Here is a 72089-nt window from a genome sequence, read left to right as displayed (position 1 = left end):
AAAAGGAGCAGTTTTCAGCAGGCTGATGGGGAGAAAGGGTCTGCTGGAGGAGTCATTGTCTGCAGCGCTCACTGTTGTTTCTCATCAACAGGTTTAGTGGGCTACGGAAATTGAAAAATGGGTTTCACTAGAAAATACCGTTGGACAAAAAACTGAATGTGTGTTTTGCAGTAAATTATAACACTAGTACATATTCAAGTATATGGGAAAGAACTCTGTGTACAGGAGTTTATTCAGTTGCCATGCAGCAGCTACCTAAATAGGCTTATATATCTTACACTTGAAGCCATCAGTCCCTTGGCAATCTCATTCTGGCTGGGGGGTAGAGCCGTATTTGTTGGCTTCTTCCCAGGAAGCCCTCAGATGCACTCAACCTTCTTTATGATGATTCTGTTCATCAAGTTTGTTCATTGTCCCTGGTGCCCTTTTAGCATTAGGATGCCACAGGAATTAGTTGAGCATAGCACCGTGTTCTACCACAGGTACTGCACGGGAGCATTTCAGTTGCACAGGTTACAGGCTACTGCTGTCCCACAGTCTAAACTAGACTAAATGTTAAAGAACTGAAGGAATGCTAGGTACACGACTTAAGAAAGACTGAAGCCAGGAGGCAACAGAACCAGCTCATAACATCAGTAAGTAATTTGTACATAAGCAGAGTTGACCTTGCCATGGTGCTGTATGATGCAACCACCTCAGGCCCTAGATGCTGAGGGCAGCAACAGCAGAACAGAAACAGTCCCTGGAGTGTTTCTCCTAAGCCTCTTCAGCTGAAGTATAGAACTGTGCACGTTTCAATCTGCCTCATCTGCCCTATGGAGAATGTGATTCTGCCACAAATATAAAGATATGGATCAGTTGCCAGTCCAACACCTTCTATATGTGGCAAGGGGAAGGCCTGTGCATAAGCCTTTAGTTGTCAATTCAAGTTCAACCTTAGGTTTAGCCCTATTTTTTTACTCTTTGTTCTTTCTTTCTTTCTAATTTAAGAGGCCAGTTCTGCTTCTCCAGTCCTTATCTGACAGCATGGCTTATTTTCCAGCTCAGAATCCAAGAGGCAAAAGAACTCTTGGATTAAAAATGGGGGGAGGCAGTATTTGCATGAGTAAATCAATAGGTTAAGATAAGCCACACTCTACCAATTCTCCCTTCTGATTCCTTCCCACTTACAAGCATCATGTCCAGTTTGTAACATGTAATATGTAGCTTAGCTATCCTAAACTGGAATGAGTGGAAACAAACAAGAGATTATTGAAAAAGGGACTTGACCAGCATGGCCATGAAAGATACATTTGTACTCTAAACAATGAAAGACAGAAGCATTATATCCAAATCTAGTAAGCATATAGTACTCTAAATCAATATTTCAAGGGCTTACACAAATGTTAGTATAGTTGGAGAGGTTGCCAATGATTGATTCTATAAATGTGATACCTTGTTATCTTATTCCTGCAACCGATTCATCACCATCCCTCTTAAGTGATATGCCTTCTGAGTTGCTTCTTAGAGTTCTTGCAACATTTCCTTCCATTGTGTTGAAACTACCTGTGTCCCATTCTTCTGAGCAGGTTGTACCACATTTCCTATTTCAGCTTTGATATAAACAACCTCCCTCAGTTAACCCTGAGCTTCTATCTGAAATAAAGCTGAGATGTTGTGCAATAGGACACCAGCACTGCTGCTGGAAAGGAACCTGTAATGTAAACTTACTAGTTAGCCTTAGGCTAGGAGTTTTCTCTCTCTCAACTTCATCTCTTAAATGCTGGCCTACCTGATTGGGTTGTTCACAAGCTGGCAGAAGTTTGTGACATTTTTAAGCACTTAGAAATGTGTGTAGATAGATTGATATATAGACAAATGTATTACTCTTGTATGCTAAATGCTCATACTTTTCATAAGCGTCACTCTATAAAATTCCTTACAATCACTATTTTCTACAGTATATGGGATTCTTGATTTCTAGCAACTATTGCACTCCATCAGTCATATCTTGCTATGGCTTGGATAGTGTGTTTTAATCTGCATGTAGCATCATTGGATCTGTTGTCTAGATATTCAAGAACAATGGAATTGTCTACAAAGTGGTCAGGCCAAAGACTCTTCCCACATTTGGACTCTGGAATTCTAAATGTGACATCTGAATATCAGTCATGGCTATGTATGATTTCTAATATTCATAGATAAATTGCTCTTGGCCTGGTCCACTAATAGCTTTAGCAAACACATGCCTCCTGTTTTCCACTTCCAGTGTAAGATTGCAGGCACAAAGGAGGGAGAAAGGTGCACCAGCAAAGTTTATGATACAATCTTAGAAATTTGTACAAGTAAATAGTACTCAATCTGAAATACAAGCTAAGACTGGTTCATATTTTAAAGCAAGCAACATTCTTACTAATAACTTGTTCTAAAATTAGACCCATTTAGAAAAATTATGCAGGAAACAGAAATTGCAACTACCAAGCTATACTCTCAAACTCTTTAACTTAAATGATTTCTCAGTGTGGATCATTTGCTCAAAAGTAGAACCTTGGTGGCCAATTAAATACACACTTATGTAGAATTACTTCCCACAGCAATCAATTGTACAAGTTTGCTTTGCTGCAGCAGGCATAACCATGAAGTTTTTTTTTTTTTTTTAAATCTTGTTGACTTCAAGCTTGGTCTATCAAGCCAATCTCAGCTGATGCAAGTTAACAGTATTTATCCATCTGTTAGGAGAGCAAATACACCAGAAGAAAAATATCTGGAGAATATAAGATTAGGTCACAAAATCTTTTACAACAGTTTTGTCCTAAAACTAACTTGTCACACTAGTATAGAAGCATTGATAGATTCACTTCTCCAACAGAAGCCCTGATATTAAAGTAGGTACCTAGACAGCCCAAATATATATGGGTATGCATTGCTACTACATACATATTTGTAACACATTCACCCCAAAACACCTTCCAGTCTTTCAACTGCCATTCCATCTTAGTGTTCCAGAAGTCTCCCATCAGCTATTTGGAGGGATATTCCTTCCTATCATCTCTTCCTAAGATCTGAATCCTGAGTGATTATTATTAATGTTGTATATAAATCTTCCCCTTTTAACTGCAGATCAATAGAACAGAAATAATCCGGTTCTACTTTTGAATTTCTATCTGTTTGCATTATCCGCTGTTAATATTTCTCTTGACTGCTTCCTTCCTGCTTTACACAAGATTATGTGTGGCTTAATGCTCTACCTGCTGGAAGCAACAAATGGTTAAAAGTACACTAAGGAGTTCCTTCTTTACTCTCACCATTTGTAAATTGTCCCTTAGAGTAAGGCCTTTTGGGTGGGGTGGCTTGTGCAATTTGTGTAATGTCACAGTAAATCTCCATGGTCATGTTGCCCCAAATACCTCACTTTGAGAAAACTGAGGCAATTCTGATGCAAAACAGAAAATGCAGACAGAGAGGGCAGAGGTAGGATATATAGGGATGTGTGTGTGTGTGTACATACACATATACATACACACACATACATACAGGTCTTCTTTGCAGCCCCAACAGCCCCGAAATCAGTGTGCCTACTTTATTGCTTTGGGGGATCCAGAGGTTTAACCCCTGAGGAACTTCCCCATCAGAGTTTTGAAGCGAGGGTTTCAGCAGGCCAAATGTGGCCTTAGAGCTCATGAGAGTGGCATAACCTGCTGCAGACATACTGAACTAGATGCACCAATGGTCAGACTTGATGGAAGGCAGATTTCTATGGTCCATCTGGAAAGGGGGCTCTTGACATATTGCTGCCCTGTAAGTTTTGCATCCAAGGCCCTTTAGGATCAGGAGTGAAGTAAAAGACGAAGGAAGCTTTCAGTAGTATCACTGTAACATTAGCGGGATTGAACCAAAGCCTTTATGGTATTGTTGTTGCTGTTGTTGTTGGAATCTGAAGGACTCCAAAGCTGTGATGAGCTATCATGCTAGCAGCTCCTCTATTCAGCCCCCGATAGGGAGCACACATAAAACACATACATTATTTTAAATGCAATGCAAAATAATTTATTTTTTAACATATATTTTACTGGTAATCATGTCCTGTGTTTTCCAACAGGCAAAAGGCTGAACTCCATTCATGATGTTAAAAAATATAAAACATACAAAAATACAAATGCAAGGTCTTACCATTCAGTATAGATGAAATGAATAAACTGTAATCATTTCACCTTTTACAGCATACAGATGGTGAAAAGGGTAGCAGACAACTCTCAAAATGGTTGGAAAAGGAAGAAGGTGTTTGAATAAGTAGAACTAATCAGGCTTTAAAAAGCCTAAAACAAACCCATCTTAAAGAGAATACATAAGACCAGGAGTGGGAAAGAGGATCTGTCTAAGGCTGGTTTCTGCCTCAAGACTCCTTCCAATGGGCCAGATCATATCACTGGGGTGGAGACAAAATGCATCCTCTTCCTGGTCCCTTGACTATCATCTGGTTCCCAGGAATACCCAAATCACTAAAGGCGCTCTCTCGCTCGCTCGCTCGCTCTCTCTTGCTCTCCCTCTCCCTCCCTCCCTGCCTCTCTCTCTCTCTCTCTCAGCTATATTAGACTTCCCTGTACATGGGGGCCAAGGTATGGTCATATTTGCAGATGTTTCAAATGGAGCATCTATAAGCCTAGGAGCCTAGGAGACATAAAGACACAAAGGAAAGAGAGAGAAGGAAAGAGGTAGAGAAAGAACTATTAATTCCAAATGTCTTTAGACCTCTCTGTCCATTTAAATCCTCCTGTTCTCATGTGCTCAATATACAGGCTTCCAGATACCAGGTTGATTACAGTCCTACTATGTTTCTCTTCTCCCTATTCCTTCCTGTGTTACCAGTACTTCAATGAAAGGTCATTGATCTTCTACTTATCTTTATTTCCCAGGGTATGTTATACCAAGCCCTATGTTAAATTAGATTGTCTCTTGGCATTCTGGAATATTTTTTTTTTAAAAAGACAACATAATCACAAGCTCAAGACTAGATAGATGGGGATAATTTGAGCAGCAAGTTGCCAAGCTGGGTTTCTGGCATCAGACAAGAGAAAGGAACCTCAAATAAATGATGGGTGTTTAGAAGATGGCAAATGCAACAGGGCTGGGAGCTCTCCAAATTATATTCCTGTAGCTTGGTTAATTTCTAAATTGCATTACACAACATTATGTATTGTGTTCTTTAAGCAGGCAACACTGTTGTAGAAGATCAGGTATTCTAAAAGAATAAGTGTCCCCTTGGAGAACAAAAACATTGTGGTTTTTCTTCCTCTTTGCAGATTCCATTAGAACACAGCAACCATTAGCAAGGTATATTTGCAGACATCTTTCCAGCAGAAAAGAGAGCTATTCTCTGTCATTTGGCTACATCTGTAGCATATGTAAGTGTTTGTACTGCTGGTTAAATTCTTTGATTACTTCTCATTAGGGATCAGTGAGTAACGTTTTGGTATTTCAAACACTCCAAGTTCAGGCCAGAATCAGATTTATGTCAGGCTAATGTAAGCTTTGTGATTCAATTTAACGCCATGACTACAACTCACAAAACTCGAGGTGTGTGATCAGATTGCATATTGGACACCAATTGTGGAAATGAAGCTGGCAGAATAACATCATCTCTGTTATGACATGGGAGAGAAGAGCAGAGATACCTGTTCTGGCATTTGGCAGACAAATTATTTTTTAAAAAAATGCCAACATCCCATGCTTAACTAATTAGATGAAATTACCTTAAACAAATCTGGTAATTGAGATGCAAATTTGGAGCACAGTCCAACCCAAGTTAAGTATGTTTAAAGGTGCAATCCTCAGCATCTATAACCAAGCTAAGAATAGCTTCATCTCATGTGGACTGAATATGACTTTCTTGCTGTTCTCAATTATTTGTTTGAGAGGAATAAATGATGAGGATCTGTATTAAAACCACTGATATGTTGTTCGTTCATAAATTATCTGGAGTCATGAGTGAGACTGCAGCTGTCACATTATGCATGACACCAACATTTTCAGAATGGTTGAAAAACAACCTGCAAAGGGCTCCAAACTGACCACTTTCCAAAACAGTTTCATGGAAGAATGTACACAACCCAGCAGCACGCAACTGAGATATCCCACTTTAGAAGCAGTTTTTGATGGTATAAAGGCCTGTGGGAAAGGTGCATTTTCTCTTTCTGAAAAATACATTCAACTGAGGTCGCACGATCCAAACCAAAACATTTGAAAGCAGTGGGTAGGGACTAGATTAAGTTTGCTTAACGTAAGTTTAACTGACTTCAGTGACTCGTGACTAAATGTAGGTCCAATTTACTTCACTAGGAACCAATTTTATTTCTTTGTTTATTAGATTAATATCCCCCCTTCCATTCTGGAGCTCAAGGGAGCTCTGAAGTAATTAGTAGTGCAGCTCAGTGCCTATCTACTCAAAGCTAAGGTAGGTAGCTACAGGATTGATTGCAGCCTTAGTCTGGACCAAACCCAGCAGGTGTGATAACTGTTTGGGAAGATATATATGAGTGGGATATAAATGAATTATGCAAATAATATCTAGCCCTTAGAGTTAAATGCATAAATCTAGTTGGAAATGGCATCCTAGTAAAAAGGGTCACAAAGTAAAAAGTGAAACTGAAATGAATTAAATGAAGTCTTAGAGCACCATAATTACTATAAGCACAATAACTGAATAAATAGCTAAACAAATAGAGGGAAGGGGAGTAAACTGCAAAATTAAATGCAGTGACAGTAGTCAAAAACCAGTCAACAAATAAAGAAGGGGGAGAATATGGCCTCAGACATTCACTGCTAAATTTTCAAGAGACCAGAAAGGGTTGAAAAGGACAAAGCTGCCTCTCACCTGTTTGTGGTGTCCAAAATGTTACCTGAAGTTTAGTACAGACATATTTGGTCCATGCACATCTCACAGGTAACTCTGCATGATCAGAATGTCTCTTACAAAAAAGTACTGTATCTTCAGCCTCCATCAGCCAAGGTAAACTGATTAAATTTCATCCCAAACAAACATGGCAAACATTATTCCTGATGTTTAATCAAGAAGAAAAGAGGGTAGTAGCAAGTTGGCTGACTCCATTGGTTTCTGGCACTTTGATTCCTGACAGTGTGTGCATAAGGCTTGTTGAAAGTACAGAATAGCTGGATATTAGTTTTAATGGTGGGCAGAAACTTTTAGTGTCCTTGACCTCCCAAATAATTACATAAAGTCACCAAAGAACATTGTATTATATAATAACAAATACTGGGTGAAATCCAGGATTATCTCTCTTCCGTCTCTGCCAATGGAAAAATCTCCATTTCTGAAATTTACTTGGGTCACAGAATTCTTGGCAAAGAAGCTGAGTTGTCTGAATAAAGAACCTTAACCAATCAAAAGTTTATTTTATTTTTAGAAGAAATCATGAAGAGTTTATTGTATTTACTGATGTCTGATGAATGAGATGAGGTCTCTTCCCTTGAAGAGGCACAAGTTAAGATTAAACCGCTTTCCTTGAGTTTTAAGAATGTCAGAGCTGTGCTGGATCAGACTAAAGGGCTATTCAGTTTTCCATTCCGTTTCACCACAGATGCCTATCTGGAATCCATAACCACAAGAGCTATACAATGGCATCATCCGCTTACGTTTTCAGGCCCTAGTATTGAGAAATGTAGGCTCACAGATACTCCAAGGAATATGAAGCATCATCCATAATGATTATTATGCTCCATTAATCTGCATACTCTTTTAAAGCCATGCAAACTGACAACCAGAGCAACCTCTTGTGAAAGGAAATGCCTCAGATTGTGCCACTGATGCATCTTTCTAACAATCAGACATCAGCCTAGTTCTCGCTAAGGTGATAAATCTGGGGTTGGGTTGCATTAAATCAGCATACACAAGGGCTCACACTCCAGAATTCGGCACCTTCCCCAGTAAATCTCTGCACTGGTATGCCAGAAAATTAGATTAGACCCTCTCTGCATATCTTTATAAAGGGGTTCTTGGATAGTCATCTGAGCAGCCATTTACAAAATGGTGTAGCACAAACTCAAATTTATTATCCCAGTGGGAGTTAACCTTGTATTATAACATTCAGTTTGTTGTGTGACCTGAAAGTAACAAAAATATAACAAAATTACTAGAGAAACAGAATATCAGTTCCGTATCTAGTTAACAGCTATATAATAATATCTGGAAATTATAGTCATCCCCCTACCCCAAGTTCAACCATAATGAGTTTATTTACCAAAAAAAAAAAAAAAAAAATTAGCAGAATCTGTACAATAGTTGCTTTAGACAGCATCTTAAGCAGTGAAAAGAAGCAAAAGTGGCTGATGAATTGTAAGAGTTTTTATTATTAACTCAGAACTGTCTCGTGCTTTATTGGTTCCACCACAGTTCTATTTGGGTGAAGTAGTGGAAATATGATTATTTTTAAAGTGTTGTAAATAAGCCCAAGTAAATAAAATCATTGGATTTGTGTTTCAGAGATAAGCCAACCTTTCTGATAAATGCCCAGGTTAATAGGCACAGAGGAGGGTGGGTATTCTGGGTGGCTGATCTCCTTGCCCGTGTCAAGACTGCCTTGCATTTCAGTCGTTGCCTAAGCAGGCACTGACAATGTGTCTGCTTACATTAGGTCAAGTTTTGCCAACGGTGGGACAGCGTTCTGTGGAATGTGATGCACGGAAGAATCAGGTGCCCACCCAAAGCACAGGCTCACTCTGACAAGAGGCAAATACTTCACCCCAGCACCCCCATCCTATCCCATCCCATCCACCCGCTGATGTAGCTAATTAAAGCAGCACTCAGGCAGAGGACGTCTTTCAACTCAGCTGCTTTCCCCAGAAAACGTACTCTTAAAAAATATTTTACGATGGCTGTTAGCTTAGATTATTTCACAATTGGGTATTACACTACCATTAAGAGGCGTGAAATCGCCCAGATCAGTATATAGTACTGCACCTCAGTCCTTTTTCAAATGCATGTAGAACAAGAAGGGTGTACTCAAGAATGTGGGGGGGAGGGAGATCTAGCCTGCTTTGGAAAACCTATAATCTTTATAAGAAGTGGCAATTCCTTTTTGTAAAGACAGTTTTATTAAGCCACAGAAGGACAGCCAATCGCCTGAATGGTTACACCTTAAAACACATATATGACCATAATAACATCAGTGAGTTTTCACTAGGAAGTTGGACTGAAGCATGGGAAATTGTGGGGAAATGATGGGAGCATTTAAAAAAAAAAAAAATCTGCTTGCTTTTCTTGCTGTAAAGCTGGCACGATATTACTTTGATTTGTTGTTCCTCCTTAGTTGTTAGATTATTAGCATGATAGCTTCAGTTCAGATTGTTTTAATTTTTACAAGTAGTGTTATTTTGTAAAGTGCATTTGAGGAGCCACATATGATGCCAACCTACATTTCTGAAATAAAATCTAAAGGAAGTAAAAAGTAAGCAAAAGGTGAAGGATCCATTTGGATGACAGGGCCACGGATGTATTTAATGATCCCCCCAAATGAGAGAGGACTACACTTCCTATATTTCCAGACTGTGTGGACTCTGGAATTTGGGAACTATAGAGCCAATGCATCTGGAGGCCAACTGGTTAGAAAAGATAAGTGTTAATTCCAAAATTACACCAACCTGATTTTTTACAGCTAAAATATTGTCTTATGAAATAGAGATATAAACTGATCTCCTAAAGATAAACAATGGTATGGAATTTAACAAGGTTCTGAAACTCCTTTCTGTCCTTCACTCCCTTCTGCTGAAATCAGTAAGTTGCAAAAGCTAAACCTGGGCTTAATATAACTATTACCAACCTTTCCAAAAAAAATTCTGAAAACACTTGGATGTTTATTTTGTCCACTGTATGTCAAGAAAATAAATTATATTGAATCTCTATATTTCCATGTTAAAAGGTGCCTTCCCCATATTCCCTTGAGGATAAGATGCTACAGAAGTCACATTTTTTTATCCGTGTTGAACATTTTGGATTCTTTTTAGAGGGAGACAGAAAATGTTGAGGAGGGAAGACTCTAGAGATATTAGCAAACGTTCTTGTGCCTTCATTGTGGTAACATTTTACCAAGGTATTTAAAACATGTGTTGCAGAAAATGTGATTTACGGACAAATTGAACAGCGTTCAGTGACCCTCAAACTCACATGGCCACCTGGGTGTAATGGGCTAAGGTCAAAGCATTCCCTCACTTTTTTCAAACATATGGCAGAGACCTGATTCAAGTTGGTTATTTTTTCCTTGCTGTTTGTATTCCTTAGCCTCTTTGGGGTGCTTCACGGATTATGAATTTTAAGGGAGGGGGGAATAACTTTAAACACCTTGATACAATCTTAGTTATCTATGTATATGGCTTAAACCTACACTGTACAAATGGGGCCTGAAACAAAATCAGATATGTGGAAGGCTCCTTTTTAGGAATCCAGGTACCCTAATCTAGGACTGGAGAGAGCAGTTAAGACTAGGAGCAGAGAGACCCAATTTCTAGTTCATATTAAGCAATGGAAGTGACTGGGTAACTTTGGGTCAGTCACACTCTTTCAACCCATCTTCATAGTTCAGGAAAAATTGGAGGACAGAGTGTTATAGATGCTGCTTTGAGCTCCTTGAAGGAAAGATGTGGTATAAATCTAACAAACAAGCAGCCCTGTTTCCATTCCATCTTCCTCCAAACTCCTTCAGTTTTCCCTTTTTTTCCTTGGTCAGTGTTCTGGGGCCCTTGAATTTGTTCCCCATTCATGGAGCTGTTGGTCCCCACTCTATGGTTTTGCTTCCATAGGTAGTGCTGTTGGTCCTTCTACAAACCTTAGGGGTCTCCTGAAGCCTGCTTCTGCCTCTCTTTTATAGGTGGATGGCACTGTTTTGTCAATATATGATAACTGTCACCACTCTGAACCATAATCTCAGAGAAAGCAAGAGATGCTACTAATATGCATAAAGAGTAAGTGTGGTTGCAGACAGTGCCAGCAAGAAATGGGCAAGGGAAAGTGACTAAAAAAATCAAGATCATCCAGCAGTCATCCCACATTGGCTCAGCTCATATGGATTGCCTATAGATTTGCATGATTTCTGCTTAACTATTCCTTGCCTATGGGTCTACAAAAGTTTATGCTAAGTGGAAGATTTGTGTATCTTATTTTTCCTTCAGAGATCTTTGCCACTGGTGAAAGAGGGAGTAGTCATGTAACCTGTCCCAACGATACTGATTAGGCTTACTTCACCACAAGGGTTGGGTGGAAAACTTTGAAATATAGGTAAAGTCTGTAAGCCTTGGCAAGCCAAGAATAAAGAGGAGGTTACAGTACTCAGGACCATGGCCACAAAAAGTGAGGGTTAAATTTTTGTGCATGTAGCACTGTTACATTTTTGGTGGCACTTCATCCTATATTCTGGCTGTTACCAATAAAATATTTTTTTAAAAAATGTGCAGGATTTGTCTCAACTATTACCCATCATACTGGCTTGTGGAGAAAACATGATGTTGCCACTCTGGCTAAGTGGCATACTGCTATGCAGATTTGACCAAGAAGCCCCCCTTTAATGGTCCTTCAGCATCACAACCCTTAACTTTAAAATCCAAAATGCTTCCCAAAGATGATCTTTTAATCCTTAGAATGTTCATCATCAAGGATGCCCAGACAATTCCATGGAGGAAGAACAACTCTCTCTGGGGGAAAGCTGGGGCAGTCAGAGAGGCAGTCTTCATGAACTCTCTAGTTGTTCCCCTCTGCCAAAAGGCAGAGCGGAACATGGCCCCCAACTTCTTATGAGGCCTTACGCTAGCTTGCAGCCTCAGCTGTGGTGGAAGACACCATCTCATCCCTAGGACCAAAGTAAGATCCAACTGCTAGTCTGGGAGAAAAGATGCCATCTTTGCCTCAAGCAGCAACATGTCATGGGCTGGCCCTGCTTGTCATCTTGAAGCCACAGATGGCAAACTGAAGAATGGCTGCCCAAGTTTGATTCTCTAATGACAGATCTAAGGAGTTTATTTGTGCAGATTGCTGAACACCCACGAGGAAGAAATTTGTTTTCTGCAACACATCAGGCCTTGATAAATTTAGCCACTTCTGAGAACAGTTTCTCCCCGGTGATTTCCTGCCTTCAGTGTCTTTCCTTGATGTTTTCTGTTGACCTGTTTTTGAAATCCTTAGCTGATATGCCCACTTCAACATTTGAATTTTTAAATGAATATATTAATTGATTGCAATATACTCCATCCTTCTACTTGGAATCCTATGATTGGGACAGGGAATTCATGTCCAAATTCAGACAGCTTTCTGAAAGCAGAACTCAGGGTATTTCTTTAAAAAAAAATCTAGTGAGATTTCTTTAATTCCACTGATAACTTTTGAATTCACAAAATCAAACTTTAATGGAGTTTAAGGCGATCTGATCACAATAGTAAGAAAGCAGATGAAAAACATTTCTGCCTGTAATTTTCTCTGATAATTCTGCCAAACATTTTAGACACATTTTGATATTTGATGGTATGAAATACCACAGGAAAGTATCTTCCATTTACAGAAGCCACCTGCTCCCAACAGCTTTTCTGAGATTCTTTTTAAAAAATGTGTAATACAATACAAACATGTGTGTTGCATTAAGTCAGGTTATCCCAGGTCATGCCATATGACACAATATATCCCAGGATAATCTGATGCAATGCAAATCACTCACTACAGCATAAATTTGAAGAAAAGCCTTTTTCCCCCTCCCCAGCTGAACAGACAACAGCTGTTGTAGATAAAGTATCCATGCTATCCCACATGGGCAGGTATTTCTGGCTTGATATTATCTGCATTAACGATAGATCATTCTGCTTGACTGTATTAACTCTCCACTGCAAATTCAGCCAAAATATTCCAATTGCTGTTTTTAAAAAATGTTGAATTAATTTAAAGAGACATTTCCTATTATGTCTGTGCAATCGCCACTTACTGGAAGCATGGCTCAACAGCACGCACAGTGTAGCGTATTGACTGAATCCCAATCCAGATTGGGGAAGTATGGGTTCAAACCCCCATTCAGCCCTAAAGTTCATTAGGTGATCTTGACCCATTTACTGTCTCTTAGTCTAATTTATTTAAAATGGAAGAGAGGGGGATCCTGTATTCTATCTTGAACTTTTTATATTTGTGCAGAGAGAAGGAGTAGGATATAAATTAATGGCATATAACAACTACAATGTATCATTTCTATCCTGAACCAGAAATTTGGAAACTAGGTGGATTTGTTTGAGACTGATTCAGAGGTTACTTAATGCTGCTGGGGGCTGAATTCAAATCTTGTTTCAGAAATCTGTGTCTTGCACTGTGTCTTGCATTGACTATCACTTGATAGAATTGAATGAAATTGACAGTATTGTAGTCTTTTGGAAAATTTCAAATAAATGAATAAAAAGAGAATTGGGCTTTAAGAGTTTGTTAAGGAATCTAAAGCAAGGTGTTTATTTCTTGGCAAAACAGGATGAAATTTGTAGGCATATGAGATTTCTAATGGGAGCAAGTCTACCGAGTGTTAATAAATAGATTCAAGGTGATTTTGTGAAAGAGCCAACAGAAAAGACTTTCTGGTTCGCTCATGTATTTTTTGTGGACAACTGCTGGATACTATAAATGTAGAAACATATAGAAAAGCTGAACTTATGAAAAAAAAAATAGATGAAGCAATGTTTAAATTTTGAGGAAGGAAAAGATTTGCTTTACCACTAGAAGAGTCGCAAAATTTCTCTCAACTGCCATTGCCCTACACAGGAAACTATTTTCTTAATTTTTTGTTTTAATCAATGTTCAATTTTACTTTGTTCTTCTATGTTTGTTACATTGCATCTAAGTTTTATCTTCTGTCATATCTTATTTGTCACTGACCAGTATACAGTTTTATTCATGCATACAAATTCATGCCCATATCTATTCACTAAACAGTATAATACTCACTGGGTAGAAATATATTATTTTACCCTTAAAGTATTATTATCTAATTTAGTCACTTTGTTTTCAACACTTAGGTTCTACATTTAATGTCCTGCTATCCATATTTACTGTACAGTAGTAAATGTCATATGCATTCATGTTGATGGCTTAAAAATGTTTTAGACTTTAAGGCATCTTTATTGTTCTTTTTAGATAATGTCTATGCTTGCTTTCCTATGTCAGAGCTCTCCATTTTTTGTTCTTTTATTCTTTTTATAATGTCAACTTTTCAATCCATTGATCAGTGACCATAATAAATATTACCCATGTATCTAATTCACCCATATCCCACAGAATCCAAAGAACACTCTTTGGCTTAGCCCAGATCATGGCTTAGCATGATACAGAAAAAGGGGTACATGGTTTGCATGTGGTTTCCTGGCTTCTTTTTGTGTGTTGCTGTGTCCTGCCCAAGTCTCACAGGCATACCACCTTGTGCCCTCTGTTAGGACTTCAGTTCCTATCAGTGTCCTCCAGCGTATCTAGTGGAAGTGGATTTTGAGAGTTATAGTCTAAATCCCTTTGAGTATAATCAAATGTTCACCAATGCAACAGAGACTAAAAAGAGGGTAAAGCCAATTGAGAAATTAACCAAACAAAGCACTTTTCTCATCAGCAAGGCTGACTTTTTACTTCTTTTTAAATTAAAACAAATTGTAGGTTAGCAACATTTAGAAATCCAGCCACTATCTGGGTCTTGCTTCTGCTCTTAGTTGGCAACACAGGTTTAGGATTATTCAGATTTGGATTTGGTCTTGTTAAGAGGAGTTCAACTTCTGTTCAGATATCTCAGAAAGCTTTAAATTAATTCCCACACAATACTGGATACAAGAGTCATCTGAATCTGTTTTATAGTGCCAGAACTTTTCCCAAAACTTGTTCTTAAAGTTAGAACTCAGCCATGGTACAGGCAGGATGTAATGGCACTGGCATGTACAGAGTACCTTTCTTTGCAATGCTCAAATATGTTCATTGTTAAAATTGCAAGATCAAATCATGATTTTCATTTATGTGAATGAGTAGAACTTTCAGGTTGCGTAGTACAAATTATTCAGTGGATTTTGGTTCATAAATTCAGTACCTAATTGTTCATTAGGGCAGGGAGACCCAATTTCTAGTCCTGTTATAGTCACGGAAGCCAACTGAATAACTTTGAATAATCACTCTAGATCAGCCCTAGGCAAAGCACTTTCAAAAAATGTTGCCTAGAAAACTACATGAATTTGTCTATGTAGTCACCAGGAATCAAGACTGACTTGAAGGTGCGTGAACACACACACACACATGAGTATGAACCAGATCTAAGTCATAATAAATGCCACTGTCATAATTCAGATGGTCCCATCAGTTTCATTAAACATTGGAGTGGTTTGAAAATATGTCAGATTGATTATACAGGATTTGGAAATCCTGTTGATGCTGATAAGTAGGGAGTGCATGAGTAAGTAACCTATGGCCTTTCAGATACTGTTGGACTCCAGTTCTTAGCATTCCTTGGACTGGAAGGTCTGGTTGAGGCAGAAGAGAGTTTAATTCAGCAGTATTTGGAGGGCTGCAGATTCCAGACTTCTATGGTAATTGAGTACCTATAATTGATCACTTAAAAGGAAGTAAAATATATACCGTAAAAAATATCATGCATAAATTTAATGGCATATGGGATGCTTTTTCTGGCGAGCTTTGTCTGCAACAATATTGCCTTGACAACAGTTGCTGTGAACTCTGATCTAGTAATCTGCTTCCTTGGCCAGCTGATACATGCACACACACACACACAAACACACACACACACCACCCATCCCCTTTCTTGCATTATCTTTTCTCTTTCCCTTTATCTTCCTGTTCCCTGACTAAAAACTGAAGACCAGATTTCCAATAATCCCACAGAGGCCCAAGACTGCAGCAACAGGGACATAAGTTAATTAATAGAAAATCTTTTCTTCCTGTACCACCCAAATGGATGATATTTTTATTTTTCACAACTTTTCAGATTCTGTTCTAATTTTAGTTGTACGTCTTCAGAGAATAATAAATTACTGACTGGCAAACCATGTTGGAATCATAGTATCTGGGGACTGCCTCTCTTCCTGTAGAGATTGACCATTTTCTCTTAGATCATTATTTGATATCCTCCTCAGGCCAGGTACCCTTGCCTTCAGAGGCACAGCCAGGGATTAGGTTGGTAGTACCATCTGTCTTAATAGTCCTCAATAATATCAACTTAAGAGTTACAAGTCAGGCTACAGAAAAGTGCCAAGGGAAGATATGAAACAAAGACCTTCCCAGTGGTAGTTGTGAATAGATAATTCCTCATCCTCACATAGCAACTTTTCAAATCGGGCTGTTGAGTGGGTTTCCCCAGGTTCCGTCTTCATTTCTTACATTTCTTAAATCATTCCCTGAGGCTCTGTTTCAAGGATTCCTACCTGGCCTTACTGCTCAAGTTAGGAGATTCTGTAATTTTATTCCACTTGTGCTCTGCAAAAAGATCAAGCAGTTGTCAGTGAAGGGCACAGCATATGAGGCCAGCGGAGAAAATTAACATGTTTACTTAGGTTAAAATGAAAAGGAATTTTAGACATCAGTTTACTTTTTTAGGGGTCTAGATAACTTCATGGATAACGGGGGTGGTGGTGGCAGAATGGAGTTCTTTTACTTTTATATTTTCATAGATTAAATATAATCAAAAAGGGAGCACTAGTACAGACTCACAAGTCTATCCAGCCCTTTGCTTTCAGATAGGCCCATGACAGTTATCTTTAAGCCTTAATTATTTGTCTTTATGATTTTATTTGGCTTTAAACCCATTTCTTTCTCATAAACCAGCCATGTATGGTATCTCAAGGGAATACAGAAAAGACCTAACTGAAGGGGCTTTCCTAGTTGCATGAAAATAAATGCCTCTTCAACAGTCCTAATGTAGTACTTGCCAGGAAGGAATTCCCCACCTCGTCCCCTGTAAAGCCATATTTACTTAGAAAAGCAACAACTGAAAAGCATGTGAAGTTTTCCTTCCACTGTTTCTAAAAAGTTAAAATACATGAGACAGAAGGGCACTGCCAAGAACATTTACCACTTTAATGATTCCCTGTAAAAACTGCTAGTGATGGTTAAAGAGGAGAAGGATGGAAGGAAGGAAAAGGGAAATCTTGATTTATTTATAAGACTGGTATTTTACATTTGCTTAAGTTGCCTTGAATTTCATAGTCACCTTCTGCATTAATTCGTTAGGTGCCAGGTTCAACTCCTGGCAAGTAGATTGAAAAATACTCACTATATTATCTCCAGCAACAACTGCAGTTCTCCTAAAGACATTCCAATCATCTCTTTGATCCTGCCCATCCATCTTGCCTATTGTATTGTATTGTATTGTATTGTATTGTATTGTATTGTATTGTATTGTATTGTATTGTACTGTACTCAATTTAAACACCACCCAACTCCAAACTGACTCTGAGTGGTGTACAATAAAACCCAAACAGAATAAAAAAATACAATATAATAATTATTTTAAAAAAGGATAGATGATGAAGACCAAGCACCAATGGTGCATCCGGCTAAGAATGCCCACCCCCCCAACATAAACCCAACAGGGGCACTCAATCAGCCTAACCAAAGGCCTGGGAGAACAGCCAGGCTTTTAAGACTTTCTGGAATGCCAACAAGGTGGGAGCCACACTCATTCCAGAGGGCAAGGGCTATGACAAAGAGGGCATACTTCCTGGGTCCGGATAGATGACACCGTTTAATTGAATGGACCCAGATTATTCCAATCCAGCCAGGCAGACCCTATGCCATGTGGGTCTTTATGGGCCAGAACTAGCATCCTGAATACATGCCAGAAGCATACTGGAAGCCAGTGCAGCTCACAATGCAGAGGTATCACATGGGCATACTGAGGTGTGCCCATCACTGCCCATGCCACTGCATTCTGGACTAATTGAAGCTTCCATGTGGTCTTCAAGGGCAGTCCCAGGTAGAGCACGCTGGAATAGTTGAGTTGTAAGGTGACTAGGGCATCAATGACTGTCTGAAGAGGCTTCCAATCCAAGAAAGGATGCAACTGGCACACCAGATGAAGCTGTGCAAAGGCCCGCCTGGCCATAACTGCCACCTGCTCATTGAGCAGGAGCTGCAAGTCCAGCAAGCACCTCAGATTGGGCACCACTCTCGAATGGGGAAGTGCTACCCTACTCAAGTTCAAAGATGGAATATCCTCAGATCTGGTCGGTTCAAATACTCACAACCACTTGGTCCTGACAGGGCTGAGTTGAGAAAGTTTCTCCCCATCCAAACCAGCACAGCCTCCAGGCACTGGGACAGGACCTGAACAGACTGTCTGAAATCATGGCTCATCCTCTAGCAAGTTTTTTATCTGAGCAGCAATTTGACTTGATTGTTAACACCTAGCACCAATCCCATTTGAGGTGCATCCTTCTATCAGTTGACATATTTCAATTTTCTAATGGCCAGCCTTGAATGGCCACCACCCAGAAATAAAACTTCTTTGGCAGTGAGGAAAGTTCTGAAATCTTGCAACCAAACATTCAGATATCTTGGTAGGAAGAAAACATCTTAGAGGCACAGGAAGAGTGGTTCACTGTTTGTGGCAGGTCTGGGGGAGAAAAGATTTATAACTGAGTTTCTTATTTTCTGGAGTGGACAATGAATGTCAGTTACATAGAACACTCACAGATGTATTAAGCCTGCTTCAGTCTAGGTGCAAGCCAAATTGGTTTTCAGTGTCTGGAAACATGAACTATATTGAGAAAAGGACAGAGAGAGTGCAACCTTATTATTTTGGGGTAAGCTGTCTACAGCTGTACTATACTACCTATGCTTTCTTAGGGGACTACATGTGTGAGTTGAGCGTAAGGGGGGCCTATTTTGCAGTTGTTCTGCTCCTATATGTAGGTTGGCCCGCTTCACATAACATTAGGTGAATGTCTCTAAATTCCTGAGTAATTGTTCTTAGAAGCACCTTAAGAAACAATTTGTCCCCAACAGGATATAATGTCCTTTGAAGCCATTAATGATCAATGACAGACAGGTCTCTTTCTATTACATCTGAATCAAGAGAGGCTGTGCAGTTCTTACGCTAATATCTGGATGCACTGATAGGCTATATAGGAGCCAAAAACTGATAACGAATTCTGATGAAGCCAAGATTATATGGGTGGCTAGTTCCTGAGACTAGTAAATAGGTAGCCTATCTGTTCTAGATGGGGCTTCATTCTATTAATAGAGCAGTATAACTGCTCTATCTGATTCTCTCTCTCTCTCTCTCTCTCTCTCTCTCTCTCTCTCTCTCTCTCTCTCTCTCTCTCTCCGTTCCTCTTGTTCCTATTACCACTCCAGTACCCCAAATCCAGCTACTGTTATCCTCATAATAACACTCAGGTACTTATGTCAAAAGATAATATCTGAAAGACCATCTTGAATTCCATCATTAAATGGGGATTTAACAAGAGGACTACATCTTCCCACCTCCCATTGACCATTTTGACTATGTTTCATTGACATCCTTTCCCATAGTTTATTAACCCAATTACTTGGGATTGTAGGACATGCTGCACCATAAACTAACCACATGGGATACGATAGTCCAACACACTACACTAAAACATGGCTGACTAGTTTAAAGTCCAGTGTAACATACAAAAATATCCCATGAATTATTACTCCCATTTGCAGCAGGATTTTCTAGATCTAGTCATAACAATTCTATCAGCACATATAAATAGACAAAGAGGCATTACAGCTATTCCTCCTATGAAATGAGCCTGATTTCCTCCAGTATTCAATTAATTAGTGACAGATGTGTTTACTAGCTATTTCAACATTCTTCACTAAACCTTGACCCCTCTCTGCCTCTACTGATTCAGTTGGACTGCCCAGTAGGTTAGGGCCAAGCACTTAAAAGAAAAGTTTTATAATGCACAGGAGCCCAAAGAAAGTATTTCTCTTTGAAATATTAAAGCAGCCACATCTTTTGCAAAACTTACATGGCTGCTTCAAAAGCTGCTCCTGGTTGTCTCATTTGATCCAATTCTGTTGGTCAAACCTCACAGGCTGAGTTACAAAGTAGTCAACCACATTTTAATCTAATGTGTTGTGCAAACACAACCCAAGTGGTTAATTTATGGTTTAATATATGTCATACAGCCGGGAACAGCTTCTGAAGCAGCTGTGGAAACTTCGCAAAACCATGGATGTTTTAAGGCTTTTAAAAGACGTGCTTTGTTTGCACTCCCACTCATTTTGAAGCACATCTTTCAAATGCTTTGCATAACCCTATTGGCCAGTGGGTTGGTTTGTTATTTATTTATTTATTTACTTACTTACTTACTTATTTTAAACTATTGCTAAATGTAATGCTTGTGCAATTTCTTTTTGACAACAAAAACACGACCCTTAATTTTGAAAAGTGTATAATCGTTCCAATTATTAAAAGGACAGAGAATGATTGTAATGCCACAGCTACTAACCAATCGCTACTGTTTTTACTCAGCTGCTTTGGCAAACCCACAAAAGTAATTTTCCCTGACTTCAGCACTGAAATAAACGAATGCAGCTCATCAGAATGTATTAGTGTACTTCTAACATGAAACAACATAGGTTTATGTCTATAATTAATGTGCCTTAACGTTCAATCTCTTGCATGTTGTAAAAGTTCAATAGACTGCTGTATTCACATCACATTAGCCATGGTTTGCAATCAACTTGCACCACTGAAATGTATTTCTCTTCTGTGGATTATATCAAGAAGTAATGCTGTATAGATTTTTTTTTTTTTTTTTGTCCAGACTAAAAAATACCCCCCACCACCACCGTTTTGTGTCAAAATGCATAAATGAAGCAACACATTTTGAAATGTAAACTCTGGGGAGAAAACACATGTTTGCACGATTGTGTTATACCGTACAGATCTTCAAAATCTGATAGTTGAGAAACAGTATAACTGAAATGCAACTCCACCTTTTGTAAAACTACTCATTGATAGATGGTGCTACATTGAATTTCATTGGCTGCAGCTCTGTGGATTATTGTAAGAGATGTGGGGTGTGAGTTTGTGTACAGTGATAGGAATTGGCTTCTGATGAATGTAGATTAACATTTCTAGTGCTGAAATGGACAATGTGAGTAGCTCTTTGATAGATACTCCCAACAAACAGGAATTGGCCATGTGTGACTAGAATCTATTCTGCCCTGCTACTTTTCAACTGAGAATCACACTAATGACAGCTCTAACTACTGCTTGAACTTTTAATTCGGTAATGCATTCAACAATTATACTTAAGGTGACTTACTTCTTTGGCAGTGTGAACATAATCCTTGTGTACCAACGCTAAAATACGTTTGTTAAAAATGATAAAATAAGATGCAGTACTTACTGTGTTTTCTGAAAATCTCTTTAAATAAATTAGCATGACCCAAGGTAGAGTAGAAAACGGTACAAATATTTGACATTTTTCTTTCATGTAAACATTTAACTGCTTTTACATCAACACATTCCTGACCCTGATTATGCATTGTCTAGCAAGTGAAATCTGGCCTCTAAATGTTATATGTTTGATGCTGCTAATTTGGCTTCATCTCCTGCAGCTTACTTTCTGCAATGGGAATCAGCTATTTGCAAGTTGTAGGGTGGTTGGTTATTAAAAAGAGTGGTGAGAAAGGGATCTTTTAATGCAATAGAAACAAAGTGCAATTATTTGATGCAAGAACTTGAGAATATCTTAAGTTGGAAATGTGTCATAAAGACATTGTACTTGGCAACTGATCATGTAAACATTTCCAGAGACAGTCTTTCATCATATGCACGAGATGCTTCCTCTGACCGACATTGTCTTGTTCTAAAATGTCAACTCTGTAACTTTGATGCTTGCATGCTCCTTCTGTAAATGTCTTCTCAGGCAGACAGTTTACTAATTTGAGGCTCAGCAAACCTTTCGCTGCACAGAACACCTTGAGGTTAGCACATTTCTAATCATTATTTGATAACAGAAATTTGTAAGCATCACATCCCCAGTAACGAGAACATTGTATCTTAGCAACCGGCCTTGATAGTCAAACAATTTCATTAAAGCGTAGCACCTCTTAGCAGGTGGGTGAGTGCGGGTGTTGATAAACATTTATAACATGATCAGCCATTGTGTTTGCCAACACTATAATCAGCATGACAAATATATGAATTTGTTTACAAGCTCGTCAATAGCCAACTGAAGTTGGTAAACTACCTTTCAAGCTGGTTGCTGCTGTTGCAAAGGGATCCGCAGACAGGAGAATTCTTCCTGTTACATAGAAAGAATGGGAAGGTTGTCAGACAAGCAAGGGGGGCAAAGAATGTATTGTGCCATTACAAAAAAAAAAAATCCTGTTTAAATTGTCACACAAAGGATGTGTGCAATAAGGGCAAGGATTAAATTTATAACCCTGCAAAAAAATTGAAGGAATTTTAAATGGAAGCCTTCCCTGTTTATGACTGTTTTTCTAGTACTGCAGATTGATCAGGAGGAAAATCCTATACATAGAATCACAAGCTGGTTCACCAATAAGCTATATTTTTCTGAATCCAGAATTTGCAGAGAACCTATAGGTTCAGTTCATGTAAGCGTGAAGTGGCAAAACATCACTGAGTGAAACTAGGCATGGATGAATACACTTAGTTGTTACATTCTTCCTTTCCTTCCTCAAAATGCAACATGTATGTGTAGGGGGTGCATAAGGAATATCCTGTAAATTTGTTTAAAATAGTATGAAATAAATATGGGAAATCCCCTCAAAATATAATTTAACCTTGGAGTTATATTCATCTTAATCATGTTTTTAGTACCCCAGATAAGGACCTGTAAACCTTCTATCTAGTTCTTCTTTCACCTTTATCAAAACAGGGGATAAGTTCAAATGTACCTGTTGACAAGGGCTCCTGGAAAATCTTATGGGAAGATTTAAAAAGGGAGTCAGAACATAAAGCACCAGTCCTTATATTTTTCTATACTGTTGCTGTGACCCAGTTGCTTCAAGTCTGATTTTCTCCAGTTTATAAAATAACTAGATAGAAAACAAACTCTTGTATTAATAAAATTAGGAGGAGCTAATTTTAGTGTACCTATAAAACATAAAATACAAACTGTACATAATAAAATCTGATTTTCTACTCCCCTATTGTCCTTCCACTGACATTTTCAGAATTTTTAATTAGGCAGACAAGAGGTTTTAAACTGAAATTCAAAAGAAAAGGAGAAAGACGGCCTCCTTGGCAGGTATCAATATATTATGAACCAAGGAGAATGCACACCATAAATCATCATCCATGATTTAGGATTTAAGTAAAGCAACCCAAAACCCAAAATGGATGGTTTTGAGTTTCCTCTGGGCTAGCATGAGAATTATGCAGACAATTGGAAGAGAAGAGGGCAATTACTTCCCTTTCTGGCAGTCTTCACTGAGTTTTGGGTTCACGGAAGGACTCCTTCCATGAACTGATAGAATCATTTGAATCCATCCCCTTCCAGGATGGCTAGCAAAACTTCCTCGAATTTGCCTGCACAAACTTTCCCCAACTGGGTGCCTTCCAAATGTATTAAGACTACAATTCCCAGAATTCCTTGAATGTCCTCAGAAGTTGTTCCATGTATACTCAAGTGGAGTTTACCACCATGAAAATGTGCAAAACATTTCCACAATTGTGTTGACTTGCCAAGGCTTCTCAAAATTTACAACAGCTGCTTCAGACCTAGTAAAACTATTCATGTGACAACTGAACTTGCTAGGGTTTGCAAAAAAAACAATGGCAGATTTTCTTAGAGCTTGCTCATGGTCTGTCTTGCTTTTACAAAGAGAATTTAATTGCTTTAATCCAATCCAAAGTTGCCACCAGGTAACATCAAATCTGAACCCTGCAGTTGTGCAAGTTAAGTGATTCTCCAAAGGCACACAGATGAAAGGCTGAAGCTTCATACACATTAGATCCATAGCACTTATACGAATACTTGCCTGAAACATTTGCAGGGGAAAAAAAAAGTAAAACTTTCACATTTCAAGAATACCTTACCTTTTCCTGCTCCTTTAAACATCAAGTGAGAAACAAAGGTTTCTCTCTCTTTTTAATTAACGGTTTTATTGCATTTATCAGGTGGAGATTGAAGAATACAGGAGTAATGGGTGATCAATTCATAGCTTCAGGCCACATGGATTCTGCAGATGACCAGGACCACCCGTGTCCCTCCTGACTTCAGTGCTGACACCACTATGAATCTCCCTCAAGGCCCTGTTTCTGCAAGGTCCAATGAGCATAGAACTTGCTCAGTGCAAAAGCCAGAGTGTCTGACATGTTAGGTTTTCATGAGAGGTCTCTATGGTCAATGGGCCTTGCAGGAAGAGGGCCTCCCAGGAAATTGACAGCAATGGCAATATCAGAGAGATGAGCAAGGACGAATATAATGTTGCTTCTCTAGCAAATTCAGCAGTGTTGAGATTTCTGGAGGCTTTGTGTGTAGCCAATGGTGTGCATAATATAACAGGGTATACCTGCCCAAATCCATTCCCCAGCATTGCAAGCAGTCCTTGCAGCCAAAATCATTGCCTAGTTCTGTAATAGAGGAAAAAGTACCCTATTCTATTTAAACTGGAACTACTACCATGCAAATAAAAGCGAGGAATTAAAAAAGGGGAGGCAAAAAGAGAAAAGGAGGAACAAAGTGGAGTGAAATTCACTGTGGCCTGTTACATCGTCATTAAAATGTTTCCAATATATTCCATTTTATTAACAGAGTTTAAAATTTTATTTGGTTGAGGACTGGTTGATTAAATACGTATACTAAAATCTTGCTCTTTTCAGCCTGGTCAGTAAATTTGTTAATCAATGATGTTCTGAGAGGCGAGCAACTGACAAAGTATTCTTCTGAACACCGCAATGTGATAGCTGTTTCACTGGAACCAAACTTCATCTGTAACAATTTCTGATGCAAAAAGATACAAACATTCAACCAATGGGGATTTTTTTTTTTTTTTTTTTTACAAGCCAGTTTCACTTCTCACTTTGGTTTCACTCTAGAGGAATTGCAACTTGCTGGTTCAGCATGTCTGCCATGGTCCCTTTGTGTTGCTGGTGGCATTATGTTGCATGTGAAACCCACCCTGTTGATGCACATTAATGAAATTTAGTAAGAGTGATCTAACCCAGTCTACACTGTGGTGGTGGGATCCCTCATTGTGTAAAGATGCGATTCAACCATATGTGGAAGTTGCCTCTGTTGAAAGAGGAATGGATTAGCTGTGCATAAAATGCAAAATCCCTGTGTGAGTAAAGCACTTTTACTTACTTTTTATTTACCTTTCTGAATGTTCAGGGGTTATTTTTCACAGAGCTAACCAAACCACCCTGTCACTCTGAGTGTGTCTAATCAAAATATGTGAAAAGATGAAGGACAAAGTGTAATAGGAAAGGCACTGTTCAAATTATGGGGGTTTTATTTCAGGATATGGGGGGGGGGGGAGAGAGAGAGAGAGTCGTGAGCCATAATTCAGAGTCAGACTCTGAACTGTGGCTCATGACAGATAGATATAGAACATTTATCAACTTCAAAATATGAAGTCGTGTGTGTGTGTGTGTGTATGGTGGTGTCCTGGTGGTGGTAGGCGCAGTTGGGGCCGTGACTCCTAAGGTGGGAACATGGCTGCAACAGGTCCCAGGAACAACATCAGAGCTCACAACTGATTAACTTGCATAAATATGTAACTAATCGACAGATATTTTGCTTTTCCTAGGATTAGAAGTGCATTTAATTTTATTTTATATATATAAAGTCAAGGCCAAAATGGTCCCAGTGGTGGTAGGAGCACTCGGGGCCGTGACTCCTAAGCTGGGAGAGTGGCTCCAACAGATCCCAGGAACAACATCAGAGCTCTTTGTCCAGAAGAGTGCAGTGCTGGGAACAGCTCAGATCCTGCGTAGAACCCCCAAACTCCCAGGCCTCTGGTAGAGGACCCGAGATTGAGGAAGACACAGAGAACCCATAGGGGTGAGAAGGGAATTTATTCATCCAGCATTAATAGTAACTACTATTACTTGTGCTTGTAGCACAAGCACCAAGTTGAACTCCTTTAACAAAGAACAGTGGTAGACCATGCTTTGCACAGGATAGTAGTTTGAAATCCTAGAACCCTAATCAAGACCATTGCTGTCTAGAAACTCTTCACCCCAGGTCATGCTGAATCACCTGCATGGCATGTCTATTATATCTGGCCCTTCAGGGATGAGGATTCAAACATATTTGCATGCTAAAGGCATTCGCCATGCTGCCAGATGCTGCACTCAACCAGCTGCAGGGGTCACGTCCCTAATCAGAAAACTTTCAGGCAGTAGGTGCCAATGCAGAGAGGTATGGCCACCGCGGTGTTATTAGCATAGAAGGGGAAAACAGGATGCCTCCCCAGTGCTAGAGAATGGTGACTTGTCCTTTTCAGATCAGGGAAGCTGCTGTTTCATGTCTAGAAGGATGGCCACATTCCCTCACGGGCTGTGTCATTTTAAAAGACGCCTTTATCCATTTTGGAGTAGCATCTTCTTCATTACTGCAAGTTCTCTCTCCTGGAGCCTCTCCCCACTGCTGAGCGGAACAGCACGCCAACCATCCTCGACCCAAGAAAAAACTATGCCAGCCTGAAATGTGCTATCTCCCTTGCTGACCACAATCCCCTCTCTCTTGTCTGTGGTTCGAGCCACTGCACTTGCCTGGCTCCCCTCTGAGGTAATAAGTGGCAGAGCCTGACAGCTTTTGGGCCCCCTGAGATGGAAGGCTACTGGATCTGGGATGCAGAAATCCAAACAGCCACAAGGAGACTGCAAAAAGTCTGCATATTCTTTGCTGCCATCTGGATTTCCCAGATTGGATCTGGTAGCCCTACTTAAGGCTGCCTTTGGAGGGGGCCGGAATAAGTGGGAAAACACTGTTTTCATAGCCATACAAGTAGGAATGGCTGACATGTTGTGGACAAGATGAAGGCAATATCCTGGGAGTACAGTAGAAAAAAGATATTGCCAGGGTATGTTTATGCTTAGTTGCAACTGAAAAAAGCCCTTTGTGGTTATTGGATGCATTATCCCTGTCCACCAGATTGTTTGTTTCATGGAGTAGAATAGAGAGGGATCACCTGGTGTCCTACTTTCCATCTGTATTCTGCTACTGTTATCTACATAAAAGGGTTAAGGTTGGAATAACCAAAGGCCCCTCCTTTGAGATTGTCCATGCAAATAATCCATAATATTGTTTCCAGTGGCTCTGGAAAGTTCTGTACTTTTTAGATAGATAGATAGATAGATAGATAGATAGATAGATAGATAGATAGATAGATAGATAGATAGATAGATAGAATGTAAATTATTCCCTTTTTTTATGTCTCTGCCTGCTTTCGCCTGCCTTTGGTCTTACTTTTGCCAGTTAGGTGTTACTGATCTCTGTTGATGTTTAATAAACAAACATCAGGCTATATTTTTTGCTAGCTGAATTAAGTGGCAGGTGTGCTTGCTCTGATCTGGATATAGGGATTGACTAGATGATACTGGATACAAATTAACCTGGAAATTACTCACAGTAATTTTCCAACAATAATCATAAATTTTGCATCTGAAAATCACCGAATAAAGCTCTACCCAAAGTTTTAACATTTACTGCTTTTATTTTATTAATTTATTACATTTCTGTTCCAGCCAATCCATTTGAAATCAAAGCAATAGAATCAAACAACACATCTGCAGTCAGTGTTTGATTTGGCAAGTAGGCAGCCAGTTTACAACCCCCCGCCCCCCCCCCCCAATCAAGAAAAGCATCATGGAACACCCGAAGAAGCAGTATTTTTTAAGACAGGTAGGAAGAAGGTAGATCTGGATGGGATCTACTGGAGATTTACAATAGATTGGCCAGTACTTCTGATTCACAATTATTTAACCATAACAGCACCAAAATGATTCTCTCTTCCCATCCACGATCGTATTAAAACTTAAAATAACCAAGAGTAGGTTTTCATGTGTGGAAGAAATGTAAGCTCCATTCTTTCTTTTTTTAATAGTATTTTATTGAAATTTTAAGATTACAAAGTTAAAAGTTAGAAATGAAAAAGAAAATTGAAAATATAAATTATAAAGAAAAGGAAAAGAAAAAGTGAGATAAAGTAAGAAAAAAAGAAAAAAGACATGAAAAATAGATAACTTCCAATCTATCTCTGGTCTTAGGAATAATAAGAGTGTCATAAGTGCTAGTTTTTAATGCATTAAGTAGGAATAATTCTTTGTCAAAACATATCCCATTACATTTATAATCTAATCTTCAAATCCCCAGGTAAGCTTCGCCCTGCCTGCATTTTGCAAATAGTCCATCAATGGTTTCCATTCTTTAAGGTAATAATTATTTGAATTTTCGTAAGCTCCATTCTGATATTAAAAAATTATTATTATTAGTAGTAGTAGTAGTAGTAGAAGTAGTAGTAATAATAATTGTAGTCATACTATTTCCCAGGGCACATTATTTCCATTTGGCTCTTGTTGGTGGATCTCAAGATTCAAGTAAAAAGCAAACTAGTTCCCATAAGCTTGAAGTCTACCAGCAGCCATGGGGCTTCGTGGCACCAGCAGCATTGCTGGATTTGTTCAGCTTGTTTAAATTTTACCAACTTTCTAAGCTATTTTGCAAAGACAAAGAAAAAAAAAAGAAGCTTGTAGATTTAAAGTTTGTACCTTGTACCTATGCCACCCAAGGTAACATTCCTGCATCACTGACTTTGTACCATATAGTGAGCCATTAATCTACCTGAAATACCTATGGTGAAGTGAGGCATTTTAGAATAGGTAACAGAGACTCCCACCTTTGAAACTTAAACCAACTACTATGAAGAGCGCATTTATTGCTGACGCATATTTCCTTCAGTGCATGTTTAGTTTGCTTCTCATCACAAAGGACTTGACAGGTAATAAAGTCAGCAATGTGCAGTGAAGCTGGAAAAGATAACTCACCTGACAATTAAATACAGTGTTTTTACATTGACTCTCAGTGCTTGTGAAACCAGTGGGAGCTTGGGGGATGTCACAGAAGATATTAATAGAGCATTAAACTAGTGGCCCAGGAATGAGACAAGAGGAATGCGTCTACTGTTTCTCAAGGCTCTCCCTGCAGATCCACCTATATGCAGATCTGCTAAGAGAAGGAGGACTAGAACCTTTCCTCTCTATGAAAGGCTTACACTGATTGTGTGGGCTACTGGATGTTGCCTGTGAGTTCACTATTGTTGTTGCAATTCTGTGTGAACTCAGCAAATTGCCTAGCAAATCATGGCTAAAGCAATTGTGAGTTTAAAAAAATGGATGACCAAAGCCAGGCCATTTTGAGTGGCTCTAGATTTCCTGCAGGGTTGAAAGATCCCTGCAGGTCTTAAGTGGCATATGCAAATGACATGTTCATTTTCCACATAATTACTTAACACTTTTTGTCCATTTTTTGCTTTTGTTTTCCTGAGTAACTCTTCGTCTGTGGTCTTCCTGGGCCTTCTTGTCAGATCAAAATCACTAATCTCTGAACAAGTTAGACCCCCATCCACATTCCTTCATCCTACCAAAATCACCTGCTGGGCACAACCCTGTGTACCAGTTTCATGTCTGCCAAGAAGTATTATGGTATTTAAGGAAGGAAACAGCAATATGGCATCTGGGCATTCTCTCTCCCTCTTACTCCTTTCAACATTAAGAGGCTTGATTCTCTACAGTATTATGCTGCTTCAACACCACATTGCCTCCCTCTGTTTCTTAACATGGCAGAAAAATACAAGTTTACTTACAAGTTACTTCCTTACTTACTTGGCCTATATGGCAGTCCAATCATTACATGCCTACAACTAATAGTAAGGTCAAGCCAATATACAACTGTTTTATTTTATTTTTTGTACCTTTGAGTTAGTTTTGACTCCTGGCGACTGCCTGGACAAGTCCCTGCAGTTTTCTTGGCAAGATTTCAGAAGTGGTTTGCCCTTGCCTCCTTCCTAGGACTGAGAGAATGTGACTGGCCCAAGGTCACCCAGATGGCTTTGTGCCTAAGGCAGGACTAGAACTCCTGGTCTCCCGGTTTCTAGTCTGATGCTTTAACCACTACACCTAACTTGTTCTCAATACACAACAATATCAGCATAGATTTCCCAGTATTGAGGTATAACCCACACATATAAGACATTAATGCACCAGGTTACTTGCAGTTGTTGCTCACCTAAAACAAGTTACAAATTTCCCTTTTGATGTATGTGGCATAACTGGAAAACGGGAAGCAATTTACAGAGCATAATGAGAAGAAGGAATAACCTTGAGGAATAGGAGGAAGAGCCACAACCAAAGCATCAATCAGATAAAAGGAATCTGAGTCCGGGGCAGAAATGCAATTTGATAAAGCATCTCAGACAGGACCCTCCCTAGTTCTCCTGAAGATAAAGGGAGGAAATGGTTTCAGATTTGCAAGATTCTGTTACTGGAACCTTATATTAAAAGTAATATTAGCATTCATAATTTTGGTTTCCTAGTCTGGTCTACCTTGAAGGGCTGACACAGAGCTTTTAGTCTGCCAGCAATGAAATACATTAAGCATCATCTCTAGATTATCCCCTTCCCCCAGTCATTATTCAACTCTTAGACAATATATATCATATAATATTGTGGAGCACCTCCATGGGCTTAAAAAGGTGCATTCTATCTTTCCTTTACTATAGAGTACTGAGACCCTTCAGCCAAAGGAGACTGTGTAACATGACAACTCCCAAGAGGGTCATGCAAGAGCCAGAAAAGTGAGAAGCCTGATTAGTAAGGCAAATCTAGTTAACATTTATTTTTCTTTCTCTTTAACCCTCTGATTTTCAGACCAGCATCTCTACACTGCTGCCATTCCTCTGCTCCTCTTCTGAAAGGCAATCAGAGACTTCCCAGATGTGGCCATCGTAGAGCGAGTCATTCTTTAAAGCCAAGGGAAAGGCTCTACAAAGCCACAATCAAATTATTACCTCTAGACACATAGTTCTTACACTTTCTTGGTTACAAAGTGACCCGGAAGTGTGCAGGAACATTCACTGTACAAGTCTCTCAGTGCTTTGCAGGCTCCTTGACTTCCTGGGCTTCAAGTAGATTCAATAGGATGCTTATTCCATTGGATAATTGTTAATAGGATAATCAGGAAGCATAAGTAGCTAGACTGATAGCAGATTGGTGAAACCAGCAGCTGGAATTTCTCATTAATAAAGGAAACCCAAAGAGATCCTGCAACGGTGCAAGCTAGAACTGAGCTAAAATGGCAATAAATGACATAGCAAAATAGAAGCCATTTTTGTAGAGGAAGAAAACTTTCAGGAAATTGAAAAACAGATTTCAGCACAAAATTAAGTAGAAGTGAAACCTGTCTTTGGTCTGCTTCTCTACCTTCCTGAATTGCAGTTTGGAAAGCCTGAGTCTGCATTGCTTTTTCACCTCAGACAACTTTTTTTTTTTTTAATTCATCATGTTTCAATTTTCCACTTCTTCTACAGCTAAATATTTGTTCTCAAATTCTGTTTTCAATAAAGGGGTGATAGTTTTACATGCAAGAGTTGATTAGATATGAATTTAGCTGCACAAGTACACTCACAGCATGACTTGTGCTGAGAGGACAATATTCTCAGTTACATTTTACTAACTTCTGAAGGATGTAAATGCCAGTTATTGCAGAGGACAGTATTTCTCGTAGTACTTTTTCTTCAGTCTGTCTGTTTAAATCTGTTAAGAATCCGCAGACAGGCAGGGCCCCAAGAGACACTTCAACAAATAGCTTCTATGTATCAGAATCTGGCTTGCTTGTAACTCTGAAGTAGCCACAAACATGAGAAACTGCCCTTTTCTCATTCATTATAGAAAAAGTTTCTGAAAGTTTGAATGATCCCTGTAACTCAGAAAGATTGGAGAAAACCTTGACTGAAAGCAATTTCTGAATTTGGGGAAATGAAGTCTTTATTGCTTTTCACATCCCTGTTATCATTTATCACCCCAGTTCTCCCAATTATTATCATCTACTACATTTCAAATGTGAAGTGCCATTTTAATGAGGTTTCTTTGGTTAAAAAGAGACTTGAAAACACTGAAACATTAGGAATGTCACCATTCATGCTTCCCTTGTCTACATTTTATGCTAAAACTACCTGAATGTATATACAATAAGGTTTAAAAAATGCAGTATGCTATATTCATCCAGATGTCAGGATGACAGAAGATATTGCTTAATATGTATTTTTTCACCAGTGAACTTCAGCTGTCTTAACTAGTGCCATTTTATTGCCCAATATAAGGTGCAGTAGCATTAAAAACATAAATGCTAAGCAGATTTGTACGTACATCTCTGTTTTGTGCTTGATGTCTGGCAGATGAAGGTGCACAAATTGAATCCCTGAAAAACACTGTATTTGATTTTTGAATGTACTGCCTACAATAACATTGTTTATTCTGTTTACTTATTCAAAAGGCTTTTATGCTTGTCCAATCCAAAAGGACTCTAAGTGGCACATATTCCCCTCTTACAGTAAAAAGGTTAAATAATCAGAATAAACAACCTAACAATTTACAACTAAAAGAACTTCAGTATCTGATGAACAATCCAACATCAAATAAAACATCATGATGAGAGCTCACTACTTATAGCAGATCCACTCCCAGGGTTCTCTTAAAAGCCAGGTTGTAACAGTTTTCCTAAAACTACAGGATGGGAGCTACAAAATAGAGTTTCCAAAGATGAGGTGCTGCAAATGAGAAGGCACCTCAATTCCCTCACCCCTAAAGGTGACAGTCCCTTAGAAAGAAGCTACCCTTCACAATCTTAGTGGATGGGCGGAAACCACAGGAAGATGATTGTCTCATAGAAGTTGAGGTCCTGAGCCACAGAGGGCTTTAAAGGAACAGCCAGCACTTTGAATTGTGCCCAGAAACAAACTGATAACCAATGCAGCTCTCAAAGTAGTGTTATTGCATGGGAGAATGTTGACATTATCATCAGTACCCAAGCAGCTGCATCCTGGACTAGCTGAAGCTTTCAGGTGGTCTTCAAGGATAGCGCCATTTAGAGCACATTGCAATAATCCAAAAGGGAGAGGACTAAAGAGTGAGTGACTGTAAGCTTCCAGCCAGGAATGGTCATAACTGTTGCACCAGATGTAGCTCTGCAAAAGCCCTCTTTGCCACAGCTGCTCCCGGTTTTTCAAGCAAGAGCTGCAAGTCTAACTGGGCTCCCAAATTACAAACCACTTCTACACAAATGAATGCAAAGAAGTACAAGAACTAAAGATGGAGTATCCCTGGAATTGGAAGATTTCTACCCACAATCACTTCATCTTGCTGGGATTAAGCCTGAGTCTATTCTTCTCCATGCAGACCCTCATAGCCTCCAGGCATTGGGATAAGTACTGTACCGTACTTGGCCCAGTGTTAAGGTATATAACTGGGTATCATTCACACACTGCTGACACCTAACTCACAGCCAAACCTTGCTTCCCATTCCCAACCTTTGGAGGTGGTCCAGGATGATTGTGGCCAAATTAGGAAGTAAACACCGGGTGCCATCTATCACATAACTGCCCAGGCAGTCTTATAAGAACATACAAACCAGGGTACTGACGGCTTCCTGGGGTAGGGATATTGTTGCTTCCTTCAGAGCAGGTGGAACCACCCTCTCTCTCAATGATGCATTGATTATCATCCTGATCCAGCCTCCAGTTCCTTCCCTGGAGGTTATCACAAATCAGGAAGGAAAGGGTTCTTCATGCTCATCTCAGATTACCTCATAAGATGTAAGCACAATCACCTCATTTGTCCTTCTGGTGTTCAAAACCAAGCATGTCTGAGCAATTTTATCCTCCAGGTATCATGAAAATTGATCACTGTGGCCCAGCTAATGCTTTTTTCCAGTTCATCTTTCCCTCATAAGGTTCAGGTGATTGTAAAGAAGGCCACAGGACAACAGTCACAGGTGCAATCAATGCAAAGAAATATTGATGTTCCACCACTCATATTACTCTGGTATATGCTTGAACCTGAGTGTTTACCTATGTCAGTATGATTCACCCTTTGTCTTTCACTAACATCACTCTAGGCATCTGTTCTGCCACTTCATTTCCTGGAGGTCCTTGATAACCAAGGAGTTCCCATTGATTGGCAGTCAGGGAAAGATCATTCAGATGCAATTACATCCAAGGCTCTTACATTCCAGTTGGTGACTGGATCTCAGCAGAACTGCTCAATGAAGTCTCAGGAATCTCTGAAGCACCCACTGGAAGCAAGTGATTCCTTAGATGCTTGGGGTTGACCAAGTGAATATTTCCATCCACCCTGCAGTCAACTTAATAGCAGAGAATGTTCTGATTGTTTTATGTATGGATTTTGTTCTGGAGGATTTCCCAATTCTTAGGAACATATTTGAGGAGCATAGAAGACAAAGGGAGGAAGGGAGAATCCAATCCACCTCTGGTTCATTTTCACTGGACTGGTATAACCCAAAATGCAAGAAAAACACGGTGGTCAGGAATAAAACCTGCTGCTGCCATGGTCCTGTCTGTTCTGCTTGAACTGACAAATGTAGATTTAGAATGTCTACATAAAAAGCCTATGTTAGTTAAAGGCTTTAGGAGACACATACTGGTGGCTAGCTCTTTGAAAAACAATTTGATCTTGTTAGCCTTTCATAGAGCTGTGAAGACTTGGCTGTTCTCTTACACGCTAGATGTTAGATGACCTATTCTGCAAGTGAGGGTTTGTCATCCCCTGCCTTGGTTATGTGTTTATTGTGATTTGTTATATTGATCTATTTTTTATTTATTCTTGATTTTGTTTATTTTTTTAATTGATGTATGCCTCCCAGAGTCACAAATAGTGAGTTGGATGCCCTTATCAATTCTTTTAAATCAAATAAATTTTCAAAAAATCTCTTGGGAGTCCTGCCTAGCGGAAGAGTGTGAAAAGAAAGAAATCTGAAAAGTTTGTTCAGGTTTTAAGCTCAGGAAGTTCATCTGGAATTAGATAGCAAAATCAGTCATGAATGGGCAAGTTTAAGTTATCAGTATTTTGGATGTTTCTGTTCAGATTTGTGGAAGCAGTTATTTTTAAGTGTGGTACTGCTACTGTAGTGATGGCTTGTCTGAGATGAAGTATGATTGTCACATGAATGCTACAAAATTGCTACCACTCTAATAGGGCGTAATTGGCAGGCAGTCTGGAATGTCCCTTAATAGTCCAAAGCACAATAGAGAAATTGTTTTATGTAGAAGTCCAAGTGAACTTTGTCTTTTCCAGCCTCAAAAGAATGCTTGAGCCATTTATGGCTATAAATCAGAATTATTTTTAACAGTGATCTTTATGATTTAGAGAAGATGGCTTCCACCTCAGAAGAAACAAATGGGAACAAACCTTTGGCATCTGTGCTCCAAACAACCTTTATATATTTCAGTGGCAATTAGAGAACAGATAACAGAAATCTAACTAACATAACCACATCCTTTTCCATCAGATTCATGTGTATTTCTTTTTTCTTCCTTTCAATGGATTTTCCATTAAATTAATTGTAAAACATTGCTAAATATGCATTACAAGATGCTGGTATCTGGTCTGTAGACAAACACAGCAGGAAGCTTATTCCTGCTTGTTTGATTTGTGGATGGATTTAACACATTTATGTCCCTTATTTTCTCTGACATGCTCAAGACAACGTAGCTGGTTCTCAGTTTCCCCATTGTATCCATTACATACAATTACCATAGGAGATTAATTAGAAAACCAACCCAAAAGCAACAAGATGAGCCTTACAATGATTGGAAATGAGTCCATATCCTACCCTAAGTTTGTTTTAGGCCTATAATGAAACAGTGTGTTTTGGAGCACTATATTGTTAACTGTGGTTATACCATTAAAATATTCAAATGTGATTCATTATACCAAATCTCCTATCTTTTTTAATATGGTGGCCACAATCCAACCCCATCTTGTTTTACAACATCTAATCCTGTTGAATTCTTTGAGTTTAAACACATCTAACACACTGCATAATCATTTGCTGTTAGGAGAAGGAAGGTATTTGCAAATGTGGTAGCATTGGAGTTCCATGGATTTATGGATAAAATTATCTAGATGAAGTTTTATTTGGCTTTGGGACTGAGACAGCTCACCAGGGCAAGTTACCTCTGCCAAGAATTAGATATTTCTTGATTCTGCAGAACCTCTTAGCAGTTCACAGTATCATTGGTCTTGATATTCTTCTTGACCATCTGGTAGGGATGAACTTAGAAAATATTATTTCACAATGCTTCCTTAAGGATCAGATGCTGGGAAACTTTTATTCAACTCCTCGGTCACAGATCTATGGTGTTCCACAGGATTTGACCTAGTGTCTTATGATAATTAATAACTGTATGAAACTCTGGCAGGAGATTGTCCAGGGATTATGTAATGGTATGTTATTGTTGGGTGGCATTCAGCTCTTTGTCACCTTTTCACCCATTACCAGGAAAACTGTTGATGTTCTGAACTGTTCTCTAGAGAGAATAAAAGACCTAGTTGAAAGAGATTTAATCTAGACAATGAGACTCTGAAACAGAAATCTGACCTGTTTTGGAAGGAATAGATACCCTCTTTGTTCAAACACACAAACACTGAGCAATCAGCTACATGGTTGGGTGGTGCTTCTGGACTAGACATTTAACCTGGATGGTCAGATGACAGCCATGACTAAAGATGTTCAAATTAGGTTGATATGAAAACTGCATGTATTATTGACAGAGCTAGTCTTGGCCAAGGTGATGCCTTATGTACATCTGTATCGTTACAGTGCACTCTATATAGAACTCCTTTAGAAACTGCAAGTGATTTAGAATGCAGCAGTGAAAATATTGGTGGGTAACTGCCTAGGAAATCATTTTACACCTTTCCTCCAAGAGCTACACTGGACACTTGTTCATTTCTGAGCACAATTCAAAATTCTAATAATGTTTTAAAGCTCCAGGATATTACAGAATGACTGTTTCCATTCTAACTTGATTGTGTCATAAGATCTGATGGAAAGGCCCTTCTCAGTCTTTCAGCTGTGATGGGAATAAAGCAAAGGATCTTCTAGGTTACCACACCTAAACTACACAAAGTTTTGTCGCACCCTCTCTTGCCTTGATGAGATAGCAAAAAGACCTCTTGTTTTGATTAGATATTTGTTTTATTAGATAGATTTTATCAGATGAGTTGTCTTATCTGCTACATCTATTGTATGTTTGTGTTCATTTTATCCTGTTTTATTGTTCTTGTTAGCTTCTGAGTCATGTAGTCTTCTTGACATCCAACTTCATGTCAGTTACAATGGCACACTTGGCCGTGGAATGCTTAAATTTGATTCCCCAAGTAATAGTTATTAGCTATATATGCACAGCAACAAGAAATCATGAAATTATTTTTCTGAAAACTATTTGTTATTATTTATAAACACTCTATCTGTTGCTGTAAAACAACCCTGAGACATATGCAGGCAGATAAAACACCAAATGTTGAATGTACTCATTTTTATTGTAGCCGCCTTTACATTTATGTACTTGCATTTCCTTCTGTGATCCAACTCTGAATCCTCATTTGACTCATATATTAGCTCTTGAGTGCTGTCTATAACTTATTGCTAATATCTTTACACCTCTGAGGTATTTCACTGTTGATTCCCTTGAAACTATACGTAAAGGATCATCAAAAGAAGCGTACTTTCCTCTGTATTTGCTAACCAAAAGATATATTCAGACAAGCCTAGTCTACAGACGTTTAAGCTGGTTTAATCACAGCCACGCAGTTTTCCCATCCTCTCATTCCTATGGATATCCCCAAAGTTTGCCTGTACGCAGTTTGTGCATCTCTACATTATCAGAATAATTTATCTGAATTATTAAAAAATAATAATAAAAACAAACTGTCGTGTTCAGGATAAAGTTTGTTCCTTGTTCTTTCTTTTTGCCTCGGTGGAGTGCATCGAAAAGAAAGAAAATTTATTGAATCAAATTTAATGACATAATAAATTCTCCCCTACAGACAACATAGAGGCTTCATTCACTCCTGCACTTTAAGCCTTTGCCTTTAGCATCAGATGGGTCATTAGTCTGTAATCCAGCAGCTAGCCTCTTTGGAATCTAAACTAAATCAGCAAGTACCATATCAGTAGTTTCTGAAATATGACTGACAGGTCAAGTGTCCTCAAAAGGATTGCCTGGGGCAATCAGGGTATGACTAGAACAGAAATAGCAATGAATGTGCAAGCGCAGATTCACGAAAGACTTCATTCATTCTAACTCACTAAACAGCAGCTCTTTAAGTGATCTGACTTCTATTTTGTGTTGTTTTTAGCCAATAGGTCATGCAGGAAAATTGTCCTGCTTGTGCCAATAAGCTTAACATACAGATCAGTAGTTTGTGGGTTTCAAGTGAATGATGGTGTGAGTGTGTGTATATGTGTGTGAGTGTGACTGTTCATGTTCCATCCCACCCACTCCTGCTAGCTTTTCTCTGCCAGAGCTTAAACAGAGAAGTTTTATCATTACAAAATTCCATGGAAGAATTCTGCTTATTTTTACAGGATGACAAAATGACTCAAGTGCTTCTGAAAAATTTGTTTTCTCATTTTACAGTCCAACTGCAGAATTACATTACTTGCTGATGTGTTCGTCTCCATGAGCGAACATAGCCCTTCCCACCATTTTAGCTGTATCACAATCCTGTTCGGAGGGACAAGCTATCAAATAGTGACCCACTTAAAGTCATCCAATTGTGCTTTATGGAAGGGATACAATTTGATCCAAGTCTTTGGCTTTAATAATGCCTTCCATATATTGTGGTTCTAACAGTACCCTATTTTATTCTTTTGGGGTAACCCATAAATACAAATCCAATAGAAGGTTACAAAGATGCTCTTCATGCACAGGAATTAGCCTTGCTTCTAAATACAGATTAAAGAATGTGTAGATAACTCTCGCTACCAGCAGTTCTATCCATAGAACAGAACAAAAGACCAGTTTGCAGGTTACATTCTCAGGCAAAGCATATTGCACTGGGCTCAATTAATATTAATGTGTGGGAACATCAAAAAGGAATTAAATTTAATCAAAACAGACCCAGTTGTGCACAGAGTTAATTCCACCTGACCAGCCTTATTATGGAAACACCTGAACCCAGAACCCAGTCAATCAATCTATTTTGCATACCTAACCTTCTTTTCACCTCAGAAAAGCTTGAGACATTCTCCAGCATCCAATTTACGGACAAGACTGGCAGCGGGAAAACAAACTTCCTAAAGACCAATTAGCTGCAGTGCCCAGTCCACATCATTTGCTACCTCCCTACCAATGAAGAATCATGAATCTTTGATAATGTTTGACCAAGTTAGTGAGAGTGTGTAGTGCAGAATCACTTGTAAGGAGATTTGATGCATAAGTGGTTGGCTAGTTAAGCATGTTGTGTGAACAGGGTCTTTATAAAGACAGCAATACAATCTAGTAGATGCTTAATGAAATATGAATCCTGTAATGATCAGTGGGGTGTGTGTATGTGTATGCTAGATATTTAATTCTATATGCAAGAGTTGGTAACTTGTGGCTCTCCAGATAATGGTGAACTACAGCTCCCACCATCCTCAGCACTGAGCACGGAACTGCTGGGAGATGAAATTCAGGAACATTTGGAGGAACGTAAATTGTCTATTATTAAAAACAGGCAGCAGGTTTTGTATTAATTTATTAATTTTATGTTGGATCATATAGTATAGTAGCTCCTCAAACTGCCAATCTATTTGGTCTTTCTAAAGAACAAAGTCAATAAAGTACATATAATCCAATGGTCATCAGGAATGATGGGAAGGAAATGAAAACACTCGTTGCACAACTACCCCTATTCAGATTGCATCAGAAAGCTTAAAATAAATAGAAGCACACAAATCAGCTCTTGCTGGAAAAGCAAAGCAAACCAAAACCAACTTTCTTCAACAATGGAAGTCTATTTTAGCTATCCTTTTCAGAAGAAATATGGAATTTTTAAAACATGACATGGCCTTTATCCTCGTCGTCTCTCTGCATTTAGCCTCTCGCTCTCGGACAATCAGCAGGAGGCTGTGGCCATCCAGATTTGCTGGACTAAGATTCCCAGTAGCCCCATCCAGAATGACCAATAGCAGGAGTGTCCACAGAGTGTGCGTGAGTGAAAAAAATCAAGATGGGGATGCAACGGTACAATTAAAGCCCCACCCCTTTCCTCCCCTGACCAATAGTAAGGAATGTGTGGTTTCTTCATCCCTGGCTTTGTAATTGTTAAATATATGTATTTGTCATAGCAACAAAACTGCTTTAAAAAAGGAAATCAAAAGGAAGATTTGTAAAATTTCCTCCCCTCCACAAAAAAACAAAACCAAAAAAACCCCAGAAAATCACAACTGATTTCCTCAATGTGATACCACCCAACACGTTTTCAACTCACCTTTACTTGATAAAGATGAAGAGCTTTTAAAATCCAGCAGATGTTTCAGGAAATTGGCTCTTAAAATATGTTTGCTTTATATAATCAGTCAGCCAACTCAGGTGTTCATTTTTCAAGCATATTGCTATGTTTTCCCTTTTGTAAGGGAAGAGGAAATCCTATCCATGAGAGTATATACTTCAGATGATGTAAACTGGCATTGTTTGGCCATATGGCTTGCAAGATCTATGTATCAACATTCCATCTAAGATACATACACAAATAGCCTCCCCCGCATAGATACATACAAATGCACAGGTGGTAAAAACTAATTTAAAAATGAAACATTCAAAATTCTGTTTAAAGTTTTATTAAACTATCAAAGGTGCACTGCCACTAGAGATTTCTCCTCTGCTACAACCTTGGTATATTTAGACACTTATTTCATGAAGTTAGAACTGCTAACCTGAAATTTATATTATAAGTGGCGTATGCAAAGAGAGTTAAAAAAAAAAAAAGTAAAACTTTCTTTTGTCTAGTAAATTAAAGTACTGTATACCTTTTTGTCTCTTTTCCTTCCTATTTCAGTAAATACATTCAACTCAATTTAAAGGATTAGCTTTAAGAGACAAGAAATCCAGTATATTTACAGAAAAAAATATATTTTATTTGAACTTTTTTTTACACAGTTCCCTTCCTTTTTATGCAGAATATTTTTCTACCTTTTCCTTGCATCATACACCACAACACTGATACTAAAAGATGAAAACTGAACTGCTATGATCTCTACTGCATATTCAAGTTTTCTAACCAAAGTACGTATTGGGGTGTCCAGGGCAGAGCCTAGATTTTTTAGGAGTTATATACCAAATAGCTAGCTTTCCATTTCTGCATATTTGCATATTTCTGTTAGTGGTTATAGTGTTTGATTGGGACTAGGAAGACCTGAGACTTGAGCAACTTTGTAAAGATTAAAAGGGAATAAGATCATTGTCTTGAGCTTCTTGGAATGAAAAAAAAAGAAAATTCACAAAATGATGAAGTGTAATGGAAACTTATAAGGTTAGATCATAGCCTCTGCACAAAACTTTCATGATGCTTCAATCCTTGCTACCCAGTTATGATAATCCATCCACATGGCACACTTTCATTTTCTTTGTGAGCCTGAAAAGGGATACTAAGATGGTACCAGTTTCTTGGTGTGTTGGGAAGGGACAGATCCTCAACCCCACATTCACCCATGCAACATGCTACATGTGATGTCTCTCAGTTTATTTTAGTCCACTCTAAGTAGTATTTCTCTTGGCCTAATTTATCTCACAAAGATGTTCTGAGTATAACATAGGAATTGGAGGTGGAATAAAGTATTTTATTCTGAATTCCTGTGAAAAAATGATAAAATATAGGCATAATTAATCATAAATTGCAGAGTTGGAAGAAAACATTTAAGAAACCAAGTTCAACCCCCTTCCTTAGAACAGCAATCTAAATTAAAGTACCCCTCACAGATGGTTACCTAGCTTCGTCTTGAGCATATTCAGTGAGGGGGAGCCCACCAGTTGTGCTATTCAGCTGCTCTGTTATTTTACATATTCAAGTGGATTCTGCCCTCCTGTAATTTAAATTTATTATTCTGTGTCCTGGACTCTAGTGTGGTAGAAAATAGGGCTTGATCTTTTTCTTGTGAAATCCTTTCACATACTTGAAGAGTGCTGTGCCATAATATTCCCCCTCAGTTTTCCCTCCCGGACTAAACATTCTTTTTATATGATTAGTTTCTAGTCCCTTGATCTTCTTTGTGGTCCCTGTTTTTAGAATCTGTTCCAGATTGTCTGAATCCTTCCTAGAAATGGGTACAATGCTCAAGGTGGGCTCTGACCACCTTGAATAAAATGGAACAACTGCTTCCTATGATTTAGAAACCATATTTATCACAAGTATTGTCACCAAGCCAACTTTTCTTTCGTCTGTAATACATAAACATTTTTTCACCCTAATTATGTATATGCATTTTATTTCTTTCTGCTAGAGTATTACTTATCCCACCCAATTTTCTGTAATTCATCATCCAAGTCATTAACAAAACTGTTGAAGAGTATAGGGGCCAAGATTTATAGCACCCTCCTTTATATCTCTCTAAAGTTTGATGAGGATGAAAACCATCTGATATGGTTTTCAAACCAGCTATATTTCCATTTAGTTGCAAGGCTATCTACAGTACCTACAATTACTAGCTTGCTAATTAGAACACCATGGGGCACACTGTCAAACACTTTGCTGAAATCAAACTACATATGTAAATAGCATTCCCATGATCTACTAAGGAAGTGACCAGATCAAAAAATTAGATTCAGTTAGTCTGACAAGACTTGTTTTTGATAGATCCCTGTTTATTTCTGGGGAGGTCACTGGAAGCACCAGCTGGGACAGACAAGTTCATTAGTTTCAAACTCTGAGGAAGCTAACTCATGGAAAAGGCATACAAATGGAAACCACATGTCCTCAAAACCCTGCCTACAGAAGGGAACATGGCTGGCACCTGCTTTTCCAGCACAGGTATGAGGGCAGAAAAAGCAGGGGAATCCATCCATGATCCCATGGCCAGCATTGTTGATGAAGCTGAAGAATGGACTAAAATCTCAAAAGTCTTTGGAGCACAGAATCTACTTGATGTGGTATTCAGGTTTTTGTGCAAATTACTTTTCTTTAGTCTCACCTGGTTTATTTCCTATGAAATGGGTTTCTGCTGGAGTAGAAAACAAAGAGCCCAAAGAAATGGGCTTGTGTTTTTAGGATTCAGATCCAACGTTTTTCTTGCATTCAGTTACTTCCCTGTCACCTTCACTGGTTTACCATTTTGTGAAATAGATATTTTGTGACTGATTTTGCCTATCCTGCAACCATTTTATGAAAAGACATTCCCCACAGGTGCCATTTTTTATGACTTTCACAACACTCTAAACATTTCCAGACCCCACTAGCAAACAACCTCAGCTAGCTATGATGGTCAAGAAGATGAGGCTTCATGGTCAGGATAATGGGAGTTGGAAGCCAACATCTCCTGTGGACGGCCACAGTTCCCTCACCATAGAGCATCTTATAACTTTTCAGAAGATACTGATTACAAAATATTCTCTTGTACTCTTTGCAAAGAAACTGCCAATAATGTTGATGCTTTGCATCCAACATTCACAGGCAGCTGGTTGCATCTATCCAGCAGTGCATGAACCACAGCTCAGTTTCTGAAAGACTGTTCCCACATTAACCATGTTGTTGTGCATAGATCCTTCAAAGGGAACCAGCTGAGTTGAGTCCACCTACACTGATAACCAATCTCTTCCTCATCTTTCTGATCTGATGCTATCTCCTATTGCCCCACCCCAGAGGAGGATCCAAGCTGTAACAGCTGAGGCCCACTTTAGCCCTGACTTCTTTGCACAAGTCATTATTCTCTCCCCACCTTTTCAGTATTCTCAGTAGGCTTCATTTACAAGATGTTGCAGTTACGTCCTCAAAGGTTTTTGATCACAGAGTGCATTGCTTTGGCAATGATCAGCAGAATGTCCCCTCCGCCCACCACACCTCAGCCCTTTACTCACAAAGCAGCTGATTAATTCCAGGCATGGCCCAATGGCTGTGTTAAAGGGCTGTCCCAGTTCCTGAGCCAGCAGAAGTGCAGGCCAGCATAAAAGTTATTGTCCCAACAGCCCTCTTCTGTCACAGTAACAGGGAAATTCCTTTAAGGTAGGACAAGTTAAAGCAATCAGTGGATTCCCCCAGTTTTGTGTTGTCTGGGGGCAGGAAAACAGCCACCAATAGATCTCCGTAACCTAAGGTGGGGGCAGAGTGGGGTGAGTGTTGGCACTCATCCAACTGCCTTTCAAGTCACAGCTGCAAACTCTGTGCCTGTGCCCTGTGTGCCAGGCTATTTCTGAACTGGCACAGATCTAGCCCAGGAGGGAAAGGATGAAGAACAAGCAAGCTCCATTCTAGACTAGAGCTGCAAGGGACTGGCCACGCTGGCAGCAAGTTCAGTTCTGTCTTTATGAGCAGTAGCACCCGCCTATAGCCCACAGATGGCCACGGAGCTGGAATGTTGTAGGCAAAATAAAAACAGCAAAAAGCACAGCCATGCAAACCCACTTGTGGGGTAAACAGGGGAAACCCATAAGATGCTCAGTGGTGGTAGAATGAGAAGCAGGTTCTCTTTCCCAGTTTAAATCGACTTTCTGTGCAATATGGGACTAGTGTTCTCTCAAGAGATGTGTCACCATCAGTGAAGTGTGCTAATTGTCTGGGGAGAAGAGGGAAAAAACTACTTTAAAACTGGAACAGCTAAAACAACTTTAAATTGCCTCAGCTGTGGACTAGCAATGAGATGAAGGTAAGGACATGAGAACATAACATAAAAAAAAGTTATCAGGGAATGTTTTTGCTGCAATTAGCGGGAGGTGCCCCAAGCCCTCAATTTCATAGGAAAGGACTTCCTTTATGTTCTAAGCCATGCCAAAACTACTTATGGCTGGAGCATCTTAGTGTACAAGAGTATTCCACAGAGGATCACCAAACTGAGATTATCAATCTCAGCTGGGTCAGACTGATTCTGGTGATAAAAATTTCCAATATTTAAACTTTCTTCTAGTGGTAAAAACAACAGGTAGCTGTAAAATCTCAGTGCCTATTGCAAAGCGAGTATTTAGACTTGTTGACTAAAATCATGGTTCCCCATCTCCAGTTTGGGCCTAGACTTTTCCTTACAACAAATAAGAGGCTTCATCTATGTGATGCTCTGAAAATGTCACATTTGCACCTAAATACTGGATTAGAACTTTATTTTTATTTTGTTGTGATCCCCCCCCCCATTTTTAACATGCTATGAATGACAGGTACAGTTGGTAGGTTGATTCTCTTATCAGGAGCTATCTCTAAATTGCCACCATCTTGGTTGCTTTGAAATTGATGGATTTACTTGCAAGTTATCTTCAAGTGTTTAAACTTATTTCAGTAATTGTTAGGAAGTCATATGCAGAAGGTTTTAGGTTCAGTCTCAACCTTTTCTGCCAAGGTTTGGGGATGTCTAAAAATCCAGACAGCCACGATCATTCACTTTGGAGTTCTTCCATCCCACCATTTATCTTTTATCTTTTATTGATTTTATTGTAATTTCTTTGTTTGATTGTTGTGAGCTGCCCGGAGTGTTGGGAGTTGGGTGGCATACAAGTTTAATATGTTGCAGTTTTTTTGCTTCATTTTGTTTTCAGTTCCCAAACAAGTAGAATCAGTCTGTGGGAAATCTATGATTGTTGTTTCTTCTGCTACTTTGAAATGCTGAGAACAAGGAGCAAACATCTCTGTCCCTCCCTGAACTGGTGCAGATCCTACACTAATGAAAGCTTTTTTTTTTTTTTTTTTTTTGCTGGCTTCACACAAAATGAAAAGAGAAGACAGAAAACAGAATAGTTACCTGACATCTTGTCTCTTGTGCTGAAAGGGAAACTGAGAAAAATAATTATCAGTTTCGTATCTGCTCATGTTTCTGGGCTGCTGAGGAAAGGCTATAAAGCCCTCAGTCTTGCATTTCCCCTACAAGACCTGAAGCTCAGTAATCAAGAGAAAGGTGAGGCAAGGGTTCCCTCCAAGAGGGAAACAGAGGTCCATCATCTTATCTTCCTCTCCCTCTTAAACCAATTTGCAGCAGTTTTAAACACTGTAGCTCAAACCACATCAGCTCTCCAGTACTGCTGGCATGATGAGAACCCAGAAGTCCAGTGCAGAGAACCTTTTTGGACCAGTGCAGAATCCTCCTGTGGAAGTGCCCTTAGACTGTATGTTGATGAAGATTCTGTCATCCAGGTGGAATTGTTTGGAGGTTGAGTTATGGCAACTGGACTTCTTTTCTTTTTGGTTAGAGGCATTTTGCTACTTGTCCAAGAAAAGAAGTCCAGTTGCCATGGCTCAACCTGCCCTTAGACCAGTTTTCACCAATGTTTCATGCTTTGTTTGTGTTGTACCAAGAATCCCTTGCTACCTAGGGGTAATGGAAGATGTGATTCAGCAGATTCTTGGATTGGAGAGGGTGCTGTTGATAACTGGTTCAGGCTGACCAGCTATCTGATTTAGTATAACAAAACTTCCTGTTCTCCTCCTCACACTGCTGGTCAATGGGAAGACATAAATCTAACTTTGTTTCCATAGGTAATAATTTAACACTTTGTACATCTGCTGTTTTTTCTATCTACTGTATATATGGCCACAGTGAGTATCTCACATTTTGAAAGAGCTGATGTGTGGTGTATTTTTTTTTTTTTTTTTTTTGTGGTAATTTTGAACTACACTGAGAAAGAGAAAAAGATTGAGAGAGAGAGAGAGAACACAGTAAAATCTGGGATGATGACATTCATATTGCAAATGCTGGTAACAACATTGACAATCCCCTGTCTCAGCACTGAAGAAGAAACAGGGAAGGAAACAGTCTATTCCACAAAATGCTTACTGAGTAAGTTATGTTTTTGTTTTTTTTTTCCTCTGATGGGATCTTGTGGTGCTCCAACTCCAGCATGCAACCCACACCCTTCATCAGTCCCTTCCTCATTTATCTTGCTGCTTCTGGTCTTGCATTTGAGATCATGATACAAACAACAAAGAAAAACTTTCTTCCTTTTTTCCCTAGCTAATGAGAATTTTAGCTCAGCCATATTTTCTCACAGATCAGCTGCAGCTTCAGTCTTTGCAGAGGAGGGACTCTACAATCTGTTATACTTTTCTTTCCTTTTCCTCCATCCTTCTCCAGCTAATTTGAACACATTTTCTAAAACCACACAGTTTCTCGGACACATGTCTTCTCTACTTAATATCTTGTTTTCAAAGGGCATTTCATAATCTCCTGTTGTCTACCACCATTTTATTAGACTTGGGGAATAAAACTGCCTCTGATAATACAGTCTCATATTACATCATTGTAATTTTTATAGACCGAGGAACTTTCAGAACAATATTTACCCAAACAAGACAGGACACAAGACTTTCTATTCCCTCAGGAGAAGGCCACTGAGGCAGCCACTTCTTGCTCCAGAGCCTCTGCAAGGGGAGAATTCACAGTAGGTCAGTGCCACATTTTTTTCTCCAAAAAGACTTTTATTGTGCTTTCTAGCTCTCACTTATGTCTGTCACATAAAGACTGGTATTAAAACCTGATGCACAAAAACGTTTAGAGGCTGGAACTTCTACCTCAAATGATGGCGCACCTGAATGGTCAACCATAAATGGTACAGAGGGAGCTTCTTTGAAAGGGAGCTGCTCGGAGCTGTCCAACCACCCATACTGGATCCTTTGAAACTAGGGTGGCTCCTTGGGAAGTCTTCTCAGTTAAGCAGTGGCTTGTCTTCTCCCTAAGAGATGCTCAGGTGATCTCTGCAGCACCAACTGAAAAAGAGATGATTTTCCCAGAGCTTTTACATCTTGTTGTAAGCCTGACTTAGCTAATGGGTTTATTCTCTGCCTCTGGAGTTCTGTGCTAGATCATTTGTTTGTTTACTATTACTTTTTTATTTTTACCATCACTGAAGTGAAGAGGCAACACAATTTGCCTCCAGAACTTTAAGAGTTGGAAGAAGCTTCTGCACAGGGAGGCAGAGAAGTCTCTTCCAGCTGTTGTATCTGTGAAGGAGGTAGCTGGAGTAGGCAAAGCAAAGCAAGCCTCACTTTTTGGTTCACTTTTAAAAGCAAGGGGCCTTTTTTGCAAACCAGATTTGAGGATTACTTCACTCAAGCCTTGTAGAAGCAAATTGCCTCTTTGGAGACTTGCATAACCCTTGTCTGGCTGAAGCTCCCCAGAGCTTTTCCTAGCTCCACCTGGAAATCTGGGACTTTTCCACCAAGATAAGGTCCTTCCCTTTATCTGGTGAGCACTCTCTAAAGCTCTAGCAGTAGAGTTTGTGTTGTGTATTTTTTGGAGTAGAATAGGGAGAATTAGGTTGGAAGCTTATTTTATTTTTGAACTGTTGATCAGCCAGGTTTTTTACATACATACATACATATATACTGTATATCACTTAACATAATAAAACTTTTGCATTAATTGAATGTTACCTTGTACAAATGCTCTCCAGAACTATATGTTTGCCCCTGGGACTGCAGGTTTTGTGGAGAGAACAGAACCGTGATTTATTTTTGGCATTTTAAATAAGTGAGTGGCCTGGCCTTGAGAAATTGGTACATTAGGTCTTCATCTTCCTCTCACCCCTATGGTGAAACTTTTCTGTCTATGGCTAAACTCTTGAACAATTGAAATCTTAAGAGAGATTGTCAAATCCTGAAACAGTTAATCATGGACTAGATGACAAATAACAAATTGTTACTTAATATAGACTATAGAGAAATGGCTGGTGTGGGTCTTCCGGGCTGTGTGGCCGTGTTCTTGAAGTTTTGTTTCCTAACGTTTCGCCAGCACCTGTGACCGGCATCTTCAGAGTGCAGGAGCACAGACAGGAGCAGTTCTCTCTGTGCCCAGGGTGATGTGACCCTTTTTTGTGGGTATTTATAGAGATCTGAGGGGGGGGAGGGGGATTGGGGATGTGTGTGGGGGGTTGAGTTACTGAGTGGCTGCTTGTTTTGGTGTCAGCATCTGTGTGTATCTTCCTGGGGATTAGGCAGGGTTTTTCTTCTATTGAATTGTTAATGAGGGGCTGCTGGGGGTGATTAGGAAGTTCATTGTGTGAACTGTTCACATGCCCTGGTGGTTGAGCTGAGTTTGTTGACCTTTTGCAGGCTGTATTTTTCAGGATTGGTAGCCAGGTTTTGTTGATTTTTAGACTCTCCTCTTTTTTATTGAAACTGTGCTGGTGTTTGTGAATCTCAATGGCTTCCCGGTATAGCCTGGTATAGTGGCTGTTGGTGGTTGATTTCAAAATCCTATTTGAAAACACAGAGATACTGAACAACACCAACAGCCACTATACCAGGCTATACCGGGAAGCCATTGAGATTCACAAACACCAGCACAGTTTCAATAAAAAAGAGGAGAGTCTAAAAATCAACAAAACCTGGCTACCAATCCTGAAAAATACAGCCTGCAAAAGGTCAACAAACTCAGCTCAACCACCAGGGCATGTGAACAGTTCACACAATGAACTTCCTAATCACCCCCAGCAGCCCCTCATTAACAATTCAATAGAAGAAAAACCCTGCCTAATCCCCAGGAAGATACACACAGATGCTGACACCAAAACAAGCAGCCACTCAGTAACTCAACCCCCCACACACATCCCCAATCCCCCTCCCCCTCAGATCTCTATAAATACCCACAAAAAAGGGTCACATCACCCTGGGCACAGAGAGAACTGCTCCTGTCTGTGCTCCTGCACTCTGAAGATGCCGGTCACAGGTGCTGGCGAAACGTTAGGAAACAAAACTTCAAGAACACGGCCACACAGCCCGGAAGACCCACACCAGCCATTGTATGCCGGCCGTGAAAGCCTTCGACAATACATATAGAGAAATGCTTCTGGTCAGTCAAAGGGTAGATCAAGGAATTCTTATGTCCCTTGATCACTATTTTGGAATTACATTCTATCTTGCCTTTTGGGGAAAAAAAGGTAGGACATGAATCTAGGGGAAAAAACTTTTTAAAAACAGACTATAAATCTAATACATGCATAAATGCGTGCACACTAGTCCTTGTTTTTTTTCACTCTGTAATGTCTTTCTGTCTATCTTACAGCCCTGTCCAGACTTTCTGGATAGCACTCAAGATTTTAGGCATCTTCACAACAGAGTTCTTGCAGCACCTAAGAAAACACTAATTTCTGAGCAGGACCAGCACATTCCCAATTTATCCAGCACTGAGGCTTGCTTCTAAGAGAAAGGGAAAGTATTACTTAAGATGTTAGAGAATTTGCAGTCTACCTTAATGCTGCATATGTGTATGTGTGTGTACACCCGTACACACATTAGAAACCCCTCAAGTCCTTATAAAATATCATCAATTGCCTTGCTTTTACAGCAGGATAGAATATCTGTAGCTCAAGGCTGAACTGTAGAGTCCCTGGTGCTCTCTGAGCTTGGTCGTTTGCTTGCAGATGTTTCATTATCTGACTAGGTAACATCATCAGTGCTGGTGAGTGTGGGGTTCGCTGCCTGTTTATATGCAGTTGTTTGTCTTGCCATTGTTGGTAGGGGTGTAGTTTTCTCCTTGGTGGTTTCTTCATTAGAGTACAGGCAGTCCTCACTTACTGATAGCCTCATTCAGCAACCACTCAATGTTACAAGGGCACTGAAAAGTAGGTTTACAGCCAGTCCTTGAACTTACAGCTGTTGCAGTATCCCCACAGTCACGTGATTGTGATTCGGGCACTTGGCAACCAGGATGCATTTACAATGGTCTCAGCATCCCGCAGTCACATGATCACCATTTGAGAGCTTCACAGCCAGCTTCTGACAAGCAAAGTCAATGGGAAAGTCAGCAGGAAGTTGCAATTTGCAGTCACATGATGTTGTGCTTAATGACCCACAGCAGAACTGATTCACTTAACAACTGCAGCAGAACAGATGTCGTAAGTCAGGCATGGTCATGTGACATTTCACTTAATGACCATATTGCTTAGTGACAGAGTTGCCCATCCCAATTGCAGTTGGCAAGTAAGGACCACCTGTATTGTTTTCTGCCTGATTGTTTGTCTGGTGCTGATTTCTGCTTATCTGAATGTGGGCTACTGGAGGGGACTGCTTTTACATTCAACTTTACCTTTTCCCCACCATATTTTTCCCTCCCCTCAAAATAACCCAGACCAGAGTGGCTGAGAAACACTCTACTGCTCTGCATGGTTCTCATATACCATACTTGCTTCTCTGCCAAATGAAAATAACAATATTTTGCAGGGCTGGTATATCTCATAGTGTCTCAGTCATTATACCTTTTTTTTCTTTTTTTTTCTTTTTGGCAATGTATAGAAATGTATGTGTGTTTTTAAAAATGCTGGACTTTTTGGCATGCATTTTTAAATTTTTGAAAGTCATGAAAATTCACCATTTTGAAAAATAACTGAGTTAATAATAGTAAAAACTCCCCCTTTTCCTCCCATTTTTGTTTGTTTTGTTTTTTAGTAGATACACAACTGCTCAATTGCAGCTACACCAAAAGCCCAGCTATCTGAATGTTTTTAAGAGGCAGTAGTCTCTTTCCACCAAGGCGAATGCATAAAAAATATTTCTCCAGACCAGATGTTAATCAGTATTAGGGCTGTCCCTTTAATGGCTAAAATCACAGAAAAATAGGAACAGTCTTTTCTTACACAGTGGAGAGAAGATGGACTACTACTAGGGTTTTGCTTTGTATCTTCTAGAAAGAGCTAAGAACTTTAAAAAGCTTTTTTAAAAAAATGAAAGCTGGAATTAAGTGATTATGGTTCAGCCCTTCCTTGCAGATGGCCCTGATTGCTTATTTGTTTAAAATTTCATTCACTGGTTATTAACTTTTTCTTATAAGCCAGCTAATAAATAAATATACAATAAACCAGAGATTAAACCTGGAGCTTTCTGAGTGAAGACATCTATTTTATCATAGGGTAAATAAGTACAACAGTGCAGGAATTTCTTAAATCTCCTCTTGGGCACCATTTTTAGTTGCTAGAGTACTCTTTGGAATCAACCCTGGATTCCTCCCAATCCTTGAGTGGCACATGGTGGAGAGTATCTGATAATTGGGGAAAATCAAGAGTTAAATTTAACATTCTTCAAGATGCAAAGGAGCGAGGGGGACTGGGACTGCCTGATCTGAAATGGTACTTTGCAGCCTGCTATTTGGTTTGGATGAAAGAATGGGTGTTATGGAGAAATAAGAGAATTTTAGAATTAAAAGGGCATGACCTGAGATTTGGATGGCGTGGTTTTTTATGGTACAATAAAGTTAAGGTTAATGTAGATTTTAAAAATCGTTATGTTGGAAGTGCCATACTGAGAATATGGAATAGATACAAACCCAGGCTGTGCCCAAAAACACCTTTCTGGATCTCAGCACAAGAAGTATTTTATAAAAAAGAAACAGCAGGCAAAGGGAGATGGAATAGTTGGTGAAGATGACAGAATTGCAGAGATAGCAAAATTGACTTGTTTGATTAGAGAAAAAACAATAACTACCTTTGTTATCAACTGGAAACCCTGTATGGACTTTTTGCTGAAAACAGAAAAAAATGAACTTGTGATTTATGGGTTTGATGATTAGAAAGGGTAGACTATGGAAAGAAGGGAGCCACAATATAACTACAGAGACAGAAGATAAAATATAAATGCTGTAAAGAAAATTAGAAGCCGCTCTTTTATATTGCTTTTTTCTTTTCTTTTCTTTTCCTTTTCTGCCTTTTCACGTTTATTTCTTATGTCTTATTCCTTATTCACTTATCACTTTCCTTTCCTTTTTTTTTCTTTAAATGTGTATTGTTTCTCCTGTGTAAAAAAATCTTCAATAAAAATTCATTTAAAAAAAAAGAGAGCATCTGATAATCAAGCAGATTCAGCCAGCAAACAATTGAATAGGTAAGGTTGGCTGTTCAGTAGCCACAAGCTGTATGTTAGCCATCTTTTAGTCACGGTTAAGCAGGGCTTCACTATCCAGTTGCACTGCATGAGTCCCCATAGCAGAATCTTCAGATTAGAAGACCCTCGGCCAAGAACGAGCTCCTACTGTGTAAAAACTGAGCATGAGTAAGGGTCAGTGCACTCCTTTGCTTTGTTTTGCTTTTGTTTTAGTAATATAATTCTTCAAGCAGACAATGCAATCTCTGAACACAGAATCAAAAAGCATATCTCAAATGCTGCTAATGGGAAAATTGTATCCAGAGAAAATTTACCCTGATTACGGGAATATCTGCAGGTCTCCTGAGAAAGATGTTGTTAACCCCCGAAGGAAAACAATATTCCTTTGCTTCCTTCCCAGTGTCATCTGGTGTTAGGTTTCACAGAGCTTGCCTGTGGAGTAAACGTTTATTTATTTAGAAAGCTTATATGGCCGCCCATCTTATATACCATAACTCTGGGTGGCTCACAGCTACATCAGTAAAAAACATGTATGTCTGTAGATAGATATACAGACACACACACCCACACACACACATATACAGGTAATTCCAAGTTTAAGAACGACTTCGGTTCCCAAGGTCTGTCCTTAAGTCGAATTTGTATGTAAGCCAGAACGGTATTATTGTATAATACTGTATAAGTAGTATTGTGTAATTAATTCAAAACATTGTGTATTTAACTCGAATTTTGCTACAGTAGGCTCTGTTCTTAACTCTGGGTTGTTTGTAACCCGGGCATTCTTAACCCGGGGACTCCCTATATCCAGAAAGAAACAGTGCCTGGCACTCTTAAGTAATACCCTGGCTGCTGTTTCTATGTGTGCTGTTTTTATGTTTTCTTTTAACATTGTTAGCCACCTACAGCATTGGTTCTCAATGGGGGCGGTACCGCCCCCCAGGGGGCGGTGGGAGGATGCTGAGGGGCAGTGAACTTGTTTTGGGCGGTAGGGGGGCGGTGGGCATGTTTTGGGCGGTAGAGGGGCGATGAGCATGTTTTGGCATTCGAACTTAATTTTAAAACTCCCAAAAAAATTTATTAAACCGATTAACCAGTTTACACCATTTGTACCAGCAGTAAAACGAACTTACGCGACAGCTGCCCTCACGCACTTCTAAGAATGGTGAGACGAATTTGTATTCTAGGTAGGATGACCTTGAAGAACTCGACACTACGATTCTTCTCCGATCCCAACCAGCACAGCGCATGCGTCAGCTGTCTTCCCGCGCGATTAATCGCAGTGCGTGCGTTGAGCGTCCTTTCAATATGAATGTTTGATTTGACCCGTGTTTCTTGAGTTGCTTTTCGTTCGCTTCATTTTTTTTGCATTAGTCATTTTAATTTTAATAAAAGGAATGCAATTACCTTCCAGGGCAAAAGTATTGAGTTAAACAAATTTGGTGTGTAAGTCTACTGAAAAAAATTACTTAAAACTTTTGCCTTTTATAATTCAGTAACTCCCCCCCCCCCAAAGGGTGGCATTGAAAAATTTTCTGCTCCTTAGGGGGGCGGCAGCTTCAAAAAGGTTGAGAATCACTGACCTAGAGTCATGAATTTGAGATGGGAGGCCATAGAAATGGAAATAGTAAAATAAATAAATAAACATTAAACATTCCCCAATAACAATCAGTAGGCTGCAGCCTTACCCCATCCTAATGCTTGGGGGAAGAGACAGCTTTCTAAGGCCCTCCCAAAGGCTAGAAGGGAGAGGCCTGCCAGATCCCAGCAGGGAGGATGTTCCACAGGGCAAGCACTGCTACTGAGAAGGTGCATTTCCTGCTAGATGAGAAGCTCTAAGGGAAGGGACCTGGAGCATGTCCACTCTATCTGACCAGGTGGAATGGGCAGATACCCTCAGGATATCATGTTGAAGTACTACTTCTTCCCCAGCACAGCCTCACTAACTTCTTCTCATGTTTTCTCTGTCTAGTTCCATTCATCTAAAGAGGCATTTTTGCCCTCTTTGCCACGATAAAACTACGTCTCCAGCTATTTCTCTTCAGAGAATTCCACCTTGAAGACCCCAAAAATCCCTGGCTTCCATTTTCTTGTAACAATTCATTTAAAATAACTTATGGCATGACATCATGTTGTACATGTATTGCCAGCAACTGACAATTTGAGACATGAGGGACACACTACATCCAGGTTTGGCCTAAGCGTTCTCCAAAGCATATCGCTCTGGATTTACGGTAGTTTCTGAGGCTCTTGATTTGTTTCCAAGTCAAGTTCAAGATACTATGAGAACATCTTAGTAGTTTGAGGCCAGAGGAATCAAATAGATTGAATAATTTCACAATTTCTTCTGTATATTGCAGCAATTTTCTGAGACACTTCTCTATTTTCCCCTCAGTTTCAGAAATTATACACAACCAGTATAACCAGCCTTTTCAATTATAGAGACTCAATTACAGCATTCTGTCTAAGGGCCTTTCCCCATTTGCACTTAACCCTGGCATAGACATGCCCTGGCAACTTTTTTTTCCTGCCATATCTTTATGAGGTAGCCTTCATCATTCCCCAACATAGCTTAAAGTCATCCTTAGTTGTTTAGGTGCAAAGGGGTTATTTTCCCCTTTAAGCAAGCAACAAAACAAGACAGTGTTTCCACAGGTGCAATCTGGTGCTCTTCAGTGTCCAATTGGTATGACATGGAAATTGATTAATTCCTCTCTGTATTATAACAATCTGTACACTGTAAATAAGGACAGTATAATTTGCTGGCATCATTCCTGCAGTAGAATAGGAATCACCAGTAGAGACAGCAAGTTTAATGTTGGTCAATTTTTCTGCTGCCTCAAGGACTGGTGGATAGCATGTTAATGTGCTGGAGAGCCTTCTCAGAATCAAGCAATGGGCCACAAAGATGCAATCAGGTGCAACTTTTCTGAATGGATGGTTAATGGGAGCAAAATTCATGGCCGTTCCTATTATGCTATCTAAGGGAAAGAACTCACATCCTGCTTCATGGAAGAGCTAGCCCTGTAGATCTTACTGCAAAATTTATGTATGTATGTATGTATGTATTTTAGATGGCTGCCCATCTCACAGCAGTGACTCTGAGTGGTGTACAAAGATTAAAAACTCAACAGTTAAAAACAACCCATGATGCTTGAGATAAATAATACATTCCAAACCTATAATCCACAACAAACCTACCTTCCTGGCTGGAACAGCCAGATCTTCAGAGCCTTACAAAATGCAAATAAAGTTGGGGCCATCCAGATCTCAGTCTTTCAGTAAACCTTACAATAACTCTTGGAAGTACATCTATATTGTTTATATTCTATAATGGGTGCAATGAAGGACTATAAAATGTTAGAATCCAGACTCTTTCTAATGTCCTTTGTGTAAGGTGGCCAGATTATGCAATAAAAGTCTCATTCAAAAGAGCTCGAGAGACCAAACAACTTTCCTGACCTCACCTAGCATGTTCATAACTGGCTCAGAGGTATTCACAATTTTTTTGACCTGGTGGAAACATCTGGAATTTTGAAAGCATGTTGTGGGCATTCTCAAAAACAACAGCTGCTATACCAAACTTTTCCATTCATGAAATAGCTGTCATGTGAGTATGGCCACTTTTATTTATCAGAAAGCAAACTGATGAAGAAGCCCCGTCATTTCCTCTAGCCCCTGACCCTACCCCTCTTTTTCCCCCCCAAATAATTGAATTCATTTCCAAATACTGAACTGCAGTTACCCATCAGTATTATTCCTGAAGAATGCTTTGAGGCCAACATGGTACCGTCACCCAAATGTGCTCTTGGAAATAAAACTGATGCTGCAGGCTGGCACTTTGAGTTGCAATATGTCAACTTTACATTTAAAATAAAAGAATTAGGGTGGATGAGGATGAGTGGCCTAATGGCCACTACAAAAACTACACATGAGCTCACACTTTAATAGCTACATTATTTAAGTTAATTCTGATACTCTATCATTGGCATGAAAAAAAAAAAAGACCTGCCGTAAATTTACTCACAGGCAACAGGAATAGCAAAATGCTATCCTAGAAGAAGAAAACAATATGGTGTGGCTTGGTATTCAGGATCTTTCTCATGGGAATCCTTTGATTTTGCACTGTTGTCCCTGCTGCATATCCAAGTGTTGGTTTTTTTAACCATCACAGGCGCTACAAGGTTTTGAAAACATCTTTGACAGTTACATAGTGTGGTTTCCCATCACTCCTAGATCACTGACCATGACTTCTGTTTTCTTTTCTGCCAAGAAACCCACTACCCAACTCTTACTGCACCTTGCTGTCAAGCCCTCAAACCACCTAGTTTTTCATGTGGTCATATTTGAGTCTTTTTTGCTTACGAGGCTTTAATCCTTTCAATACACACTGCCGTATCAAAGCACGGCATTTGGCTTTCAATAGAATATGGTTGTTTGAACACACTTCTTGAAAAGCTTTCAACACTTGAGCCCATTCACATTTTTGCACTGATAAAGCTTTATGCATATTAGTTTTCTCTGATATACCAGCATGTATTTATTTATTTTATTTATGTTAGAGCATCTAGGTCATCTTTCTGTCATATAGAATTCAAGGCAATGCTTGAGAAGTCTACACACATTCCTGTTGATCAGCTGAGAACAATGTAAGATTTTGATGTCATGTTTTAGAAATCCTTATCCTGCTGAAGCCTCTAACATAAACTCAAAAATGGTTTCTTTTTAAATAAGGAAAGAACCCTGGTGCCTACTTTATTACAGGAAATCCATGTTGGACAAAAATAAATGAGACTTCTTCCAGTATATTGCCCCTCAGCTAAGGAAAGAATCAGTAGCTTCCCCCTGCCATGAATTCTCTTTTGTTCTTGTGCTGAGTAGATCTGCATCAGATATTTACCCATTTTAAATTTGGGGCTGGAAGTAAATTTCTAGAAGGCAAACTATGTCCTGGAACCCCTCCCCCAACCACATGATTAAGGCTACTAACTTCCATTTTTTGGCCTGTTCATATTGCCATTCAGTGCCATTGTTTTCATTTGCTAAGGTGTTACTTTTCAGCTTAAATTTATCTCACCCAATCACGGATCAGGTAGAGCAGTGTTTCTCAACCTTGGCAACTTTAAGAAGTCTGGACTTCAACTCCCAGAATTCCCCAGTCAGCAACACCGATCAGATTGCTGAGCCAGTCAAAAATGTGATGATGTCCCTGGAGGAAAATCAAAGCCTAATCAGGACAATTTTTAGAGAACGGATGAAGATGTTAATACCTTTCTGTAGAGATGTTTGAAAAATTATCAAATTGGAAGAATGTGATGCCAATTAAAAATCCTATCTGTTATCTCATCCCACCCGTTTTTTTTTTAATTATATTTTAATAGCTTAGCCTCATGAATAATCTCACTATGTAATACTATTTCAGGTTGATTTTCACACATTGTCCCACACTCAGTTCATCAAAACAATGGATATATGTTTGGTTTTTGACTATATTGACAAGCTTGGATCCTAACTTAAATTATTTCAAGGAAGTTTATGGAAGAAAAAATCCCTATCCTTTCTCCTTTCATGCATGCCACTACAATGCCCAAATTATTATTCACAGTGTCAATTAGCTCCTGAACAAATGTGAGATAGACAATAAAGGGTGGAGAGGAGGGAAAACTTTTCTTCACTTAAATTGCCCTAAAATCCAAGCTGTTTCCTGCCTCCCCCCTCATTTTTCCTTCATAGCAATCCAATGAAATAGATTTGGACTTCAGGGCCTCTCTCCTTCCCAGTCACGCTGCCTGATGTAAAGAATCTTGACTGGGCATCTTTTGGTGTTATAGATCAGACACCACTGCTGGAGCTAACACAATTATCCACAACTTTTGCATTTCTCCTTCTATGACATACTGTATTAATTTGCCATCCTATCAAGTAACTTTAGTCCCGTGGAAAGCAAGTCAGAATGGCCCTACAGGATACATGCACTTAAAAGGGAACTGTTTTCAAGGAGTATTTCTCAGCCTCCTATCTTAAAAAACCAGCTCTCCTACAATGGCTTTACTCTCTTGAGTTCTAGCATTCCAACAGCACCTATCAATGGAAGCAGGAAAAAAAAATACCTGCCTGCAGACTGCCAACAATCCCTGTTCAGGATCCACTTGAATGTGCTTGCATATTCTTCTGTTGTCTTTGTTTTGCTCTGTTTTCATTCTCCCTGAACCCTTCCTGATGCTTATGTGGTACCAGTCTCCTGGTATAGTGCTATTTTTTTCCCCCAGTTCATTCCTCATGACTGTTTGGAAACATTCATATTTACTTTTGCCCAGAAGCAAGCAGTCCTGTGCATATATCTCACATATCAAGTGGGCAGCCATCCAAACTAGATAAATAAATGATTGGTTGGTGATTAATAATTTCCTATATTTTACACGCTTTATTCTCATGAACTCATTTGGAAAATCAACAAGCAACATATCTCAAAAAATCTGCCAGTTACCTCAGGATAGGAAAAGGTTAGCAACTTTATCTTAGCATGCTATCCAGGTACCTTCTGGTATAGTCTTAGTGTCAACCAGTTTATTTATTTCCTCGCTAAAGTTCAACATTTAATTTCTAATACAGGTTACTTGAAGCAATAAAAGCGTATAACATTTAAAATGACAAGTTGAAAGATACAATTTCTAGAGCCATGAATTAGTAGCCATATATATCATGGATTTAGAAAAGTGACAACTTTTGGATATTTATAGATGCATTACTGAACTGTTAAAAATGAACTGAAGAAAGAGAAGGGAAGTTAGAACTACATATAATGAATCAAATATACTTAAGAAGTCATGTTCAGACACCTTAGTGCACATCTCTTGTACTAGCTGGCAGATTTAGCTTTAGAAAAAAAGTGTTACTATCAGGATATGCTACAAAAATACCTCCCCCCGCCCCCCCCCCGGGAAAAACTGCCTGGTCAGCTGTATTGTTTTAAGTGATTGTCAGCACTGTGTTACTCAGAAAATAAGAGGAAGTCCATTAAGTACCTCACAAGACTCTTCAAACCATTCTTCTAAACTTTGCATTCAGTAGAAAATGCCTGCTCATTGACCAAGCATGAAGAGGGGTTTTTCCATTTTATTATCCCTTAATATGCAATATTTAATGAGACATGTTTGCATTTGAATCACTTCTCCCTTTTTAGCCTGACTTCCAATGGCAATTCCTCTAACAGATACATGAACCATGGCAAAAATAGCATGCAATTTTAAGTCTTATATATTTGAACATTTGGTATATCTCCACATACCAGGAGGAAACAGTACTTAATTTTTTGTCAAGATGTCATATGGTAGACAGTTATCACTATCTGCTAATGTATCTTTCACTTCTGGGGGATCACCTCATCTCGAAAAAGAATGTGGTGGCAGGGTTCAAATTTACATGTCTAAACCCATAATTCAGGCCACCCCATAGCCTCTCCCACTTTCAGATTGCTGGATTCTGCTTTTCCATTTCAGAAAATTGTGATTTACCACACTACTTTGCATTCTTCTCTGATGAATTGACCTACAGCTGGAGGGTGAAGGTGCCCTACTATGCACATATATATTGAAAGTTACTGTTTTTTCAAAAAAATAAAATAAATATAGAATGTTAAATAATGCTAGCACTTTGAAGTGAAAAACCACTGGAATGCTCATTAAAAGAAAAAATTGTTATATAAGGTTTGTTAAAAGAAATGTGAAGCTTTTGGAAAACTCAAGCTATAGTGATGCTATACACATGTGCATTTCTAATAGTCTTCAAAATAACACTGAACATTAACCCACGATTATCAATCTGCATTGTAGATGAGAGTCAGAGGCTGGAACCATCTACTTCTCTAAAGCTAGCTACTGTTCTGGGGTGAGCCAAGCTTTATCTGACATTAGGAAGGAGGATTTTCCCAAAGTAACTCAAAATGAGCTAAGCTTTCCTAAAAGCCTTGGAAACTCATTAGGTAGAGAGGCACAGCCTAGAAGTTTGTCTCTTAAAAATGATGACATTCTCTTTCCAAGCTCTTCATAAATAGCCAACAGCAGGGGGAGAAGAGAGGAAGGGGCAACACTGTGGCCCAAAGCTGTAGCTTTTCATCAGGGAATAATTACCAGGGCTCTTATTTCTGAAATCTCTGTCCTTTGGAGAAGGAATTGATCAGCAATGATCAACTGAGCAGAAAATTAAAACAAAGTGTCAGACTGATTTTAATTCAGCTAAACTCTCTAACCCTTGCACCTACTCCTCTGAAATTGTACAGGCTACTTGCCTTTGGGCATCTTTACATTGTTGGCTATTCTCACTGAAACTAGCCTCTCCAAAATATGGGATGAAAGAGAGAGAATCTCTTTCCAACAAAACTTTGCAAAGCCTTTGTACAAATTTCCCCTAAAACAATAGAGTAAAGGTGCATGTAACAAAAATTCCTGCACCTGTTTAGCTGAAGTGGTTGGGTTCCATCCATTCAAGTCTCTTATGCCTACAAATTTCATCCAATTCTGGCAAAAAAAAAAAACCGACCAGACCATGTGAATCAAAGATGAATCATATAAAATCCCAATTTTTTATGAAACAAGGATCTGTTTTGGACTTGAGACAAAGTGGATTACGTATGAGGTAGTTGAGGAAACTTCAGACCATTTTCTAATGCATATAAGTGAAGTTTGAACTGATCTTTTTTTTATTTGTTTCACTGATTTATAATAGGCTTTAGCTACAGCTAGCTCTGTGTTACTTTAACTGTCTTTTAGAGATGAAGCTGTAGAAGCAGCATGCTAGAGGGTGCCACCATCTTTAGTAGACAAATAACAGGAAGAATGCGTAAAGAGAAAGGTGGCTCATAATCAACTCTAATATGTTTTGCAATTGTATCCAGACCATCCAGAAATGTTTTGCAGTGGCATATACCTTGTCAGAGCTGTAAGTTAGCAAAGCATCACAAATTATGAATTCTGTATACGAAGTAATGTCTCTGTGATAATGTATACTTCCCCAGAGGCTTCTTTTATTATTATTTGTTCCATTTCTTGTCAGCCTAAATATCTTGGCAAGCCTTCCAACCACCATCGCTACCACTGTGATATTGGAAGGGAAATTTGATTAACAACCATTATTTTTATATGATTCTGCACATCACTTTTTTCTGTTTCTGAAGTTTCATGTGTGATAATGTGAGCTTCCTCAGAGGTATGTTTTCATCTAATCAGAACTCCCTACACATCAAGAGAATATATCCCATGTGGTCTAACAACCCAAAAGAGAGAGAACGTAGTGCTTCATTAAAAACTGTGGAATTAACCTGCTGCATATTAAATCTTAGGTTACAACAAAAGCCTTAGAAAAGGTGAAAATTAAAAGATACCACCTAAAGAGCTCAGTAAAATCTGAAATAATTTAAATCTTTCTCAAATGCTCTTTAAAACAGGATGAAGATCAGTTAGAAGACAGCAGTGTCTGTCCAAAATTATCAGATAAAAGAAGAAAAACAAACCTGCTAAACTTCATTCATGAATTGCATTTCCTCCCTGTCACTTAGATTTTTAACTACATGAAACAGGGGATGTGGTGACTAGGCACAATACATAATTTCTTTGATATTTCAATATATGTTTGCTTTAAAAGAAAAAAAAACTTGAAAGGAGGAAGGTCTGGGATATAGCTACACTGTAAACTTATTTTTGTCTTATATCACAGTAACTGTAATTGCTTCCAGCCAAAAATCCAGTGAACTGTAGTTTGGTCAAACATAGGAAGCAGTCTCATTCTGAGTTAAAACATTGGTTCATTTAGCTCAATATTCCATACAAACTAGTAGTAAACCTCCAGGGTTTGGTATAGGACTTGAATAATTTCTAGAACTACTTAGAGATAAGTCAGCTCAAGATTTTTTACTTGCAGCACACAGCTCTTTTCTATTAAAAATCTCCTATTTATCCCACTCTCTAAAATTCTGGGAACAAGACATAACTGTTAAATCACCCTAGGTTTCCAGTGAATTGCCTTGCTGTCAAAGTACTTACCATTGGTTATAAGAATTTTTTTCCCCCCAGATTACTGAGCCACTGTATTCCATTAAGATAGAACATTACTCAAACTCATTTGACTTTTTTCCTTACCAAATTCTAATGATTTCTTGATTTTATACCTTTTATCAAACTATTTAGTTTGGGTCTAAGAAAGTTCCTCCATTTGGGGGGGGGGGGCTCCTTATGAAATTATTATACTATATTCCTATTTTCTTAAATAAATACCAAGACCTAGCACAGAAACTTTGTTGTTCCTTCTTGAAGATGGTGCTTTTGTTTGTATTCTAGCTCTAAAGTCACTTCCCTTCTCATTTCATCTGAAAGAACTGACCAAACTGAAAACCTTCTCAGATAGTTTTATCAGCCAAAATGGCTAGTGTGACAGTGCCATATAATGCCAACTAGGCTGTGAAGGATGCTGCCATAATACAGCCAGAATACACAGGTATTCCCAACTACCCAATGGGAAGGCTTTAAAAGAAACCCTACTAACTAGCCTCAAACTATATACAGTGTACAGAGAGAAATATCATCTAGTCTATGTGTACAGTAGGGTATCTACAAAATGGTTTGTCTCAGACTAAAACCAAAAATATAGTGGCCTGGAAGTTTGGTTGACCCATTCTGGAAAAGCCACAGTCTAAATGAACTGAAACCTGGAGCCTCTTCCCATTACAGTTGGACAGGAACCCCTACCTCTTGACCACCAGCTCATTGATTCAACCAGGCTTTCTGGCAGGAAAGGGGAAATCTCCCAGTCACTGGTGCAACAGAATCACCCCTCCCTGCTGTCCTCCCACAGCTCTTCCATCCTGCCATGCTTCTTTTACCCTTTCTAGCAGCTGTACTATGTCAGGTAGCTGTTCCCACTTCTGAGCAATGTCCTCCCCTATTACCAGCCTGTGTTATCCCCAAGTAGCCAATAGGAAGGCCTTAAAAGAAAACCCTACCAACTAGTCTTCAGACCCATCCTCAATCATCCCTCACTGCAACTTTTTTCCCACTCTGAGAAAAAAGGCATGTAAAATCCTGAATAGATACAGTGCAGAGGCAATGCTAAGCCAACCTTGGGTGAACAGGAAAGGATGACGGGATGATACAAGGCACGGTGGCATCTTGCCACCAGCTGAGAGGAGGGACATCCTGGGAGGCAGAATGAGACTAGAGGTCCTGCCAGTGGGAAATATCCATGTTTCAAGAGAAACATTGTCCATACGTCATTTCCTCTGGGGCAGGCCAAGCTGCATTCAGGCCCCGTGATCTTGTGCAGATGCAATAGGGAGTTGCTGATCTGAGATCAACAGAGTCACCTTATACTGAATAGGTTTAGTTAGCTTCAGCTCTGTTACAATGTAGTAGCACTGAATTTTGTTACAGAGCCAGATTAGAGTGCTATAAAACACCTGATCTCTTTTGGATTTATAAGAGCATTCTATAGATGTTCTAATCTGTGCACAAAATGTGAAGTACAAACGTCTTGTCTATAAAATAGAAGATTAATATCTGTCATGTGTGTAAGAGTTTTATTGGCTCAAATGTCATGGGTAGAATATCCCTTTTTCTAAAGGAAAGCAGACTTTTAGAATAGTCTCTCAGAATGCAATCAGAGGGATAAGAGATTTCTGTGGGAAGCCACTTTCAAAAGTATTCAGGGTGTTCTATATTCAAATATAGAATATGTTACATCATATAGGATAATTCTTAGACAAGTTATTTTTCTACAGTATATGAACAGAGTTACATGTATCTCTAATTAAATGAAGTTACCTTAAATTGTGTGATATCCAGTGGTTTGTAATGAGACTTGACTTTTCTCTGTCCTAATCTGCCTCATGAGACTCAAAATGGCAGCCTTCTGTCAAATTATTACATTTTTAAAATCACATATAGCAAATTCCCTCTGTAATTGGATGCAGTGGTTAGAACAGCTTTCATAATTACAGCACAGTTTTCCTTTAAGACACACATATGAAAATTCTTTCTGTTCAAGCCCTTGGCACAGTCAAGAGTTACTGTTCCCACTCACAGCTGTCACTACCGTGCAAACTTAATAAATTCCATCTATGCATGACTTACTTAGCTAACCTCCATCCACCAGAGATATTACATCCTGCTCAGAAGGGGTGGCGGTGGGGTGGGGGGAAGGAAGAAAACAGAAAAAGAAAGGACAATAACAGTAGACTTACTAAACAATGGCTCTTGAATTATAGTGTCATATAAGAGAGTCAAAGCTTTGCCGATCCACTTAATAAGCCTCAGCCAACCAAAGAATAGCTTTTCTCCATAACTTACCTGTTGACATCTTTATCTTACTCAGTTCAAGTAAGATAGGAAATGGAAAGAATCACCCTTTTTAAAAGTACAGCCTTTCAGAAAGATAAGAAAACATTTTGCAAGAGCTGAGTTTAGACTCGGATCTCCAGGGCAGATGGCCAGGTTAACAAATGCTGTTCCCAGCAGGAGAAAGGGAGGACAGGGATCTCAGGGCCTTCACGGAAATGGAACGTGCCTGAATTCTCCAGCATGCCTTCAGCTCAGCAGGTGGCCTTGTGCACCTCACTCTCTCTCAGCCTCAATCCTCCCACCTGCAGGAGGCTGAAACAATTATATTATTCCAGTTGGGAATGGTGTAACTAAATGCCATATACTGAAGACTTTGAAAAGCTACAACCTATCATCACTATCCCCACCGTTGTCATCTTCTTTACATTAAAAATAGCTTGAAACTTATATCCAAATTTGTAATAATGTTCTAGCTGGCAGGGATTTTCATGATTAAGTATGATCCTATCTTTGAACTAAGAGAGCAAGTTTGGTGTAGTGGTGAAGGCACCAAGCTAGAATCCGGGAGACCGTGAGTCCTGTTTTAGGCACAAAGCCAATTGGGTGACTTTGGGCCAGTCACTCTCTCCCAGCCCTAGGAAGAAAGCAGTGGCAAGCTACTTCCGAAAAACCTTGCCAAGAAAACTGCAGGGACTTGTTCAGGTAGTCACCAGGAATCAACGCTGACTCAAAGGCAACCAAATAAAGAAATAATGTTTCTGAACTAGGAGTACAGCATTTGAGACTCCATCTGTGTATACAGCTCTCTAAAGCTTTGAGCAAGGTATGGGAATGAGTCACGGAGAAGTAGCACCCTCTGTGTTGCAAATTAGGAGGGGTAGTAAGGCGTCTGCACTATTCATTGCTTGGCCAACATATTTTGCTGCCTGGGACAAAAAGCAAGATAGGACTTTTGCTCTTCATAGTTGGCCATATCTGGTTATATTAGGTGCCACTGGGCTGTTTGAGCAGAACACTTTGCATTGACATCCCCTCTTTGGCATTTAGGAATGTATTTAGCTATTAAAATTATACTATCTCTCTAAGGATTATTAAGAGGTGACAACTTCCATCATTGAGATACCCATCTTGTTCTGCCCAATGGTAGGGCCAGCTCAGCCCTATTTTAGATAACCAGAGCTCTTCAGAATCTCATTGTGATTGTGTGGATTTTCTGTTAGAACATAGAGCATGCTATAAATCCAACAGAATATCATCATCATCCTCATCATCTTCATAGTTACTAGCAAAATGCACTGAGGCTATTCTGTCATATGCAGAAAGTCCGTACGTATCCTAAAGTGTTGTGGTTTTGTTAAATGTAGAGGGCATTTATAAATATGCTGAATATTCACCTTTGGCATCTTGCAGGATTCAGAAGGCATGTCCATCCCTAAATAAACACTCCTGACTGCCAGGTGAAATGTACATCATCTTGCATCAGCTGTCCTCACAGGGCATCTGGAGGCAGAAAAGCAAAGTAGACTTCACTTTGTATTAGTAAATACAAAGACACTGAAGTCTACATTACAAGCCACCACAAAATACAGGATGCATCAATTTCCTGGACACTTTCCTGGCTCCAATTCCTGCCCTGTGAAGCTGGTATATTCTGTGCTTCTTTGTCTTTACCACCCAGAAGGAGAGAAAAATTGGACTACTGTACAGGAAATGGGGATTTGGTTCCAGGGGAGATATGTTGCAAACTGTCTATCCCTCTCCCAGGGTTTCTGAGCTGCTTGGAGAAGGTGAAGAGGGTTTTGGAGAGATTTATTTGGGGAGGTCAGGAGGTCTCGTATGCTCAATTTGACCTCCTGAGCTGGATCCACAACTGACAGCATTGGAGCTACATTGATTTACGCCCCCAAAAGATTGGGCCCATTATGTTTTAATGCCTTGTCATTGCCTGCAGCCATCTTTGGACTCTTTCCTTTTCTTTTTCTATTCCCTGTGTGGAGAAAAGGGATAATAATATAAAGCCCTGGTTTTTGACCTCTCCAAAGGGTACCACATTTAAAGTATCAGATGGATGGAGGTCAAAGCAACTTTTGCACTGCTGCCGATTTCAGTATGAACACTGAAAGGAAATCTACCATTAGGAGAGACGCTGATACTCTTAGACATTGTTCACCTATGGTAGTCCAAAATCTGAAGGGGTCTGGCAGCTCTTCCAGACATCCACGCATCTGAGGGAGCGAGCTGTAGCTCATGAAAGCTTATGCCTCTTAATAAAACAGGTTAGTCAAATAAGGTGCCACCAGACTTCTCCTGATTTTTGACAAACATTCTTAATGCCTCAAAGAGATTTACCTTTTCTTTCATCTGCCTAAACTTTGCCTAAAGGCAGCAGTAATAATCCATGTGTGGATCAAATGCACCTATATGCTCCATCTGTTGGCACCACAATCTTCTGATGCATGGTTCCATTATTACATAATCACATATGAAATATAATACATGGCATTATATAATCTCTGCACGAAACAGTGTCAAAAGAATCCGTTACTTTTTTTTCCCCCACTTACAAGTTCAGTTATTATTATTATTAGCCAAAGGCAAAAAATGGCTAATAAAAATGGCTAATAAAAAGAAAAGCATTGCAACAATATGCCGTTGTGCAGAATTCTCCTTTTCTGATTAGCCAGCCATGTCCTGCTCTTGGAAGCTACATTCCTGATACCTTCTCTCTTCTCCATTTTTGCTTCCAAAAGACATCCAGCATTCTGGGACCCTAATCAATCCATGCGTGGTTCTCTATCATAACATCTGTACTGCAAACCCAAAAGTTCCTCCAAGTTATAATATGTACTCAAATTTACTTGCAAGTGTGACACTGTGGCACACAGAAGAGGGTTTTTCCCCCCCTTCTTTTTATGAATATATATGATGACAGCAGCAATAATTAATGTGCATTTTTTTCCAAAAGGCCCTTTTCATATAAACACCTGGAATTAATAAGTGAAACCATATTTCCACAGCTTCATAATTTGATTAACTATTTGTACACATCTTTGAGAGCCAACAACAACGTTACCCATTCCTCAGGTTGGGATGAAAGGAAAAATTCTTAATTCCAAACCATTACACACAATATATAAAGACCATGTTACAACTATGTAAGTACATCAAAAGTCACTGTATTCCAGTGCCCTAATAAATAGAATTCTTTTTAAAATGTATTCTGTCTTTCTTGGTAAAGAAAAAAATTATAATTGACCAGCAGCAAGTGCAATGAAGGTATACTTTATAACTGATCTTTTCTTAAGTTGCCATTTAGGATTGCATATTAATAACATTAAATTCCATTATGTTCTCAATTTCCATTTGGAAAATGGATGTCATATGAGCATCTATAAATAATTCACATCTTTATTAAATGAAGGGCCATCAAAAAATTGGCACATGCAATCTATGACTTTTGACACAATTGACAATGTAACTAATATTTTTAATACTCTGGTAATTTCTTAATTAGGAATTGAGATGTTTTACAACACTTCTTCTAAGTTTGAAATGAAAATTTAGCCTGATGAATGACTTTGGGCCAGCCCTCTGATCACTTAGGTGCTTTTTCAATGATTTCACTGCAATGATAAGATCAAAGACTTGGCACTTTTCAAACCTTAATTCATCCAAATCCTAATTCTAAGAAATGTCAAATTGCAGTGTAGTAACCTTATATCCAAGATGTGAGCAAAAGGTAAACTGGAATTGATTGTGTTCCTGAGTCTGTTGTTTTAAAACTTTGCCCAAAAAAAAGCTTTTGGCTTCTGCTGAGATGAAGAAAGTTTGACAGAAAACCAGAAGTAGATTTCTTACATAAAAGAATGTGAACGTCCTAAACAAAAGTAGACAATGGGATGAGCGTGTTCCTACTGTTAAATGTATGTGATCTTGAATCCAAAACAGCCCACTAACGGGATGAAGCTAGCCCTGCAGGGGCTCAGTATAAATATCCTAAGAGAGTACAATCCTTGGCTAGGAAATTATATTCCCACTGGAAGGAATGTTCCATGTTGGGCTGACGGATCTCATTGAGTCATTTGAATCAGAAACTTTCCCCCTTCTTACCAAGACTGGATTGGATTAGTCCTTGCACGTACAATGCATCTGTCGCTACCACAGGTTGGAAACTGATTTCAATGGCCTTGTCTTCTCCCACAGGAAATTATGGGAGCCCTCCTTCTAAGATATGGCAGGGGATTGCTAACCCAATTCTTTTCCCTCACCAAGTACAGGGTGGAGGGATGTCCAGAGAGGTAAAGCAATGCAGAAATGGTCCAAGAAAACAAATTTGCTTATAGCAATGAAAGAAAGAGACAATATTTTTAGATTGGATTTCTCCCCACCCCACCCTCCCACCCCCTCTTATTTCTCTAGCCAGAGTTTGGATTAATTTGATATTTCCAGCCACTGGAAAAGTCTCAAATTCATAAAACTTGCCCATTCCTTTCCCTTTTAATTCAGTCACTCTCCCCCACCCTTCGGAGCCCCAAGTTGAAGCACTTCTTGGTCTGCAAATATAGCAATTATCCCTCATGAGGCTTTGACACGGTTACCACAGGGAAGTGGCCGGAGTGCATCAGCAGTCCAAATATCTAAGCCAGTTAACAAGCTCCTTTTACTTTCCACAGAGCAAGAGAAGAAAGGGGACCATCTGACCCCTGAGAGCTGTTAAAATCAAGGAGCCAGAAAGACTTCTGGTGTTTGTTAAAGAATGCCATCGTTGCAGGGTGATCAAGGTATAATATCTGAACCCCTGACAGATGCCCACAGTTATATTTGACAGGGACAAGGGGTGTGTGTGGGAGAGAGTGTGTGTATGCGTGCGTGTGTGTGTGCATACCCAGGTTTTACAGTTCAGATCGGCTTTCTGTTCTTTGCTAATGAATGGCCACAGTCCACCAGGATGTGTGCTCAACCTCTACCTAGCACAACAGGCTGGCCTTGGCTGTCTCAGTATGGTGGTCAGGAGGGGGATCTTTCTTTGTTTTGTTTGCTTGGAAATTTTCCTCACTTGCCCCAATTTTTCCCCTCAGCTGTGTTTTATTATTTTTTTTCCCAAAAGCCCCCACATGTACCATACAAAAGACATCTAAACTCATTAAGTAAATTCCCAAAGAACCATTAACAAATCATTTTGTGGCAGCCAGAGGTATCAGATTTAATTAGGTGATCGGTGTTGATGAGGTGCAAAACAAAAGCCATCTCCTATCTGAAAATGGCCAGGTCTGATATAGAGGTTTCATTATTCCTCATACAGCATAGACAATAATTGAACTTTATTAAGGATGTGTGTGAGAGAGGAAGCGGGCGGGGGGGAGAGAAGGGATACCCAGATTTGAGACAAAAGCTTTTGACTATATTTTTTTTCCTTTCTCACCAGGTATCTTTGAAAGGCAGTAGAAGAGTGGCTCGTTCACCCCAGTTACAATGAAGGAAGCTATAACCTACATTGGGAACAGAATATAAAGCAGTTCTAACAAGCATAATTTTTTGCAAGCAATTAATCAAAATGTATTTAGCAAGTCATTTCCAATGATAATCAACAGACCTGCTTAAAACAATAACCATTTGGCAATGACAACACTGTTCGTTCTGATGTAAGTGGGCTTTGATGCTTGAAATAAAACACAGTGTTTCCAAGTGACTGAAGTTTTTAACATGATGAATTATCTGACCAAGAAAATGCCATTACATGGCTCCAGGATTAAATATATCACCTTCAGTTCTTATATACCACAATACGTTCAAGAATCACAGGGCTGCAAAGGGTTGTTAGTTTCTTCTGTGCAAAATATTCTGTGCACCTTATTTTCAACAACTGTGCTTTTCAACATGATTTCTCTGTATTAGAAATCATTAACTAGACACTCAGTAGCTGATTAGTATGGGATTGGATGTTTCTTCCTCCCTCCAAAGAGATTCCACACACAAATGTATGATTGCCATACTCAGGAAAAAAATAACTTATCACACCTCTAAATTGAGAAGCTAAGAGTGGATTCACTGTTGCTAACTCTTTTTAGTACTGGACAAAGCTTGTGTAAAATTGCATTAACATGGGATAAAAAATCTAAGCTGAGGAAGAATACCATCATATTCAGTAAGACTCATTTCTGAGTAAATATGCATCAGATTGAACCCCATGCATTTTTCCCTTTCCTGATTCTGCATTATAATTAGTTTACTTTTTTAATGTTCCCTTCCTTCTTTATTTTTCCTTGCCTTTCTCAGCCCACTAATTGGCAGTGAAGGAGCAACGTATACATTAAAGTAAAATAACAAAAGAGAACGATATGCCCCCTTCATTGAGTGCAAGTGCTTGATATCAAAATTGTCACCAAATAAAGTTTTTCAGAATAAGTCACAGAAGCATTTTATACAATAATTATAGAAAAGAATCAGTCTAATTCTGGTATGAATGTTGGAACAAATACTGCATCCTAAAGCTTCCTTTGATGTTAGATCAGAATTTATGCCCAGCAAAACTGATGCAAATGGTTTCAGCTATAAATACATTGTCCTTTTTCCCCCCCTTTCTTTCACTTTGAGGAGGAGGGTATAGATATGAAATTCCAGCATGGAATTGAAAGCATGTTGGTGTTCAGAAAGAGTAGTAGTAATAGTAGTAGTAGTAGTAGTAGTAGTAGTAGTAGTAATAATAATAATAATAATAATAATAATAATATAAAAAATTGGTATGGAAGGTTGC

The 72089-nt window shown here is 39.2% G+C and overlaps 1 long non-coding RNA gene across 2 annotated transcripts; it reads left to right on the top strand.

Moving 5' to 3' along the window:
* Positions 1-25168: 25168 nt before the first annotated feature.
* On the top strand, positions 25169-71275 carry LOC112540442 (uncharacterized). Of its 2 annotated transcripts, XR_015796914.1 has the most exons (4): positions 45912-46980; positions 47456-47585; positions 70009-70116; positions 70761-71275. It is a non-coding gene; the product is annotated as an uncharacterized LOC112540442 (long non-coding RNA). The 2 variants fall into 2 exon arrangements; XR_003084527.2 differs by lacking the exons at positions 45912-46980; positions 47456-47585 and adding an exon at positions 25169-25288.
* Positions 71276-72089: the final 814 nt, after the last annotated feature.

Source organism: Python bivittatus, unplaced genomic scaffold, assembly GCF_059951505.1.
Source record: "Python bivittatus isolate LINGU-HERP-01145 unplaced genomic scaffold, Pbiv_v1 ctg000480_np1212, whole genome shotgun sequence".
NCBI lineage: Eukaryota > Metazoa > Chordata > Lepidosauria > Squamata > Pythonidae > Python > Python bivittatus.
This window is presented reverse-complemented; position numbering and strand designations above follow the sequence as displayed.